A 72,089-nucleotide genomic window follows, 5' to 3' on the forward strand; every position below is an offset into this window, starting at 1 on the left:
GTCTGTGGCTGAAACTTCCAAGCAACGTCGTGTGTTATTTGTTGAGTTTCAAACTGTGTGTGTCTGCATCCGCCTATCATAAGCAGTGTTGTGGGCCTGTATGAAAAGGCAACTTAAATAAAGGTAATGTGTAACCCTGTGGTCTTGTAAGATTTCCAGTACTGTTGTATAAGTAGCGTCGAGAGTATCAGTGCTTTACGTTTGTATTAAATATGCAGTTCCTAAATGCAAATCTGTTCAGTGGAGATAGTTATTTTTAAAAAACAAAAACTAAAAGGAAGATATATATATTTAAAAAATAAAAATAAAAACGCTAATAACTTACATTATAGATCATCTCAGGATCGGGGACGTTTCTTGGATGTCATAGTTTCTTCATTAACCCAAATACCTTCACCATGGTCATCACACATATATATGCTTTCAGTGTCCTCATGATCAATGTCAGCATCGTCGAAATAATATACAGTGGTAGAGTGATCCATTCCCTCAAAAACGACATCCTGATAATCATCACCATTATTGGATGGACTACTCCTTCTACTCCTTACAGACAGTACAACAGACCACTTCTTATCCATAGGATCGGTGACATAGAACACTTGTTTAGCTTGGGATGCCATTATAAAAGGATCATCCTTATTATTGCCAACCTTACCCAGATTGACCAACGTAAATCCCATCTTATCCTTTCGAACACAATGGATGTTGTTTTCAACCTAGTTACATCGAAACAAAGGCATTGTGAAATCAATGTAATCTAATACCAATATTTCTTGAATAACACCATAATAAAGGCATTTTCCCCAAATAGGCTTTTTATCTTTTGAAGTAGCAATGTCCATTGCCTCAAATTCAGAACTCACACCACTATTTTGCATTGTGCTCAACTCATCTTGCTCGCGGGTGTAAAAAGTATATCCATTAATGGCAAAACTGCTGTAAAAGGTGACCCTGGCATTTGGACCTAAACCAAGACGTTGTAACCTAGGAGAGATGTCATCACCAGTTTGATTCGTATACTCTAAGATAATATTCCTAAACCACTCTCTAAACGTCTTCGTATGCTCGTTTGCAATCCAATTCTCGGTCTTGTTTGGGTGATCGTATTTGAGCTCATCTTTGTGTTGTTGAATATAAGGTTGCACCTCATCTTCGTTGTTTAGCACATACGTATGTGCTAAATGCAACATTTCACGTGTCACAATTTTTCAACCCGGCCCCTAATACCTTTTCCGGTCATCCAGTCACTATGACGATTCTTAGGAACACCAATCAACTCCTCAGGGGAGAGATGAGCATAACAATATGAAAGAGTTTCGTCTAAAATAGTGCGTTCATCTATACAACCTTCCGGACGATACTGATTAGATGTATAGTCCTTGTAGACTTTCATCAATCTTTCGAAAGGATACTGGTATCTCAAGTACACGGGCCCAAGGTACAAAATCTCCCTAACCAAGTGAATGGTCAGATGAATCATGATAGTGAAGAAAGAGGGTGGAAAATACATTTCCAACTGACAAAGAAAGGTTACAACGAGGTCCTGCAATGAATCCGCGTCATCGGGATTGATGACTTTCTCGCATATGGACTGGAAGAAGAGACAGAATCTAGTTATAGCATATCTTACCTTTTCAGGTAAAATGGAACGAATAGCCACAGGTAGTAATTGTTGCATCAAAGTGTGACAATCATGTGACTTTAACCCGGTGAGTTTTAGGTCTTGCATCGACACTAGGCTTTTGATGTTCGACGAATAACCATGTGGCACTTTAATTTCTCTCAAGCATGCACATAACTCTTTTTTCTCATTCCGTGAAAGGGTATAAGCTGCTGGCGGTAAAAATGTACGACTACCTCTCTTCTGTGGTGCCAACTCTAGCCTAATACCCATCATTTTCATATCTTCCCTAGCTGCGGCGTTATCCTTTCTTTTACCGGGAACATTCAGAAGGGTATTGATAATATTATCACAGACATTTTTCTCAATGTGCATGAAATCGAGGCAATGCCTGACCTCCAGGTCAGGCCAATATGTAAGTTTATCAAAAAATATGGATCTTTTCTTATACCCACGAGTAGACAATTTAGAGCCGCTCTTCTTCCCATAATCTATCTCAATATGCTTTACTTTCTGATAAACTTCATGCCCACTCAAAATTCTAGGAGGTTGACGAAGTTCTTGTCTTCCATTGAATGCTTTCTGCATCTTGCGATAACAATGGTCATGATACAAGAACCTCCTATTTCCCATATACACATACTTACGAGAAGACTTCAAGTATTCATGCACACATATGGAGGTAAGTTATAAATAGCCAACACTACTGGCTAAGTACTATGTTGGCTACTCATGTTTCCGTGTGGGTTCATTCCATCAGTGTACAACGCTAGACATAAGTTTCTAGGTTCATTGCCGAACTCGGGGTACTTAGCGTCGAAGGATTTCCATTTCATACCATCTGCCGGGTGTCTTAGCTTTCCATCATTTATTCTTCCAGTTTCATGCCAAGTTAACATTTTTGAATCATCGGGATTCACATAAATCCTTATGAATCTTGGTATCACCTGGAAAATACCACAACACCTTAGCCAGGATCCCTTCCTTATCCTTATAACGCCACTCTAAACATTTAGGGCAATTGGTTAAGTTTTAATATAATTTCCTATACAATATGCAATCATTTGGACATGCATGTATTTTATCATATTTCATACCCACTCCTTTTATTAGTTTTTTGGCCTCATATGTCATAACAGATAGAACATTACCATCTGGAAGCAACTCCTTTATCAAGGCTAAAAAACTAGTGAAACACGTGTCACTCACCCCATTTGCCCCCTTGATATCATACAACTTCATCACAGCCGACATTTTTGTGAACTTACAACTAGAATATAGAGGTGCTACGGACTCACACAACTTCTCATACATGTTGTTAAGGTCATCCCAATTAATAGTGTCATCACCTACATCTTCAAAAGCATTCGACTCATCATCTTTCCCTTCATTATCTATAGACCCAACATTCAAACTTGTCTGCTTCCAACTCAAAAAACTCAGCAAACTCAGGATCATCAATTAGCCTTTCGTATACCTCAACATCATCTTCTTCAACGCTATTCTCGTCCTCTAATGGTTCCCCATGAAAAATTCAACGTGTATATAATCGACTAAATCTCCACTTTTCTAGGTATATTTTACCGTCCGGAAAAGCCATATACCTAATATTACCACATCTTTCACAAGGACATAGAATACTAGAAGAACCTTTCAAATTGTTCGCAACGACTTCGTAAAAAATTCAAATAAACCATCCTTATAGTTGTGGTCACTCATATTTGCAGCAATCATCCAAGTTCGAGTCATTTTTCTATATTCGTAATATATAGGCAACTAATTCAGAAAATCCAATAATAGGCAAACAAATAAACGAAATTCAGGAAATCAATTAAGCTAAATTATCAACAAATTAGATAATAACCCAACAAATTCACAAATTCAAAAATAATCGACATTCATAGGCCAGGAAATTGAACAATCCTATATCTATATATAGCTTGAAAATCTTAATAAGAAATAGTTAATAAGCTAAGAAACATATATACCTGATTGATAAACACAATGAGGGAGAGAAGACGGTGACAACAGTGACGGAGATGAAGACAGAGAGAGACGATCAAGGAGGAATGGAGGATGATATTTGTGTAGCAGTATTAATTAGCTTGTGTTTGTGTTTTGTAGTGTATAGCAGAATAAAGTGATCTGTTGTTCTTTAGATCTTCATAACTTCAATAACAACGGTTATTGCATCTACAACCATTGTAAAAACCTAATAACAACGGGTTCTAATATAACCGTTGTAATTACTTGTCACTAATTTTGCGCCAAATTATTAACAACGGTTATAATGTATTACAGAGTAAACTGTTGTTATTAGTTTTTATATTAACAACGGTTGTGCAAGTTTGACCCGTTGTTAAAACCAATAACAACGGTTAACATCACATAACCGTTGTAATTAAGTTTCGTAAAATTCGCGCCATCCATTCTACAACGTCTTATGGTAATTTTCGTTAATAAGCGTTGTTAAAGGGCCGTTGTAATTGCCTGGATTTGTAGTAGTGATATGTTTAGGAAGTTGTGCCATATCCTGCTTCAAATCTTATAACCCTTCTCATTCCATATATTGTCCTTTCATATGCAGGGATTTGGCAGTAATAATGCATGCATCTAGTAATATATAATTTTTTTATTTTTTTTATTTTAAATCAACAACAACGGTTATTTAAAAAAAACCCGTTGTCTTTGGTTATAACAATGGTTTTTTCTATTGTAACCGTTGTTATAACTTTCCCACCAAAAATTAGTCACACTTTCCACAACGAATGTCTCGTAACGACAACGGTTTTTAACCGTTGTTAATAGTTTTCACAACGGGTTTCTTAGAAAAACCAACCGTTGTTAAAACCTTTAACAACGGACGCTTTAGCAACGCCCGCTTTTTTATATAACAACGGTTTTTAACCGTTGTTATGGCCTGTATCTGTAGTAATGTCAACGTTCTGGTCGGTATCTACTCCATGTATTACGAATTAAATTTTCATTTCAATTTCTCAATAATCTAAAAACCTATATAAAAATTTGATCCATGTCTTGTTATACTTATGTCCACGATCCTATATAAAAATAAAAATATTATTAAAGATTATAAAATAATCTATTCCGATTTTGAAAAAAAAAACACATAAACTTAAAAATATACGGATTAGAATTTAGAAACCGTATTATTTTATATTTTTCTGAAGGTTCACTTTCGCTTCCTTTTAGTACATGCCTTGATAATAGTTCATATGAAATGAAAAAGAAAAATATATGTTAGAGATGATTATACTCATGAATACCAAAATACAAATTCAAATAGGTTGACCGGAAAAGCATAATAGTAAAATTACACAACAATATACACTTCATAACAAATTTAAAGAAATATTATACGATTTTCATTTTTAGATCAACGATCATCTTATAATGGTTAAAAAAGCATAAACCACTTAAAAAAGTAAAGTAAATTTTATAGAAAAACAATCAAAGGGTGGGAGTTGGAGAAAAATTAAATTGGAAGAGGAAATGACATAATTAAAATGATTATTTATTGTCATGATGGTTCAAAAAGTAAATTGTGAAATTTTAAAGATATTTTTATTCAATTATTTGTACTTATTTATTTACCATTAATTATGAGAGTAGGTTTTTTTTTTTTTGTTTTAGAAAATTATGAGAGTAAGTTTTATGTATTAATCCTGTTTTGACAAGAAGAACACATAAACTTAAAAACATACGAATTAGAATTTAGAAATCATACTATTTAATATTTACTTGAAGGTTCATTTTCGCTTCCTTTTATTACATGCCTTGATAATAGTTCATATAAAATGAAAAAGAAAAATATATGTTAGAGATGATTATACTTGTGAATACAAAAATACAAATTCAAATAGGTTGACCAAGAAAGTATAATAGTAAAATTACACCACAATATACGTTTAATAACCATTAAAAGAAATATTATAAGACTTCTATTTTGAGATCAATAATCATCCATTACTTATCAGTGTCTACCTTACGTTTTTTTACCTTTAATTTTACCTCAGTTTCGTGCCTTTTGTATTTCTTCCCTTTTCAGATTAACCACGTGATGGTTTGCCTTATCTGCATTCACATACGTTTCATGGTGCTTTAAAGTTATAGAAAAAATACATTGACCAAAAGATAAAACATCAACCTAGCAAAAACTTGACAAACGAATCAAAACATTGTCACATGTAAGTCACTTAAATTAAACCAACTGGAAAATATGAATTCAAATATAAAGCAAACGATTCATAAAACCAACAACATAACAAATTAAAATATACTTTATTGGACACACAACAACAACAACAACCACAACAACAACAACAACCACAACAATACTCAACAATAATACTCGACAATAATACTCAATATAATTAATATAATCAAATAAATAAATTAAACCATAAAATACAATCTACAACTTAGAAACTCATGACAAATGGGGATATTTTAAATAAATAAAGTGAATAGAAACGATTATAGGTATTGTAGGGTTTATAGTCATTACACAACCATAAATTCCCATATTTTAATTTAATTTTTAATTTATTTTGTGGTATTATTAAATTAGATAATTGATTGTCGAGAACCTCAATAGATGAATCAAATAGGACAAAATGTTAATAAAAATTATGGGTGTTGAGTAATATAAGGAGTTTTAATAAATTTATTAACATATTATATTACAAAAATTAATTAAATACGAAAAACTTTTAATTAATTTGGTGTGTGTTAAGTATTATGAAGAGTTTTAATCAATTTATTACCATGTTTAAATAAATAAAAAAATTAAGTAAGAAAATCTTAATAATTGTGGGTGTTCAGTAGTATGAAGACGTTTAATTAATTTATTAACATGTATTATTAAAAAAAATTAAAAACAATGAATTGAATAGGAAAAATGTTAATAATGGTGAGTGTTTAGTAATATGAAGAGGTTTAATTAATTCGTTAACATGTTTTATTACAAAAATTTCCATTAAAATTTCAATTTTAATTATAAATTATGAAATTTATTAACATGTTTTATTACAAAAAATTCAATTAAAATGTCAATATTAATTATAAATTATGAAATTTGATGTAAATTTGTAAGGGTTATATAAATTTTGGAAGACAATATATTTAATATACAAAATTAATTTAAGAATAATGATAATATCCTTTTATATTATAGATATAAGTGAATTAAATTAATTTACAGATAAATGATTTAAATTAATGTCATGTGATAATAAATTGATAATCCATGTCACATTAAAAATATGCAACATCACATTTAAATATACCACGTCATATTAAATTTTAATCTAGGTGCTTTTTGGATCCTAGGTGGCTTTGTCTAAGTGGCGTTTATTTGTCATTTTAGGGTAGCCTTTTAATTATATTTTATAGATGAGTTTTTTTTTTGTATACAATAATGTTATACATCTAAAAAAATCTTATTAAAGTATAAGCCACATTATTAAAAATATTATTGTTTAAAAGATTGTATAAATAATCACTTATTTTCCATAAAAAAAAGATTCACTTATTGATAATTCTTATTTAAGATCGTCTTAACTTAGGACAACATTCCTATCCGATTCAAATAGAGGTTAACCAAAAGAATATTGCGAGAGGGCTTAAGTTAAAACTGTTTAACTATTAAGCAAGATCAACTAATCACTCATATTCACCCTACCTTTAGAAACAACTAGATTTTGTGCCCGTGCGATGCACGGATAACTAATAATGTTCTATTTTTAAAGAGCTTGTAAAAAATTAATATAAGTAGATAATGGGTTTATTTTGTCCACAATATTATCAAATGCTTAGAAAACTTTTTTATCTATCGATACACCTCGAATCCAATCCAATTAAGAAGATAATTTTTATTCCTCATGAAAAAGATTGATTCCAGCTATGATTTTTGTCTTATCTACAAATGTGGGTAATATTTGAGCCGTCAAAATCTTTTAGAAAACTACATCTCACTATTTTAAAATAAAATAAAAAACTAAATAATTGATACTATTTAAGCCATAGTTTATTTTAACTTTTACAATCTCAATGATACTCTTGCATTATTTATTTTATTTTATTGTGTTCTATAACGTTGTCTTATAGATTGATGAGGTTGTATGTCAATAAGGATCATTTGTGCCACTTTTGTGTCCTATTTTGTGTCCCACTTCATTTATATTCTGACACATCACTTGATGCAAGAATAAAATATGTAATATATAGTATAATTAGTTGATGTGTGAGAATATGTATGAAGTGAGACATAGAATGGGACACCAAATGAGACAGAGGATCCTTACTGGTTGTATGTGCGCATGCATAACATTATTTCCTCAAGTCCTCCATGGTTGTTGTTTCTAATTACGTGAATTATTACAATCCTATTACAATTGAAATTGTGATATTTTTTTTATTTTCCAATATCACGAAATCATTAGGTAAGCTGACTAAGTTAGTTGTGCATATATATTTCTAATACATCGCTTAAGGCTTGAACAATTAGGTTGAGATTATGGTCATTGGGTTGAGATTATTATTGTACTATGAGTCAGACTCATATGTTTTGAAAAGAATGATCAACTTGGTGTACATAATCTTCACGATATCATGTACTTATGTTTGGGATTTTTATTTCTTTTGTTTTCGTTAATCGTTGGTATATTTTATATTTTGTCAAGATATTTTCATGTGAGACGATCTCACATTCTCATAATAAACGTATATAGTTTATAATATGATTTAATAATATTAGCCTTTATATTAAGTAGTATCATTATTTAATCCAAGGATTATTTCATTAGAGCTCTAACCATAACCAAAGATAATGGCAAAGTGAAAAAGGTCTTTGATGCATCTATATGGACTATCTTTGAATGTGAAGTACCATTTTTATACGAATTCGAAAAAAAAATCAATGATTAGCTTAGTTAATGCTAATTTTATGTAGATAATTCATATAGCAAGTTTTCAATAGTCTGCTTCCTGTAAAATCGAAAGATAACATAATCATAAATTAAACAAACGTATTAAGTACAATTCTAAAAACATAACATATATACCTTTTAATTTCGATTAAAAGATCATAACTAAAATAAATATCTATGCATTTATATCAGTATATGAGATATTAAGGGTCCGTTTGGATACAATTTTAGGAGGGAAAGGGAGGGGAGGGGGAGTGAGGGGAGGTGAAGGGAGGGGAGAGAAGGGGAGGGCAAATGGAATGTGGGTGTTTGGATAACAAAAATTATGAAGGGAAATGGAAGGGGAGGAAGGAGGGAGATGAAGAATGGATGGAGGATTGAAGGATGGTGGTGGTATAATTAGAGTCCAAATAATGTTTTCTTTCCAAATCTTGCCACCCTTGGAAAAATTATAATTTGTTCTATAGGGGGGAAAATAAGTCCTCTCATTTCTCTCCCCTTCCATTTCCTTTCTCCCATATTTTTTATCCAAACAAAAGAAATTAAATCCTCCCTTTCCCTCCCCTCCCCTTCTCTCCAATTCCTTCAATCCAAACGGACCCTAAAAGTCAACACAAAAGGAAAAGGAAAGACAAAAGGTTAATGTCAAATTGAAGCTTAGCTTATCACGTATAATTGCGAGTATTTATGCCAAAACTTAAAAGTATGAACGGAATTGAATTGCATTAATTACAAAATAAATATACGACTATCTTGAATCGGGACTCCTTTAATAAGAATCCTACATTTTATACATTTAGATCAAATTTTCTGATTTTATATTACTTATCTTGAAAAGATAAGGGTAGTTTAAATCACTTGTATGAAATCTCGCATGTTCGATTTTTCGGTTAGCTACCATATTTGTGTTGATGAGTACCCCCATGTAAGATCGATTCAGACTTTCCTGGAAAAAATAACAATTTAGGAAATTAATATTTAGATTTAGAAAACAATATATTGGCATTTCTAATTAAAAAGAAAGCAGAAATATTAGAGTATCAAGTATGAACAAATCAATTATCAATTAGGAATAAACTAATTAAGAGCAAATTAACAAATCAATAATAATAAGAACAATGACCGGGGAAGCGGGGAAGGGGAGATTTACAAAAGAATAATTCAACTCACAAAACCTAATACGTAACTTATATATACATACACGGGTTAAAGAAGAGTAGTTTGGTTTATGCTTGACTCTTAATGTCAACAGGAGATTAGCAGGTAGTACGTAGCATTGTAGCAATTAAACTACGATTCTAAGATTCTTCATTATCTTTTGTTAATATATTTACAAATATTAAAAGGTTAAATTAGTATTTTTAATAAAGTGTTTTAAAAAAGTTGGAGTCTCTCTTGTTACCTGAAAAAAGCCTCTTTTATATATATCTATTGATTGATTAAAATAATTGACAAATTACTTTATCCAACCTTAATTTATACTCTCCCTATCTTAATTATTATACTGTCACTTCTATATTCTTCATTAAAAATATTTTAATTAAAGTCAAATATATAAATGAGATCGAAAAAATATGTAAATCAATGACCTATGTTACCGTGCAATTGTATATCTAACATAAAAACACTTATTTTACATTTGAATATATTTATTTGTGTGCATTAATCATATCACAAAATCATATCATAAAATGATTGACCAATTTGTTAACAACATCACAATCTCCCTAACCGCACAAAATAAGAACTCAATAGTCCTACCAGACCCTCTAGTATTCTGATCTTGATCTCCTAATCTCTAGCAACCCCCAATCCACTGTCAATATCACATCTCACCAAAAACCAAACTTGCCTCCCACCTCCGCCGTTCCCTCCCAATTTCATTTCCATCCAATAATCCAATCTTTGAGTTAGATATGTCATCAAAGCACTCATTCATAATGAAATTGAAGGCGCATATCTCCAACATATATTTTATTTTTGACTTTTTGCTATTTAACTTTGTAGATCAGATGTTTCGTAATTACTAAAGTTATAAATGAATTATTTTCTGACAAATTTTATCCTCTTTAATTATTTTCTGTTTTTTAAGAATGTTTTTCACTTTCTTTATAATCGTTTTTTTGTTATAGTAAACTCAATTATACATTTAAGAAGCCGTATAAAATAATACGAGCATACATAAAAAGGTATATAGATAATCCATCTTAAATTAGATGTTACAAAATTATAATAGTCTAAGTGTACAACACATTTTAAACAAAAATTTATAAGTGTTGCGTGAAAAATCCGAAGAAATATTACAATTAATTTCCAAAAGAACTTAACTTAAAGAGAGTGACTTTAAGTCCAAAAGAACATGGCTTTATACTCGTAGTAGAGTAATGCAAAAGAACACTTACAATATTGTTATAACGTTTAATCACTAACAACAAATCCGAAGAAATATTACAATTAATTTCCGAAGAAATGAGTACCTTCCTGATCATTTGTTTACTTATTATCTCATTGTTGTATATTAACAACAAATTCATTATTGAACCAACCTGTCGATCTTAATCTTTGTGCTAAAAACAGAGACAGTCAAATAATCGGAACAAATAGAGTATACTGGTAGATTATTGTACAACATGTCCATCTTGTGCAAGATTTTCCCTAATAGAGAGTGAATATGTGATCCCACAGTGAAATTTTTGGTATTTACCATTGATTCTAGTCTGAACCCCTTGAAACGATCAACAAGTTTCTTCATTTGACAAGTTCATTCAATTGACGAAATTCATGGCAAAATGTTGTATGTGCAATTTAAAAAAAATGAAGCCATTTATCTCCGGCATTGAATCGACAAATGTTGGGTCGATTCAAACAAATTATTGTACAATTTAAAGTTATGCGAAATTTTATTTTACATTTGATTTGTACAACACATAATCACATAATCCATTTTTACAAAGTCAATCCAAACAAATTATTGTATTAATTCAAATTAAAGCAGACTAAGGCTCTGTTCTTTAGGGCTTAATTTCAATTCTTATAAGTTCAGTTCAGTTCAGTTCAGCTCCATTCAATTCAGTTTCGTTCAATTCAGATCAGTTTAGTTCAAGTCAGTTCATTTTATTAGAACAATAATAATATTATTCTTATTTTATATTCTTACTATTATCATTATTATTATATTAATCTATTTAACATTTTTATTACTATATTAATATATATTTATTATATTTAGTAAATATTACTATCTTATCTATATTAATGCAAAAGACAATGTTCAACACAGGATGCGCCACGTCATTCACCCAATTTTTTTTCCTGGGAAATTCAGGTAATGGTAGGTCCCGTTTACGTGGAAAGAGTTTATTTCTTTAAATCGTCTCTGACAAACATGCGACAAATTATGTCATAGAAAGTATTTTATGAAATAAATAGATAGTCGGCAGAAGTAAAAGTAATTTCATATAAACGGAATGAATTAAAAATCGAAATAAATGAAAATAATTATATATAATCGGACTGAATTGCATAGTTAATGAAATAAATAGATAATCGGCAGAAGTAAAAGAAATTGCATATAAACGGAATGAATTACAAATCGGAATAAATGAAAGTAACTACATATAATCGGACTGAATTACATAGTTAATGAAATAAATAGGTAATCGGAATAAGTAAAAGAAATTGCATATAAACGGAATGAATTACAAATCAGAATAAATGAAAGTATTCACATATAATCGGACTGATTACATAGTTACTAATAAAATTACATAATTACGTGAATAAATTACATTTACTTACGGGATTGAATAACAAATAATGTGAATATTTTACAGAAATTAATGAAATAATTCGTCTTTGCCTTTATGCTTGACGAATATAGGTGTTCATACCTCCAAGAAACTTGGTGATTACGGAAAATAAATAACAATTAATGTCAAATCCCCGAGAACCACTATCATGAAAATTTTCAATTTTTAGAATAATTTGCCTATGTTAAAGTTGATTATTAAATTATATTTGTTTTTTCAGGATGTTAAGTTTTTTATGTATGCAAATTTTATTTACAATAGTATATTACGTTATTTCCTCTTAAACCATTGCATGTGAACACGTATTTGAAACAAGTGTAAACATTAATTATGTAGATCGCTGATTTAGACTAACTAGATAATTACAACAGAAATGCAAAAAAAAAAAAAAAAAAAAAAATACATCCAAAAACATTAATACCGGTCCAAATACATAAAACTAGTTGTTTTTAAAGACATTGTCCTCAGAGACGAAGCTACCCTTTGGCCAAATGGGCCATGGCCCAGGTGACCTTTGAAAGTCATATATTATATCATAGAAGATTTGTCAATATTTTCCAGTTGGCATAGTGGTTAAATGTTGTTCATGAGTGAGATATTGGCATGTGTTGAACATCATGTGTTTGACTTGTATGACCCTCATTTTAAGCTCTTTTTTTTAAAAAAAAATTGTTAATACTCGTTAAATAGTTGGGCCTTTTCTATTCCATGTCATATACTCCGTTATTCATTTATACTCCACCTCTTAATTTAATTATTTGTTTACCTTTGATTAAAATATCCCACACATAGAAAAGGCAAATAAATGATTTTGACAAAGGGAGTATTATATTTTTTTTAACTTTCATTTTCATCAACAACTATTCCTACAGAGCGGGGTACCGTTTACCATTATAAGTGGTCCTTTTTAGTGAATAATTTCATGACTTTAGACGTCTCGCCTAAAAAAATTATTATTTGTAAAATCATCTTGTATAAGGCCTGTTTGTTTCTAATTCTTTTTCATTATATAATAAACTATTGTATGTTAAATTGTTTTATAAAATATTGCAGAAAAAAACAATGTATAATGAAGTAAGTATTTAGTTGTAGGTTAATACAGAGTATAATAATCTAAATACCATACTCGTACTTATGGACAAAGAAAACAATATTGTGCTTACATCGGCCTCGGTAGCTATTTTGTCCTAGATTCGTCCCTAATTGTCCTCCATTTCTCTATATCTTCAAGGGCAGTCATGGCAATTCGGCCCGGCCCTTGGCCTATGATAGTTGATCCTTTTGCAAGCAAAGCCCATTCTTCATGGCTGGTAAATCTTAAAATCTCTTGTAATAGTTTATCAGTAGGATCATTCATTTTTTCGAGTTTATCTTTGGACGCTATCATGCTATTAATTCGTGACCAAAAATATGCTCTACTTGATTCAGGTAAACAATGGCTCAATTTTTCCGTCACGATCACATCCTCCACCTTGCAACCACGGTCTTTGTTGTGGCTATTTCCCACATAAACCATCTCTACATGGACAAACAGATCACATAATACTGAGTGTGACTGCTTTATGAAATTTCGTATCCAGTCTATGTCATCGCTTCCATACATTAAAATGTAACTTCCAGCTCGAATCTGTTTGACAAGAGCTAAAATTAAATGCACATCTTGGTAGAAATAGCTCAATTTTCATATTCCTTTGGTCACAATCATTTATTTTAGTTATGATCACTAACTTCATTTAAGTTTAGTAACATTCCGATTCAAAGTTCAACACAAAAACATCGGAGAGACAGTCTCTCAATATCGTTATTGAGAGACCTCTCACATGATGGGGTGAGGGATCCACTGAATTTCTTTTTTCCTTATTATGTCTCCCACTAAATTAGTGAGAGACGGTCTCTCATGAGACCTACTGGAAGTTCAAATATAAGCATGTTAAAGAATGGAAATGGAACTTACCCATTCATGAATGATTGGATCAATAATATCATTTATAAGAAGTTTAAGGTTCCATGTTTGTTTCTCCCATAGTTGTAGCTCCATTTCACTCGAAAGGCTATCAACAGGTAGATTTTGCCAAATCCTCACCATGAAAATTGCATTTTTGTTGAGCTCCTTTGCTTGGGGACTTGAAACAACAAGGATAGGCCTATCTTTGAAGTACCATTCATTTCTAAAGGCCTCTATTGCGCCGTCTTCAATTAGTGAAGGTTGATGAATAGAGTACCATGGCATCAAATTTTGCATGGTCTCTAGTTGATTTTTGACATCGTCTGAACCTGAGATCGAGTGCTTTATGATGGGTATCCACACAATTACATCTCTTTCAGAGTCAATGGTAACGCGTTTAAGATTTGTTATATCTTCAGAAGCAATGTTTAGCCCTGAAATGAGTAGGAGCACACGTTTCCCATTCAAGACGTCGAGGTTGTCCTGCCATACATATTACATAAAACATTGAGGTTTCAGACCGTAGGGTAAAAAAATAGTCGATACGCAAAATTAAAAATTATTCCGATTTTGCTAACTTGAATTTTTTATAGGTAAAAGACCCTCATAGAGTCATAGGGCTCAATTCATTGTTCGTAAATCAAAAGAAGAAACATTCACAATATGTTATTAACGTTACCGCTTCCGCAACACTTGGTTCAATTATCTCCTCTTCTGAACTGACATCCCTCAACTCTGATCCGTCTACCAGCATCTCATCTATTTGACTCCTTACTTCGGACATCTTAATAAACCTTTACAACCCCTTCAGGTGGCGTCACCCATCCATCTATTTGACTCCTTACCTGGTTCATCATTTTCTCGCGTCTGAAGAGAATAGAACGATATGATAAATTATTATGTGATCTGTTTATCCATGTAGAGATGGTTTATGTGGGAAATAGCCACAACAAACACCGTGGTTGCAAGGTGGAGGATGTGATCATGACGGAAAAATTGAGCCATTGTTTACCTGAATCAAGTAGAGCATATTTTTTGTCACGAATTAATAGCATGATAGCGTCCAAAGAGAAACTCGAAAAAATGAATGATCCTAGTGATAAACTATTACAAGAGATTTTAAGATTTACCAGCCATGAAGAATGGGCTTTGCTTGCAAAAGGATCAACTATCATAGGCCAAGGGCCGGGCCGAATTGCCATGACTGCCCTTGAAGATATAGAGAAATGGAGGACAATCAGAGACGAAGCTAGGACAAAATAGCTACCGAGGCCGATGTAAGCACAATATTGTTTTCTTTGTCCATAAGTACGAGTATGGTATTTAGATTATTATACTCCGTATTAAACCTACAACTAAATACTTACTTCATTATACATTGTTTTCTTCTGCAATATTTTATAAAACATTTTAACATACAATAGTTTATTATATAGTGAAAAAGAATTAGAAACAAACAGGCCTTATATAAGATGATTTTACAAATAATAATTTTTTTAGGCGAGACGTCTAAAGTCATGAAATTATTCACTAAAAAGGACCACTTATAATGGTAAACGGTACCCCGCTCTGTAGGAATAGTTGTTGATGAAAATGAAAGTTAAAAAAAATATAATACTCCCTTTGTCAAAATCATTTATTTGCCTTTTCTATGTGAGGGATATTTTAATCAAAGGAAAACAAATAATTAAATTAAGAGGTGGAGTATAAATGAATAACGGAGTATATGACATGGAATAGAAAAGGCCCAACTATTTAACGAGTATTAACAATTTTTTTTTTTAAAAAAAAAAGAGCTTAAAATGAGGGTCATGCAAGTCAAACACACGATTTTCAACACATGCCAATATCTCACTCATGAACAACATTTAACCACTATGCCAACTGGAAAATATTGACAAATCTTCTATGATATAATATATGACTTTCAAAGGTCACCTGGGGCATGGCCCATTTGGCCAAAGGGTAGCTTCGTCTCTGAGGACAATGTCTTTAAAAACAACTAGTTTTATGTATTTGGGCCGGTATTAATGTTTTTGGATGTATTTTTTTTTTTTTTTGCATTTCTATTGTAATTATCTAGTTGGTCTAAATCAGCGATCTACATAATTAATGTTTACACTTGTTTCAAATACGTGTTCACATGCAATGGTTTATGATGGATTGTAACCCGTCCACCACACCAATACTAGTTTAGACTAACTAAAGACCTAAATAGAGTAATAGTTAACAACATCCTATAAACAAGGGGAGAAAGACTATACAATTGACTAAGTAAGTTACACAAAATCAGGAAAGGAAATAGTCAAGAGCTATGGGTTTGTTGCACGTTTAACTTCGAGTCTTCATTGACAGGTTTGTCATGTACATTTGTATCCTTAATACGCTCCCATAAGATGGACGGTCGAAGAGTAAAACCAATCTTGGATGCAAGGAGAAGAAAACGTGCCTTGGACAACGGTTTTGTAAGGGTGTCTGCGATTTGATCATCACCGTTGACATGTTGGATGTGAATGGTGCCTAACTGGACCTGTTCCCGAACAAAATAAAAAGCAATGGCGAGATGTTTCATGCAGGAATGAAAGACGGGATTTGACGAGTAATTAGTGGCACCAAGGTTATCACAAAAAATAGTATGTAGGAGCAGACGACAATGAGATAGCAAGTTCAGACATAAGCGATTTTAACCAAAGTACCTCAGAGGCCGTGTCAGCAATTGCTCGAAACTCGGCTTCAGTAGATGACCGTGACAATGCTCTTTGCTTTATGGATAACCATGAAATAGGATTTTGCCCAAGAAGCAAAACGTAACCAGTAGTGGAGACATAATCTGACCAATCACCGCCGAAATCGGCGTCACAAAAGGCATGAAAATTGAACGAAGCACATCTAAGCAAGTGCATGCCTTGATGAATGCTCCCTTTTAAACGTCTTAATAAACGTTTGAGAGAAGACCAATGGACTGAAGTCGGGTGTGTAAGGAATTGAGCGAGTTTGTTGACTAGAAAAGCAATATCAGACCTTGTTAATGACAGATATTGTAAACTCCCAACAATGGCACGATAATCAGATTCATTCTCAACCTGGTGAGCATCTTGCTTTGTGAGAGGCGGATGAGTTAGCATGGGTGTGGTGGAGGGGTTACAATCCATCATATTGTAGCGATTAAGAACGTCGTTAATATACTTAGATTGATTGAGGTGGAGACCTGAGGATGTTGAGTGACTTCCATCCCGAGAAAATAAGATAGGCAGCCAAGATCCTTTAAAGAAAATCGTGAGGAGATGGCTGCAATAAAACGATTAATTGTTGTAGCATTCGGCCCTGTAATAATAATATCATCAACGTAAACCAAAGCATACAATCGTATGTTAGGACGATTAAGAATGAATAATGACGGATCAGAAATTGAGTTTCGAAAACCAAACAAAATAAAATAATTCTTGAGCTTGTTATACCAATCTTGAGGAGCTTGTTTAAGACCATAAATTGCTTTTTGTAATTTGCAAACATGAGTCTTAAAATCATAGCTAACGAAACCAGGTGGTTGAATCAAATAAACATCCTCATTCAGTGTGCCTTGTAATAATGCATTATTAATATCAACATGTCGAAGTGACCAACCATGGGTGACGGCAAGGGAGAGGATAAGGCGGATGGTGGTGAGTTTAATGACGGGACTGAATGTCTCGGTGTAATCAAGGCTAGGTCTTTGATGAAATCCTTTGGCAACAAGACGCGCTTTGTGTTGCTTTAGACTACCATCGAGGTTATATTTTATGCGAAAAACCCATTTGCAACCAATGGTATTAGAGGCGGATTCAGGTGGGATGAGAGACCAAGTTTGGTTGCGCGATAAGGCATCGTATTCGGCCTGCATCGCAACACGTTGTAAAGGGTCAAGAAGGGCATGTTTGACAGTGGACAGGGTGATGTAAGTAGTGGGTAAGGTAAGAGAGGAGAGCAGTGCCTTTGGATTTGGACGAAGTGGCGGGCTTAGTGTATTAATTAGGTTTGGTTTCCGGATATTGTTAGGTAGGCAGGTAACGGGGCAAAAGAGAGGTAGGGATGTCAGCCGGGCGGGTACAAGTGGGTACCGCCCCGCACCCGCCCCAGTTAGGGCGGGGATGGGTAGAGCTTTGGCTGGTGGTGGGGCGGGTGCGGGTATGAAATTTTACCCTCCATGGGTAATGGGGTGGGGATGGATTTTGCATCTTACCCGCCTCAAACCCCCTTATCCGCCAATTACTAAAAAAATTATTGCGATTATTAAATTTTTTTAAATTTTATTTAGTTATAATTAAGATATAATGTAAATAATAGCTATTTTATTAAGTTTTTTACTAACTTCTTTTGTGAAAAAGTAAACTTATAAAGAAAAATTCAAAAAAAAATGGAAATTCAGTTCCGAAAAAAATTATCGAATAAAATTATGGTGTAGCGGGACGGATATGGTTTTATATTTTCACCAGTTGAGGCGGGGATGGTTTTGAAAACTTGTACCCGCCGCGGGTGGTGGGGCGGGGACGGGTATGAGTTTTTCTTAGTGGTACGGGTACGAGGGAGCCTATATCCACCACCGGCCCGCTCCAATGACATCCCCAGAGGGAGGGAGGAGGAGGAAGAGGAGGAGAGGTGGCGGGTGAGGGAGGTGGCAGGTGCGGGTGAGGCAGAGTTGGCAGGAGAAATAGTTGTGTCGGGCTGAGCAGAGTTGGTAGGAGAGGTGTTGAAAATCGTTTAATAGGTTTATTGAAAAAAAATTTGACAGTAGCGCAAAACTTTTGAAAAATAACTTCAGTTTCGGATTTGCGTTTGAGAGGATAAATCCATATATAATGCGTGAAATGATCGACAAAAATAACGTAATATTTGTATGACTCGGTAGAGGTGACGAGAGATGTCCATAAGTCGGAAAAGATTAAGTCGAGAGGAGCAGTAAAAACAAGTGTAGATTGACCAAAGGATAACATGTGACTTTTATTTATTTGGCAGGCACTACATGGATCGGAATTGGAAATACGAAAATTAAATCTAGAATTTAAAACTTGAATGCATTTATTTGATGGATGGCCAAGTCGATGATGCCACGAAGCTTGACCAGGAGCTACTGCGATGTGTGCTTGAGGCGAATTGGGCGTCCAAACATACGACACATTAATAAGCGGACCTTGAAGAAGAACTGCTCCCGTCGGATTTGCCTTAAAACAAAAGGAAGTGGGTGAGAAAATAGCATAAGCATTATTGTCGGTACAAAATTGGGAGACGGATAATAATTTGCGAGAAATAGATGGAACTATTAAAACGTTATTAAATTGAAGTGATAAATGAGAAGAGGGAAGACGAAAAGAACCAATGTGTGTAATCGAGAGAGTGGAGCCATCTCCGATAACTAAATCATCCGGACGCTCATAAGGATGATGAAGGGAGAGAGTGTCTAGATCGTCAGAAATATGATGCGAGGCACCACTATCAACAATTCAAGAATGAGGTGGTTAGGCAGAGGGGTGAGTGGCGGTGTGAGCCTGGGGTGGAGGGCCACGGCGCTGACAGGTAGGGAAAACCACGTTGGGAATATTTGGCTTGGAAATCACTACAATCAGAAGCAACGTGACCAACTTCGTCACAAAAGTGACAACGGCCTCCGTATTGCTTGGTATTCCCAGATTGAGAAGAGGTGGAATTGGACGATTTGAGTGGATAGAAGGAACGTGTGGACAAGGCCCTCGGGAACTGCGTCCGAGGGATCCACACCCGGCATAATCGACTCGAGGTTCTTTCGAATCGAATTAAGACCAATTAGAGTCGCCACCAAGTTTTTTGGGAACTTGGAACCGTTCAAGTCAACTTTACACCTCTCATCGAAAAGCATAAAGCCCATCGACTACGAGTGATTAAAGATAAAGACTTGTACCCTATATCACTCGATTTGAATGACTCTCGTAATCCAATGGTATTTAGACGGATCCACAAACCATAGATCTTGAGTAAGGGGTGAGGGTACGTGTTGGGAAGCCCATAAGGACACCCAACCCCGCCCGTCAATAACGGCCTCTACTAAGTCAAGTGTCGGATTTCAAACAAGGTCATAGCTACTGCGATGTATGATGTACAAAGCGTTGTTTTAAACCCTATCATGTGACAACAGTTTCTATGTCGTTTTAGATGCATGAATACTAACTTTGTCAAAGTTGTTTTAGCATGTGAGTTGATTGATCTAAGCAACATATAAATGAAAGCAAACAAGGCTTAAAGGGGAATGGGGGAGCCATTGGGATCTACCTATTACAAACCAGGCATTTCATGCCGACACAACAATAAATAAATTACAACTCGATCTAAATACAATTGCTACAAACGACTCAAAACGCGACACAAAACACACGGCCAAACGGCCTTGAAAACCGTGCACATGGGGGAAGTGACTCACGGCCTACATGACACACGGCCGTGGGTCCCTCCTCGTATTGCGTGCCCTCACTTAATCCCATCGGATTAGACATTGGGCTATGCACCAAAGCATGCATTAGCATAAACCGGGCCATGTGGTTTTAAACAACATGCGGTTTACTACGCTCTTACAAGCATTGGGAACAACCGTCTAACCAAATAAAACCAAGGTTTTCAAAAAAGGTTTTGACTCAAAAAGGAGAACAAATTACAAATAGATTACAAAACGTGACTCAAAGAAACATAAATTAAATACAAGCGATAAAACGAATAAAGAACGAACGATGCAAAAACAAACGAAATAGGGGAGGCCAAATACACGGCCAAACACACGGCCAACCACGGCCCAACCAGAGTCAACCTAGTTCCTAAGTTAGATTCATTAGTTAGATCGAACGATTGCGAAAAGGAATCGAAAACAAGGTCGAAAAACGAGTTAAAAACGATGTTGATTGATTGTCGCGTTATGGTGCATTCTACACGGCCTAAAGGGTCTAATTAGGTCAAATATCATAAGATTAACGCTTACTCGTCGAGTGTTAATAGGAAGGTGCTAATCACGCACTCCTATGCTAGCGAGAAATCAAGTGATAAGAAAGATGCATTCAATTATTTACAGAAATCGTCGATTGATTTTATAACTTACGTCGAAGCCACCTAAAGTGTCTAATTAGATTATTAAATTGATTTAAAGTCATCTAATTACGTCATAGGTTAACAATCAGAAGTTAAACTAACATGCAACGGGTCCTAGGGTCCATCGATTTGGCGAAACAAAAAGGGGTCGAAAGCGATGAAAGTTAGACAACTCGTTTTAATTATGCCCTACCTTGAACACGAGGATATGTAAATGAGACGGGGTGTACGACCATCGACGAAGGAGCGGTTTCTTTTCCCATCTCAAGTCAACGCGGGTGTTCATGGTGGTACTTTAACTCATACTCGGACTAACTAGTTTCATAGTTAATTTAGAACGAACGATAAACAAACGAAAAACAAACAAAAACAAGCTATAAAAAAAGCATAAAAAAAACGACATAAAAAAGGGAAGAGAAGGGGATTTGATGCACCCTCAACCTACATGTATCGTTGACGCCGTCTTGGGTCGTAATCGAAGGTAGGTTTTATCTCGAGAGGCCGTCGTCGACGAAGAACAAAGCACACACGCGTTTTGGAAAGTTTCTGGACAGCAGTTTTAAAACAATGATATCTCCCTCGTTTCACGACGAAAATTCGATCCGAAAGATGTTTTGAAAACTAGAAAGAGAGGAGAACAAGGATCTTAAAGCAACCCCTGCTCGATTTGGGTTATTGGGCACGAAAAACGAGCACAAACAGAACTGGACAGACAAGAAGAAACCGCGAAAACAGAGTGTTAATTCACTCTGTTTTTCGAGGGATTTCGTGTACTCTCAAGGGCAATTTGGCTCGTGATTCTTTATCTAATGTGTGTATGGATGTTGTATGGTTAATTAGGAACAAGAAACTCGAATTCTTATGGTGTTTTGATGGAGGAACGAGATGATTTTCGAAGGAGACACACAAACAGTTTCAGTTTGTGTGTCGGTTTTGTGTAGGGTTTTTGGAGGATGTTTAGGGTTTGTTTCTGAGGTTTAAAGCTTGTGGGTGATGGTTGGATGTATGGAGAACTTAGAGGAATGAATGTATGGTGAAGGGGTGGTATTTATAAGGAGTTAAAATAGGTTAAAAGAGAGGGGAGGCAAATCGGGCTAGCTGAACATAGCTGCTGTCCAGCAGCTTTTGGGAGGGTTTCTAGGGTTCGTTTGGGGGGTTTCCTTGGTGATTAAGCTAGGATAATATGGGTAGGATACTAGGGTATGGGTTAGGGTTAATGGGTACGGGTCTTGGTAGTGTTTGGAGCGGGTTTGGGCTCGCGAATTGAGCTGCAAAACAGGGTATACGGGATTGGGTTGCGGGCTGCTTGTGAGGGGTTTGGGACGAGAATTTGGGCTGCTTGTGAGGGGGTTCGAACATGGGTTGATGGGTATTGGTCTAGGTGGGTTAATGTACTCGAGATTCGTGCCAATTCGCAAAGGAAACGGGCTTAAAAACCGAGCTGAAATCGAGCTCAAAACACACGGTTAAAAACGAGTTCTTCGCTTTTAAAATCGATTTTTCAAATCAATTAATAAATTAAAATAAATGACTTTTCAAATCAAATATACTCATAAAATGATTTTTCAAATCAATTATTTATTTTATTTTCAATAAAATAAACTTGGGAAAATAAATTCAAAATAAAATAAAATAAATTGAATTTACCTAAAAAACCATAATTTAAATATCATTCAAATTAACAAAATGAACTCACTAAAAAACATTAAATTAAATATCATTTAAAATAATAAAATGAATTCCCTTTAAAAAAACATTAATTTAAATATCATTTAAATTAATAAAATACTTCATCGACGACGCCCATTCTACCTCGTAAAACGAGCTCCAAATAATGACAATGACAACTAAAGAATACATGTGTCCTATCATCATCGGGTGTTTGTCGGGTTCTCTATAAATTCCAATATCGACGGATACGGGTATCTACAGAGCCCCCACTTTGACTGAGGCTTGGACAAGGCGAAAGTCAAAGTATACCCTGAGTCCCTTTCGACTGAGGATTCTGCGGGTCGTTTATAGTCCATTAGACTTGCGTATATAAGCTCGCCAGCCATAAGAAGAGACCATACCTGAAACTTCGTTGGGGATTGGCTCTTGCTTCTGTTGTGTCAAATTATCGTCGTTGGTCATCGACCCATAAATTGCATAAATGGTGGGTTGAGCCTTATCCTTAGGCGCCTACGTATCCGTTTTCTCGACGAATCAAACCAAGCGTCGTAGTTCGGCAAATGCGACACATGCCCAAAGTTTATCATCTCACTGGCCTTTGTCCAAAATTCATCATCTCGACATTTGCCCAAAATTTATCATCTCTTTGGCGCTTGTCCATCCGAATGGGACGGGACTTTCCGAGGAGGTTGCCGTCGCTTTCATCATTTGCTTTCAGCTACGGAATTCTTCCATTTCATACTCTTGTATTGAATTGAATTTTGAGTGGATGTCATCCTTTTCATCTTGATAATGGTCTCTGAAGCCAACGGCTTCAGAGCTCCCAGTATGCAATGGCTCTAAAGTCGAAGACTTTAGAGCCCCCAGTTGAAGCATATCCTGCTATATTTGAAACACAAAAACGTACTAGCAATAATCATCACATAAGCACATTTGGATCATCGATCTTAAAATTGGATTATTTGAAATACTGGGTCATCGACCCGAAAGTTGAATTGATAATTTTGAATAATTGGGCCATCGACCCGAAAATTGAATTTGAAAATTTTGAATGATTGGGTCATCGACCCGAAAATTGAATTTGAAAGACTGGGTCATCGACCCAAATTTTGAATTTGAAATGAATCACTTGGATGCTGGGTCATCGACCCAAAAAGTTTTTGAAATTTTGAAATTTTGAAATTTTGAACCTTGATGGGTGAGCATGAAATGTGACTCAGACATTCTATACGACCGGTAAACAACGTGGGCGTAGCCCGCTACCGCAAAACAAAAAAAGAAAATAAAACCGTAAGTGTGCACAGGCTTTAATTCAAATATGGACTTGTCGAGGGTAGAAAATGTAAATCGGCCGCTCCGGCGCCAAAATATGGCAAATGGGAATCACAAGGTCGTCGAACTTGGGACGGAGATATCGTATGGCATGGGCGTGCTCCCAAGGGCACATGGGAATCAAGATCACTTGGCATTGACAAGGTGAATTAAACTCACAGAGCAACAACGTTGGCTTCGCCCAGACACTAAACACAGACTGATTTTATGAGAACAGTTGGACATCACACATCGCTCTTGTTGGGAACATTCTGCCACTCTTCTCCTCGCCTCCTTTCTTTTCAGCGAGTATTTATCATTTCTTGCCACCGCCTTCTTTCTTTTCAGCGGGCTTTTACTATTTTTCTTCCACGCCTTCTTTCTTTTCAGCGGGTTTTTTCATATTTTCTGTTCCCAACACAAACCCACATCTATGAGACTCAGCATCTTTGCCTAAACCATTAGATAAAGCTTAATCCGAGACTTGACATTACTCATCTGAACCTATATCCTTATCCTAGCCTACATCGAGTGCTAAGACCGACTCAAAGAAAGGTGGCTTCAGTTGGACTTGGTTAAGACCCGTAAGAAACCGACAAGATGACAACTTGGATGATGAGTGGATTGAATCCCTTGTTCAGAAGGACTGCCTACGTATTCGCGTGGAGCGAAATCAAATCCGACGTAGTTCGATCAAGGTGCATTAAATTGGCATTTTGATTGTGTGTACACACTCGAAGGTTTCACCAAAAGTATCATGTCGTATCCCATTCTAGCCTGTAAGGTACTGTTAAATCCCGTGTCTAGGGTTGGTACAAAAAGGCTTGGATCTTTTGGGATGTGGAGCTTGGTAAAAATAGGTTTGAAAGGTAAACCATCATTCTGAAGGTTCGTTTTGTGGTGCTAAGGCCGAGGGCTATGGCTTATAACGTGGTTGGAAATGGTGTCTCAGATTTGATGAAACCCGAGTACAAATGGGTTGGAAAATGATGTGGGTTCAAATTTCCATGTCTGGACCCTAAAGGCTGGGTGTAACAATACAAGCGGAATAATTCTCAAAATTCCCGACTATCCCTTTGTAACTGTCTCAGGAAGGACTTAGAGGGTAAAGAGGTTACTACTTAATCTTTTGGGCTTCGCCCATTGAACTTCAACTATGGGTACTTGACTTGACTTTTGGCTTCCGTAACTTCGACATTCAACCAAAAAGCATTCCGCAATAACTTCAACATTTTTTTCTTTTTTCTTTTTCTTTCATCTTTTTTCATTTTTCTTTTTTTTTCATTTTTTTTTTCATTTTTCCAATTTTTCTCTTTTTCTCATTTTTCATTCTTTTTCATCTTTTTTCTCTCTTTGAAAATGATCTTCTATTCATTCTCTTAGTCATAAATGGATACACCTTGAAAACTGGGCTTCGCCAACTAATTTGGGTAGGAACTAACAATTCCTTGTTAGAACGGGTTGGTATCTTCTCTCTTCGAGATGGGATGATTTTGTTGGGGAAAAGGCTTGCCTTCCATCATCGATAGGGGAAACAAAGAGCTAGTCCGGGTTTGTCATAGAATCATCTAAAAGCTTGTCACAAACATTGGTTCAGATGGAGGTTTTCTACCACCAGACATAGAATAGGTAAAGGAATCAAACACGGGAACCTAGTGTACCTTACATTTTGAAACAAGACATATTTCTACCCCAGGGATTCCTTTGAGTGTGTTGTGCGTTTTATCATGTTTCGGAATGATTGAGGATTGAAAACAAGACATATTGGGAACCGAAACTGCAACTTTTATTGGAATGACAAATGCTTAACAGACTCGAAGGAACGATTCCTAGGACACACCCTAGGTCATCGCGGAACAAACGACTCAACTTCAGGAAAAGAAAGTCCTAGACTCGACTCGACTAAGATAAGAAAACAGATCCCGACTCATAATTTTTCAAATCTGGTCTTGAGCTTTCCCTTGTTCAGCTGTCAGCTTAGATGCTCGGCTTTTGGTCCTTGATCCCTTTGATGGTCTGCCTCCATCCTGAGGTAGTCCTTTGAGGATCTACGCCAGTGATGAAGGTTGGTGATTCGAATTGTCTTTTATTAACTTCGTTAACGAGAGGAGTACATTCTAGAGCGAGACTCCCGACTTGAATTTCATTCTTCGGGTTTGGCAAGAATTCAAAGCAATCCACAAATATCTTCCCGATAAACACCCCTTTCAGACGACATGGGCGAATCAAGTGAGAGTAATCGACACTATCTTCGGTAGAGACAAAGTTAGTGTGGTCGCCAAACGGATTGGTGACGTTGTTAGGCTTTATGGCCGGGATTGGGAGCGTTCCGTTCTCAATCATATCTTGAATTTCGTGCTTTAGTCTAAAGCACCTTTCGGTATCGTGTCCCTTCCCTTGATGAAAGGCACAGTAGGCATTCGGTTTGTACCATTTGCCTTGTTGATCAACGGGAGGGTCCGGAGTTGGACCAATAGGCTTCAGCTTTTCTTGGGCTATGAGCCTTTGGAGAGCGTATGTATAAGTGCATCCGATATCGGTGAATGCCCTAGGTGTTTGGCGCTGCGACTTCTTCGATTGCCCTTCTAAGAGATTGATGGCTTCATCCAAATGGTTCGTTGCTGGGGCCTTGCCCTTAGACGATGAGGCCCCTTGGTATCCTTTTGGCTTTTCAGCCTCTGCCCTTATGACATCATCTTCTACCTTTATCCCGATTCTTATCAATTCTTTGAAAGAGCCAAAATTCTGGTATTTCAGAGCATTGCGGTAAACAGGTCGTAGATTCTTCACGAACTTATCTACCATTTCAACTTCGTCAGGCTTCTTGGCTAATTTCACGCTTTCAGCGCGCCATCTTGCGAGGAATTCAGTAAAGCCCTCTTTTTCCTTTTGTGTCATAACCTCCAAAGTTCTTATGTTGGTTTGAATCTCGACGTTGTCAGCATAGTGCTTACAAAACTCCACCGTAATATCTTCGAAAGTGGGGAAGTTCTTAAGGTCCAGATTATAGAACCACGCCTTTGGGTGTTCATCCAGAGATTGAGCAAAAATTTCAGAGAGCATGTCCGCAGGTACTCCCTTCAGTGCTAAGTACCCTTTATAGGACTTAACATGGTGGACTGGATCTTCGGTGCCCTTGAACTTTGGGATGTCAGTGAGTACCATGTTCGTGGGAAACTTATCCTGAACTGGGGCATAGGCCCTAGCATTCTCATAGTGGATGTTCTTCCCTTGGGAGAGCTTTAAACGGTCCTCGATGAACTTGAACCGTTTCTCCAAATCAGTCAGAGGTGGAGTAGATGAAGAGGAATCTTCAACCAACTTAGACTCGATCACATCCATTCGGGTCATCATGAGGTTCACGGCCTCCGTGAGCTTGTTGATAGCATCTTCCATTGCTTGACGTCGGGTTTTGGGCGGCCTTTCTACAAGAAAACCCCGTACTGAGTCAATATTTAAAGTAAGAGCCCCTGCACACTAAAGGACACGACCCCAACTTGACTCAAACACAGACTCGACTTGAGATTGGTTAACCGAAGGTTCGACTCACGGTTTGATTTAGACATTGGTTCATTTTAGACTCGACAAAACGACATGACTCAAGCTGTCATAACTCGATTCTAAACTGGACTTGGTGTGACCAAACCCGTGATTGGGCTAACATAGCCCATGGGTTCGCGTGAAACGTCCATAAGGGCCTAGCCTGGACGTTTTTTGTGGACTATTCTAGACCAAAAGGCCGACCAACATGACTCAAAGCCCAAGAGGTGAGTTTGGGTGACCCAACAAGGTCGTGTTCTAGACCCTTAAAATGAAACATACCCGGCCTAACATGGCCATGACCCGGACACGACTTGACGCATTTCATGCTTGGTTGAGGTTCGAGAAACATTTTGGATTGATTTTGAAAAACGAAGGATTGATTTGAAAATGAGATTTGAAATGGGCGACATCTTTGGCTATAAAAGCTCAATTTGGGCCGAAATTCTAGTCCTATTTGGGCAGCATTCCGCGTTTTGAAAATCATGCTAGGTTTGAAAGTAAGTTGTTCAAAAGTTCGGTTTTGAAAAGGACTTGGAATTTTCGAAAAAAAGGACTCGGGAAAACATATTGCACATTGTCATTCTCATGCTATAAGGATGTATGCTCCTAGACATCTCTAAGTCTCGGCAAGTCTTCTACAAGAAGGTCTATGCCCTCCATCCTTTTGCGGTCTTATAAAGCGAGGTGTCTTAAGGTAAAGTACCTAGAAGATCGTCCCCATTCCCAAGAACCACGCGAGGCGAAGTGGAAGCGAGCAATGTGCAGCTCTCCCGGCATAGTGGGACGTCGCCCCCACGCATCACGAAGAAACGCTGGGACGGCCCGGCAAGTCCTTAAGGGTTTATGCATGAATCGTAGCACTATGAGTAATGTTTTACTTTCCAACACTTTCTTTTCAAGTTTCACCTCGGAGGAAAAGACCCTAGAAACACAAAGTGTAACTAGTCCTCTTTTCCCCAAAGAGTCGCCAAATCAGGGACAAGGCCCTCGGAATCTGCGTCGTCCGAGGGATCCACACCCGCATAATCGACTCGAGGTTCTTTCGAATCGAATTAAGACCAATTAGAGTCGCCACCAAGTTTTTTGGGAACTTGGAACCGTTCAAGTCAACTTTACACCTCTCATCGAAAAGCATAAAGCCCATCGACTACGAGTGATTAAAGATAAAGACTTGTACCCTATATCACTCGATTTGAATGACTCTCGTAATCCAATGGTATTTAGACGGATCCACAAACCATAGATCTTGAGTAAGGGGTGAGGGTACGTGTTGGGAAGCCCATAAGGACACCCAACCCCGCCCGTCAATAACGGCCTCTACTAAGTCAAGTGTCGGATTTCAAACAAGGTCATAGCTACTGCGATGTATGATGTGCAAAGCGTTGTTTTAAACCCTATCATGTGACAACAGTTTCTATGTCGTTTTAGATGCATGAATACTAACTTTGTCAAAGTTGTTTTAGCATGTGAGTTGATTGATCTAAGCAACATATAAATGAAAGCAAACAAGGCTTAAAGGGGAATGGGGGAGCCATTGGGATCTACCTATTACAAACCAGGCATTTCATGCCGACACAACAATAAATAAATTACAACTCGATCTAAATACAATTGCTACAAACGACTCAAAACGCGACACAAAACACACGGCCAAACGGCCTTGAAAACCGTGCACATGGGGGAAGTGACTCACGGCCTACATGACACACGGCCGTGGGTCCCTCCTCGTATTGCGTGCCCTCACTTAATCCCATCGGATTAGACATTGGGCTATGCACCAAAGCATGCATTAGCATAAACCGGGCCATGTGGTTTTAAACAACATGCGGTTTACTACGCTCTTACAAGCATTGGGAACAACCGTCTAACCAAATAAAACCAAGGTTTTCAAAAAAGGTTTTGACTCAAAAAGGAGAACAAATTACAAATAGATTACAAAACGTGACTCAAAGAAACATAAATTAAATACAAGCGATAAAACGAATAAAGAACGAACGATGCAAAAACAAACGAAATAGGGGAGGCCAAATACACGGCCAAACACACGGCCAACCACGGCCCAACCAGAGTCAACCTAGTTCCTAAGTTAGATTCATTAGTTAGATCGAACGATTGCGAAAAGGAATCGAAAACAAGGTCAGAAAACGAGTTAAAAACGATGTTGATTGATTGTCGCGTTATGGTGCATTCTACACGGCCTAAAGGGTCTAATTAGGTCAAATATCATAAGATTAACGCTTACTCGTCGAGTGTTAATAGGAAGGTGCTAATCACGCACTCCTATGCTAGCGAGAAATCAAGTGATAAGAAAGATGCATTCAATTATTTACAGAAATCGTCGATTGATTTTATAACTTACGTCGAAGCCACCTAAAGTGTCTAATTAGATTATTAAATTGATTTAAAGTCATCTAATTACGTCATAGGTTAACAATCAGAAGTTAAACTAACATGCAACGGGTCCTAGGGTCCATCGATTTGGCCGAAACAGTAAAGGGGTCGAAAGCGATGAAAGTTAGACAACTCGTTTTAATTATGCCCTACCTTGAACACGAGGATATGTAAATGAGACGGGGGTGTACGACCGACAGAAGGAGCGGTTTCTTTTCCCATCTCAAGTCAACGCGGGTGTTCATGGTGGTACTTTAACTCATACTCGGACTAACTAGTTTCATAGTTAATTTAGAACGAACGATAAACAAACGAAAAACAAACAAAAACAAGCTATAAAAAAAGCATAAAAAAAACGACATAAAAAAGGGAAGAGAAGGGGATTTGATGCACCCTCAACCTACATGTATCGTTGACGCCGTCTTGGGTCGTAATCGAAGGTAGGTTTTATCTCGAGAGGCCGTCGTCGACGAAGAACAAAGCACACACGCGTTTTGGAAAGTTTCTGGACAGCAGTTTTAAAACAATGATATCTCCCTCGTTTCACGACGAAAATTCGATCCGAAAGATGTTTTGAAAACTAGAAAGAGAGGAGAACAAGGATCTTAAAGCAACCCCTGCTCGATTTGGGTTATTGGGCACGAAAAACGAGCACAAACAGAACTGGACAGACAAGAAGAAACCGCGAAAACAGAGTGTTAATTCACTCTGTTTTTCGAGGGATTTCGTGTACTCTCAAGGGCAATTTGGCTCGTGATTCTTTATCTAATGTGTGTATGGATGTTGTATGGTTAATTAGGAACAAGAAACTCGAATTCTTATGGTGTTTTGATGGAGGAACGAGATGATTTTGAAGGAGACACACAAACAGTTTCAGTTTGTGTGTCGGTTTTGTTTAGGGGTTTTGGAGGATGTTTAGGGTTTGTTTCTGAGGTTTAAAGCTTGTGGGTGATGGTTGGATGTATGGAGAACTTAGAGGAATGAATGTATGGTGAAGGGGTGGTATTTATAAGGAGTTAAAATAGGTTAAAAGAGAGGGGAGGCAAATCGGGCTAGCTGAACATAGCTGCTGTCCAGCAGCTTTTGGGAGGGTTTCTAGGGTTCGTTTGGGGGGTTTCCTTGGTGATTAAGCTAGGATAATATGGGTAGGATACTAGGGTATGGGTTAGGGTTAATGGGTACGGGTCTTGGTAGTGTTTGGAGCGGGTTTGGGCTCGCGAATTGAGCTGCAAAACAGGGTATACGGGATTGGGTTGCGGGCTGCTTGTGAGGGGGTTTGGGACGAGAATTTGGGCTGCTTGTGAGGGGGTTCGAACATGGGTTGATGGGTATTGGTCTAGGTGGGTTAATGTACTCGAGATTCGTGCCAATTCGCAAAGGAAACGGGCTTAAAAACCGAAATAAATCGAGCTCAAAACACACGGTTAAAAACGAGTTCTTCGCTTTTAAAATCGATTTTTCAAATCAATTAATAAATTAAAATAAATGACTTTTCAAATCAAATATACTCATAAAATGATTTTTCAAATCAATTATTTATTTTATTTTCAATAAAATAAACTTGGGAAAATAAATTCAAAATAAAATAAAATAAATTGAATTTACCTAAAAAACCATAATTTAAATATCATTCAAATTAACAAAATGAACTCACTAAAAAACATTAAATTAAATATCATTTAAAATAATAAAATGAATTCCCTTTAAAAAAACATTAATTTAAATATCATTTAAATTAATAAAATACTTCATCGACGACGCCCATTCTACCTCGTAAAACGAGCTCCAAATAATGACAATGACAACTAAAGAATACATGTGTCCTATCATCATCGGGTGTTTGTCGGGTTCTCTATAAATTCCAATATCGACGGATACGGGTATCTACAGAACGATTTTGATAGTTGGAGCGTTGATTATAGTTGGGACGATTATTATTGTGGCGGTAATTAGCAGCATGGGCAGACGGGATGAAATTCGAGGAGGCAGGGGCAGCAGGGGCATTCTTAAACGGAGTTCATGCTGAATCGGTTTCTCATGTAAGGATTCAAAGGAAATTGACGTATCACGCACACGAACTACCTCAATGACAGGGCGATATTTGTCATAATTGAGACCGTTTAATATTCTTGCGGTGATATCATCAACATCCATCGGATGTTCGAGTTGGGCTAAATCATCGGTGCAAGCTTTTATGGCAGTTATGTACTCGGTTATGGTCATGTCATCGATGTGAGAAATATTCTCGAGACGATCCTTAATTTGAAAGCGATGTCCGCGAGAAGAATTGGCGAAGGTACGGGACAAAGTGGTCCAGGAGGCGGTCCTTCAACTTTCGAATAATCTCCTCTGATCTCGTTCTTTTTTGTTCAAACATCACCTTGTTTTGCCTCTTCTACAATGCACAACACCCCGTCACAAAACACTACATGGTATATTTATATCCTATTATGCCCCTCACTTGAATGCTCGTTGGACTTCAAGAATGGTTAGTGCACAGGCTCTCCCACACCGACAGTGTACTGAAATTTTATTTCGTGAGTTATTGGAGGCTGTTAGGATTTGAATCCGTAACTTCCAGTCACGCTGGCTCTGATACCTCTATATCTCTGATACCATGTTAGATTGCAATGCTCGAGTATTATTCAATAATGAGTTTGGTATATGTACAACTCTAAACAATCCACTAGCTAATTACAAGGATACGATAGCCTAGGTAGCCCAAAGTCGGCCAACTCCCGTTGATAGCCTCAAAAGGTTGGATAAGGGTAAAACAGAGGGTCAATTCAAATCACCCAAACAAAATCGATTACCTTTAGCACCACAACTTGTCAAAAGCGACTAATCACCAAAATAAACTCATCGTTTAGGCCTAATCGGACCCTAGAAGGGGGACTACTCACTAATCATGCTAATTAAGACTAAGCAAATGATAAAAATTGACACTTTAGCAATTAACATGTTATAAAATTGATCTCTACTATTAATCATGCAATTAATGACTAAGATGATACACCACTTTACTCCTCTAAAAACACTGAATTTGCTTGGAACCGCATCCTGTAGCGAGTAAAGTGAGACCCATGTCCAAAAGATTCAAAATTTCAACAAACCCAACTTGAAATAGAACAAAACCCATCTTGGAATCGCTCCTCAAGCCCTAACCCACGAAAATTAAGTGTAGATAAACTTGGTTATTTTCGAAATTGGTCACCAAATTAAAAAGGAATTTCGTGGCTTTTAATCTGATGGAAAAGATAGATCGAGAAATAAGGAAGAGTGTAATGTTTATTTGAGGCAATTTGAGTGAGAGATGAGGGAGCAATGGAGTTTTTAGCTAATACAAAATCAGTCAACATATACAAAAAAATATTCAAAATATATTATTTGTTCAAGGATAATCCGTCTTAATCTTAATACTCCCGTGTTTTGAGAAAGACTTACGGTAAACCATATGAATTCACAATTTTCACATGCCAAACCAATTTAAGCATTTACCTTTCTCTTGGTCACACTATGGTACAATGGATGCAAGTCTTTTTCTGGGTTGATAACTGTCTTCATCATTTCGACCACATCCGAATTGCTCGAAAGGCGTCTTGGAGTAGTGAACCACTTCGCTGCATTGGTCCAAAACACTCCATTACAATCGTATTTAAATTTCTAGGATTAGATGAACGAACCCATTTACTTACATGCTCGCGCTTTAAATTCAGATACTTTGAGCATCACATCTTCGTTGAGTGATTTGAGCTTGTCATATTCCTTTGGGTTTGGAATACCTACCAAATATCTGAACATCACGTTATATAACTCGTTCATCATTCAAATCGGTCCGTCTTGCTTCAGACCGCAAGTTCCGTCTAAAACAATAAGACCTCTCACAAGTGTGAAACACATGGGTGGTGGACTGGTGGGACACCCCATGTGTTTTCCCACTCACTCCCTAAATGAGTTTTTTATGAGAGGAAACGGTATCCGTCTTACATTTCAGACGGATCTTGCGGTCTGAAATAAAAAATTGTGCATTCAAATATGTTAAAAGAGTAGATTTTACTCCCTTTTGAAATCAACTTTTTTAAAATTACTTCCTTTTGAATTTTTTTTTTAAAATTACTCATTAAGTTGCATTTTTTGCTAAAATTACTCCCAAGTTGCATTTTTGCTAAAATTACTCCCAAGTTGCATTTTTGCTAAAATTACTCTCTTAAATTGCCATTTTTTTTCTAAAATTGCTTCAAAACTCACAATTTAAGTGACTTATTTCCTCTATTTTTGACTCCCCTTACATTTGTCTACATAGTTATACCTTTTAAAGTATATATACAGATTGACTAAGTCACAAACGGAATAAGTTCAAAAACAGACGAAATAAGTCACTTAAATTGGTGTTTAGAGCAATTTTTGTAACTTAAAGAAGTATTTTTAGCAAAAAAATTTAAAAGGGATAATTTTAAAAAAGTTGATTTCAAAAAGAAGTAAAATCTAATTTACTCTTAAAATATTACCGATAAAATTTTAAATAGGCTTACTGATCAAGTCCCCTGTAGACAAAATAATAATCTGGGTTGCAGCAACAATTGCACATCTCATGATCCAGTAGACAAATACGGGAAATCGATCGGACTTTCCTGATGTATTCTGATACGGTCCTTCTTCGGTCTCGAACATTTCTTGAGCATAACAAGAAGGTTGTCTATTAGAAACGGAAGTTTCTTAAATACTTGAGCACCCCAATTGTGATTGTGTGTGCATTGTTACCATTCAAAATCTCTCTTGTCGCCTGCAATCTATTAGAAACTATTACGAATATATAACCTTTACCTATTGTAATCGGTTTCATCATAATAGAGTACGACATTATATTATCTTTCACAAGCTAGCATTATAGGCCATTATTGTATTATTGTATATCATACATGAATTTAAGAATGTTTAATTTTATCAATAACTGTGTTAATGGTTAAATTTTTATAAAGGTTGAATTCGTGACAAATTATTGGTTGATAGTGATTGACCTGGCACGATACGATTCCAATTATTTGTCCACAGGCATTTTCTTCGAGAAATTTTCTTATTTCGTCCTCCAATAAGGCAACCTGTATCAGGGAGTTTGCATAAATATGAGTTGATTTACCTGACTAATACGAGATGTTTTGATATTTATCTAAAAATAATACAAAAAAATTTAAGGTTGTTTTTTGTGAGAAGACCTATCATTCGAGTAAGTCTTTTAAGAGTTTATTGAGAGACTGTTTTAGAATTTTAAGAAAAAGTGGTTTATTGAGAGACTGTTTTAGAATTTTAAGAAAAAGTGGTACTAAAGTTAACAAAATAAGTATAAATCATTTTTATTATTTTTTTTAGTCTGACGAAGCGCGCACATAATCGCATTACAATAAAGGGGAGGGGGATTCGAACTGACCTGTTGTCCACAATACCTCCGTCTTAACCACTAGACTAAGACATCTTCGGTCATAAATCATTATTATAGATAAAATGGGTACATTTATTATGAAAATAGGTACGAAATTATTATGTCACGGTAAAAAACAAAAGGGTCACGAAATACAAATAAAAGGATACAGAAGACTGATCACTCGATAACTTATTAAAAGACCGTCTCTACAAAGTTTTAGTGCTATCGAATACCTTGATAGTTTTGATATAACATGTTTTCTAAATAATTTAACTCATCAATGTTACAATACTCATACAACATATAGGTCAATCTTATACTCCCTCCATTTTTTCATTTTCTTCTCGTTTCCTCTAGGTAATACAAAATCAGTCAACATAATCAAAAAAATATTCACAATATATTATTTGTCTAACACCCGCGCAATCGAGACGAGAGGCTCACGATCGTTGAGACGGAAGAAAAATCAACAAAAAAAAATTGACAGAAATACAGGAGTTGAGAGGTCCCAGGTTCGACTACTAGCTGGGGCGATGATGATCACTTGGCCACCGCAGCCCCCGAAAGGAGTGGCTTACATGGTCCATGTGGTGGTGTGGGAATGCATGGGCCCGTGGGGATTCAACCCCCTCGTCATAAAAAAAACATACTAGAGGTGACAATGGGCTGGATCTGGGTTTGGGCCGGGCCCAAGCATTAAAATTAGGCCCAAGTGTGTGGGCCGGGCCGGGCTACAAGTGCGGGCCGATTCAACCCAATTCGGGCTAAATATTTTTTGTCTTGAAATAAGTTTAGAAATCCCCATTTTTTTGAATTACGTTAATAATCAGTCATTCAATTAAGCTAAACATAACCAAAACAGCTGCTCTCTCTCTCTAACATTTCCTCTCTAAAAAACCCTAAAAAATCATCCCTTTGCTCCGCCGCCATCACCTTCCCCACATCACCAACCCATCTTCCTCCTCCTAATCGCCGGAGATGGGTCCTCCCCATGGCCTATTTCTGGCGATTCTCATCAAGTCCCTCGGTTAATGCTCCCCCGGTAAGATCTCACTCCCTCGTCGGCGGTTAGTGAGCGGATCAATCCGTGGCCCTTGCTGTGGGTTCCATCATCATTCCGATGGATTTTTCCAAGCAGGCTCGCATCAGTTTTTGGCTGTTAATGGGACCCGCGTTCTGTTTCGGGTTGTGCCTGTTGACGGACGACCTGTCCCTCCGGATTCTTGTCCTGTCACTGCTTTTTGTTGCATGCAACCCAGGTGTGATCCCCCCATTCCCCCCACATCTGGGTTCGGGTCCTTTAGTTTCTGTTGTCGGTCTGTTTTAACCCAGGGGTGATCCCCCCATTCCCCCCATCCCTGGGTCGGGTCTGTCCGTTTGTTGACAAGTGAAAGATAAAGTGAATGTTGATGTGTATGTGGGTCCAAGGTTTTTGATACGAGATTTTGTTTTTGGTTTTTATGCGTTTAGTTGGTTGTTCGTGCTTGGGTTTGCCACGTTCTTTGGAATTATGCTGGGAGTCGGATGTGGCTTTGTTTTGGTCCTGTTGCATGTATGGCGGTGGTCCTGGGAGGTTTCGTTAGGTGAAATGGGTGTCTTTGGTTTGGGCTGCTGCGTTTTTGTGAAGTCACGGTTGTCTCCGCCACCGTTTTCGTTTGGAGTTAGGTCTGTTTTTTAGGGTTGCTTTTTTCTATGTTGAGACTGGTTGGAGAAGGTAGGGTCTGGTGGTGATGGTGGTTGTGTCGGTTGCGGTGGTTCCCCCTTTTTCTAATGCGTAATCAATGTCTTTGTCTTTTATTTATTCAAATAATAACCTTCTTTTGGTTGAGGGTGTCCTGTCCCTCAGCCATTCGGGGACTAGTTTGTCATCTTATTAGGGAGTCAAAAACAACAAATGTAATTTTACGTTCGGCTGGTGTTGGGTCCATCTCTTTCTGGCTTTTTGAGATGGTTTTGGTTAGGGGTCTGTGCAAGTTGCTTACTTTATTGCTGGTTACATCCTTTCTCGCTTTTCTAGGCTACGAGTTTCTTGTCTATTGGGATTGTCCTCTAAAGTGCAGGAGTTTTTGCTCCTTTGGAGACAGATTTTGGTCTGCTTCCCGCCTTTTCCTTCTACGTCCTAGTGACGTAAGTGCACTTTGTGCTTTCTTGATGGTTCAAGCTACTCGTTGGTCTTCAGATGCCCTTTTTCATAGCCAAGGGGATGAATCTCCGAGACACATTTTTGTGTCTTGTTGCAGGTATTTCCCCGAAGCTTTGTCTGTTAAGATGAGTAAAGGTATGATCGACCATTTGGCCAGCTCTAGCTGCCCCTTCAAGGATGATGGGGATGTTGAAGATCTACTTTGTGTGCAGACAGCCGTACGCCATCAACACTCTTATGTTAGCGGATGTAGCTACTATGTTGTTTTTGCTTATGGTGGTATTCCTATAATAAGTGCATTTGACCAAATGAGTCAAATGTCATTTGTATAAACCTAGTTAGGTATATCTTTATTTATCGCTGCCAAAAAAAAAAAGAAGTTAGATACTTTGTATATTTGTTATCAAAATTTTCGTAAAGAATTATGTGATTTTCTCGAGTATTGTCAATCAGTGGCGGACCTAGGTGTGCGCACAACACCTCAGGTGCGCACCCTTGGTTGGTGATTTTTTTTTTTTAACTGCAGCAGAAACTGTAAACATATATAATTTCCGTGTATATGCTAGCAGTAGTTAAGAAATGGCTCAGTTGGTAAAACTTCCAATATTCAAGCAAGAGAGCCCGTGTTTGATGCCCCTAGCAGCCCTTTACTTTTTCACTCTCTTTTACTATATCTCCTATTTCTTCCCTATTTTTCCAACAACTTTTTTTTAATTTAGATTGGTATTTTTTCTTTGAACATTTTTTACCTTTTTTTTTTTATTCATTGTCGTCCATTTACAATTTTATCTTGTGAATTTTGATTATGCTAATTCAATTAATATCCACAACTTTAGATTTATCCAACCGTAATTCGGAAAATTTCAAACAGAGTCTAGAGACTTGATTTCAGATTTATTGCAAATTCGAAATCTTAATTCTACATAAGCATATTATGTTTCAATTTAGACTAACAAAAACAATACTAAAATTTCGCTTAATGTTAATAATCTATTGAAGCGTTTGCAGGACATGATACATCGTGCGTTGGGTTTAAATCTTTTGTACACCGCATTGCAAAAAAAAAAAAAAAAAAAAAAAAAAACTTTGGCGTGCTATTTATTATGTATGACGATGATGAAGTTTAATTATTAATCATTTTTCTATGTTGTTTGATTTTTTTTTATTTTTTTGATTGTGCACTTCCATTCTTAAGTTCCTAGGTCCGCCACTGTTGTCACTTAAGAAGTAGTAACCTAGTGTAGCTTTTATGGACCTACTGCTTGAGGTGACTCATACAAACTAAATGCACAATCCCCCTTACTACTAAGAGAATAAAAATTCTCCCAGTTTTCCCTCCAAATGCTTTTATCTAAATAAAGAAATAATTAAACTTGCTTTCTTCAAATTATTATCCTTCATGAAAATATAATCTTATAATTAAATTCAAAATTATTATTTTTTCATCAAAATAAAATAAAATTGATGTTAAACTATAAACTATAAGTTGGTAAATTTTTCATTAGATGCAATAATTATAACTTTAAAGAATAACTTAACACATACTTAACATTAAACTTTGTGACAAAAAAAGTTCATTAAAACAATTGGAGAAAATTTATAAAATAAAATCCTTAATTTTATGGTAAAAAAAATATATATAGATTTCATAAAATACACCTTTCATAACTTTAGTTTTCCATTATAAATAACACCCTAAAATAATACTCTATATATACCGCGCATTGCGCGGGATCTATACGTGTTTTTAATAGTGTAATAATATATTTAGTGCGGTGTTCACTGTATGTTGTTGTAGTGTTGTAATTGATTTGATATTTGTTGTTCTTTAGGCTCAAAAATATTGACTTAGCATGCCGATAATAGTAAACAATTTATCGGCACTAGTGTTATACAAAATCAGTAGCTCATTTTTTATCATATAAATACCGGTAAAGGAAAATACTAAGCCTTATCAAACTAATACGGCTTATTTACAATACAACAATTGATTGGTTAATTATTTTACTAGATGCTTATTAACATTCTTAAATTGTACATATTCGTAAATTTTGCATACGTTCAGGCCGGGCCGGGGCAAAATTCGGGCCGTAAGGGCGGTCCAAACCCGACCCTATTATATTGAATCGGGCTTTTCTAGCTTAAAATCAAGGCCCAAGCCCGGGGAAAATTGGGCTGGGTCGGGTCAGGGTAGCGGGCCAGGGTCATATGGTCAGCTCTAAAACATACCTCTGTAAGGTTGATAAAGTTCTCAGCAAGTGACAACATGGCAACGATATCAAGATCAGTGTTATCAGTAGGAATGTGCCATTGTTGAAGTAGACTCATAAGGTCATCGTCCGAGTACATCGGAGCTCTTTGTCGACTGCCCTCTCGAATGTTTTCCATTTTTGTACCGTCCAAATAAAGTTCAAGGACTGAAAATTCACCCGACTGAATAATCTGGTCCGACACCCAAGACCTAGCGGGTAAACCTGGTAAAATTCACCCGACCCGAATAATTTGGCCGGACACTTGAACTGAGGACCCGAACTTGTCAAGGTGTAGTCTTTATACTTACGTGTACGATCGTCCCAAAAGGACTAATAAGTTGAGGATCGGAATTTTTCAGGTTATTGAATGTTATACGGTTAAATAAAGAAATGAAGAATAAAAAAAATGATATATTTGGCTACTTATATTTTGTTTTAAGGTAAGAATAAAGAATACAAGACTTTGCTTTGATGCTTTACGTTCTTTAGGGACACTTACGCTTTCAACAATTGCAAACTACAAGCAAGATTGGAAGGATTCTTACTTTAATTTTGAGCATAACCTCTCATAAGAGAAAAGGTTCGAAACTTCGAAATACTCCTTGTGTCCCGATCATTTGTTTCACTTTTTTATTCAGTTTCAATCATATCAAAGGTTGTATATATAAATATGTGGCAAATCAATGAAAAATTTTTGATATCGTAATACAAAAAGATATAAGCATCATAGTATGTATAGCTTGGATTAATATGTGAAGGTGAGGTATATTTTTAGATTATTTCTATTAATTAAAATAATAAATTAGAATTTTGCGCAAGTTTATGTCCAACATGAAATGTGAATGAATAATTTTTTTTTTTTTATGTAGATAACTTTTAATTTAGGTATTCAAAAATATAAATGGTTCATGTCTAATTATTAGTGAAATATTATTCAAGTGTAACAATATACTTTACAATTTATTTGTACAATCTTATAATCTCCCAATCAAACAGATTCTATCGAATCCGTCCAAACTGCTAAGTATTAAAGCGGACTTCTGATTTGAACAACGTTGTCCTCCATTTTTGTACCTCTGCAAGGACAGTCAAGGCAATTCGACCCGACACATGTCCTATGATTGTTGATCCTTTTGCAAGCAAAATCCATTCTTCACGACTTCTGAAAATTAAAATCTCATGTAATAATTTATCACTAGGATCATTTATTTTTCCGAGTTTCTCTTTGGATTCTATCATGCTATTAATTCGTGACCAAAAATATGCTCTACTTGATTCAGGTAAACAATGGCTTAGTTGTTCCGTCATGATCACATCCTGCACCTTGCGACCATGGTCTTTGTTGTGGCTATTTCCCATATAAACCATCTTTATATTGACAGGGAGATTACATGATATTGAATGTGCCTCACTTATGAAATTTCGTATCCAGTCTATATCATTGCTTCCATACATTAAAATGTACCTTTCTTCTCGAATCTGTTTAACATGAATTAGAATTAAACTAGTGTAGTTCTCATGCTAAAGTACGGTATTTTTTAGATTTATTTTATAAGGAGATGCTCTCAATTAAATTACTTGCATAAATGAAATGTATTTCAATTTAATGTTATAAGCTACTAAATATAATATTAATAAGAGTTAAAAAAAAGTTTACTACCATTAAAAACATTTTAAGTTAAGTTATTTTATTACTATTAAAAATAACATAATAATGTTATATCATGTGATGCAATTAATTCATGACATTAATTGTACAATTGTTACTTGGATAATCTTATTAAAACGCGTATTGACCTTAAAACGAAAATCGGTAAAAAAAAATATTCCAAACATCTAAAAAGACGATTTACGAATTATTAAAATAATGTTTTCACTTTTTTATTTCTAATAGAAAAAATATACTCCCTCCGATCCAGACAGATGTAAACATAAGCAAAAAGTGGCTATTTAAGAAAATGTGGAAATGTGAGGGGTAAAGTAGGAAATATTGATTGGGGCCACATGAGTTTGGGTGGATTAAATAAGTAGTTGGTGATTCAATAAACAGTTTTTTTCTCCCCCTCTCTCTCTAAAATAAACCCTCTCTAAAAACCTAGCCTCCATTATTATTCGGGGGCTTCCATCGATCATCCATCGATGGTAAGCCCCACAAAAGCTTTCTTAAACAACTAATATTATGCAGATCTATCTTATTTTCAATAATAGTCTCCCTTTTGGTGAGATCTGTTGTTCCGTCCCTTCTTTCGGGGTTTTTCCATTTTTTCGTGGGATTGTTATCAATATAATAAGTTTTAATCGACGGGAAGATTATCAGATTTGTTTCGTGGATGAATACATCAAGACGGCTACACTGTTTCCCTCCATCAAGAAGGATGCAAAGACATCGATTATTCATAGATTCAAGAAATTTATGATTTTGGAGCTAAAGACACCATTACCAGTATTTAGATAGTTATTTTGAATGTATTTTTTACGTTAGCAATCTTGATTTTCCTTTGTCTATTTGTTATCTTCATTGTAACCTACGCTTAGTTGATTATTAATGAGATGACAATTTCAAAAAAAAAATAAGTAGTTGGTGAGTGGGTGAGTGGATGGTAAAGTTGTAAATAAGTAGTGGATGTAAGGGTAAGTTTGTCATTTTTCATGCCAAATATGGTATGTTTACATTGGTCTGGTTCATCCGTTTTAGGGAAGTGTTTACATATCGGAGGGAGTATAATCTTATCTATATTAATACAAAAGACAATACTCAATCCTCAGCACCCCACGTCATTATTGCAATTTTTTTTTTTTGGAAATTCATGTTATGGTGGGACCCGTGAGTGTGCAATGTATTTATTTCTTCAGATTTCCGTTTTTTCAAACATGCGATAAATTTCGTCTTACAACAAATTCTATGAAATAATATTATGAAAAAGTTCTATGAATTAATATTATGAAATAATTTTATACATTCCGTGTAAATAAAATTAATAACATATACGCAGAATGAATTACAAATGCGAGTAAATGAAATTGAATTACATAATTTTTAAAACAAAATTACATAATAATAAAATTACATAATTTCAAGAAGGAATAACATTTATATACGGGATCAAATATAAAACGCAAATGAATTACATACATAATTTTTTAAAACTACATGGTACAATATGTTTTGTTTAAAAAATAAATCTTGACGGAGTATTTACTTGGAGTATAAAATATTCATGTATTTTGGTTAATATTATTGTACCATGCAGCAACAACATCACAACATAATTTTATAAAATTACATGGTACAAATTTTTTTGTTTAAAAAATCAATTATCACGGAGTATTTACTTGAAATATAAAACTCGGCAACTTAACTATCAGCCGCGGACACCGAAAATGGTAGGTGACAATGATAGGCAACCGAGTTAATTTAGTCTTCAACTAGAATTTAAAGCAAATTTTATTTTATTTTTACTGTAAAAAAACAAATAAATTTTAATTTAATTTACAAGTGATTAAAATTTTTTAATTAATTTTTTTTAATAGATAATTCACAATTGTTGTAATAAATATTTTTTTAATAATAACACCACGATAAGTTAACAGTCGAAAAATTTAAAATATGTTCTTTTTAGAAAAAATAATCCTCTCAAATCAGATAGAAAGTTTGTTCATCATCAAGATTTATGTACTTGGAGCAAAAATTCGCAACTTTACTATCAGTCTCGCATTCCGAATTCGGAAGATGACAATGATAGGCTACCGAGTATCATTTAGACCAACTAGATAAGTACAATAGAAATGCAAAAACAAATATACATCCAAAAACATTAATACTGGCCCAAATACATACCCGTGCAATTTTGCACGGGTTTAAAACTAGTTGTTTTTACATCCTTAAATAATATGCTCCATAGTCCATATTACTAAAACAAAGATTTACATAATAAATTAGTGATGGTTTCTTTATAAAGGAGATAACATATAAATATAATACAAATTTAAATGCATAGGAAATCAAATCTACATGTTTAGCTTGTAATATGATATGTAGAGTACAAAATTTTGGGCTATTAATAAGTTTTACTTTGACATGCAGACGGGATAGAAATAGGTATATGTCCTAACTTACAGCCCATCCAATTTTGTTGTGTCAGTATCCTGAAAAATAGGCTCCTGAGAAGTCTCTTTAGGCGCGAAAACTTAAAAAATTTAAGGGAGAATATGATCCATTAATTGGATGATGGAGGAAGATGGAGAAGAGTTAGAAAAATATGGAAGCAGTCAGAGAGAGAAAGAGGATTGGATTACATTGCTCTTTTTTTTTTTGCAAAAATATTTTAAAAAAGACTAAAATAACCTCCAACGTACAATGCTATCTTATCTTAATAAATACAATAACATTTAACGCATTCATGTGCGTCCACGTCATCAAAACAATTTTTTTTTTCCAATTTCGACATTGTGGGTCCCACATACAAAAGTACGGATTTAATTGCCAAATAGTTTGTTATGATGTTACTTGCGTAATTGTTCGCTTTGTACTCATCTAATCATTCGCGCCGACTGATTAAATTATTCATGCAATTCGAGGACACTGATTCAATTATTCGCCCAAAAATATGTTAATTATGCATAATACCCCAATAAATTTACAAAAAAAAAATCAACTACATCATTTTACATTACAATGATTACCAAATTACAAATACAATTTTCACACATATACAAGAAAATTAACTACTATTTAAAAAAAAGACAATTGTAAATAAACTACATAATAAAATAGCCAAACAATAATTTGCAAAATCATAAAAATAGCTATACAGCTTACAAAATTTCAATTTTTTATAATTTGCAAAACGATAAAAATAGCCAAAATGATTACAAATCTAAATACTTAATGATTACAAGTTTTAATAAAGTTAAATATCACATAAAAATAGCCAATGTAAATAAAATATCTTAATAAAAAATATCGATAATCAAATACTTTATTTAAATATTGAAAGATTTAAAGAAAAAACTAATTTCAAAATAGCATTAAAAAATATTCGTTTTAATAATTACCAAAACTATGGAACTATTATAATAATTTCAAAATAATTTCAAAATGATACATTCCAAAAATTTAAATCATAGTTTAAAATATTCTCTCAGATCTGGTCAGACCGCCAATCATCACCGAGAATTTACTTGGAGCAAAAATATCCGGCAACTATCTAACAGCCGCCTTTCCAGTTACGGAAGGTGGCAATGTTAGGCTACCAAGAAAAATCCGTGTCAACAAGTTTATTAAAACGGCCTAATTTTCATCATAATTTATGCTTTACGATAATAACTCAAATTTGCACTCTTGGGCCAATATCAGTTCAATCCACATCTCCCTGGGCTTTTAGATTTCTAGCATGAACAGAACATTCCAGAAGAATAATGGTTATACTTCAGTTACAAACATAGTGGAGGAGTGGAGTAGTGCTCAAGAGAAGTTAGCAGCAGTTTTTCCCACTAATTAGGGCAACTGCAAGTCTGTACCATATATAAAATAAACAGAACCAAACATCACACTATACCATTTACACCATCAAAAAATATTCATAAACATGGCAAATCATGAAGCAATTCCAATTTCAAGCATCACGGAGACTACTCCAAGGACGGAGTCAATCAAGGTCCGGGTAATTCGTATGTGGCTACGAACATCGGACAAGAATCCATCTGTGGTACAAGGCGTAGAACTTATACTTGCTGACCAGAATGTATGCTCACCTTTTTTTCATTTTTACAACATGTTACTCCACCATTTATGTTTAATTTACGTATCAAACTAAAATAACATTGTTGTTAACAGGGAGATACCATACAAGCAACAATCAAGAAGAGTTTGGTGAAGATTTTCTTAGAAGTGCTCAATGAAGGTGACACATATAAGATAAGGAAATTTAATACTTCGTTCAACAGACTCGGCTACGACATGGCAACATATCATCTATGCAAGATCTGGTTCGAGTACAGTACAAAGGTCATACCAGTACTAATTCCAGACATTCCTCATACTGTTCATACCTTCTACACATTCAAGGACTTTGCTATGGGCGCAATCACTACTACAAATCCAGGCAACTACAACGCCCCTTTAACAACGATTATTCACGAAAATCACAATAGACGTTGTAGAATGTATGGCGCGAATTTTACTAAAATCAATTAAAACGGGTATGGTTATAAAAACCATTGTTATTAGTTTTAACAACGGGTCACACATGCACAACCGTTGTTAATAATTTGGCGCAAAGTTAATGAAAAGTAATCACAACGGTTATTTTTGAAACCCGTTGTTAAAACTTATTTAACAACGGGTGTTTTTTACAACCGTTGTTAAAACATATTTCACAACGGTTGTTGTTTAATAACCGTTGTCAATACCTTCCATACTATAAACCACACAAACAAGTCTGCGCACCACAAAACACAACCCTTAATACACAAACACAAACACAGCAGACAAACAAACACAAAACACACACTTTCTCTTTCTCTCTTTCTCTCTTTCTCATCGTCGCGCTTTATCTTCTCGCCACATCGTTGATTTCATCGTCTCTTACGTTCTGTATTTATCAGGTAAATCTCGCCGTCACTGTTAGTTTCATCGTCATTATTTTCTTTTTCTATTTATTTCTTTTGCATGTATGTGTTTTTATCGACCATTATGTTATTTGTTTAAGTATTGTTCGCATAATTAGTTAGTAAAACAATGAAGAAGCAAGATAAAGAAGCAAGATAAACATAATTAATATATATATATATATATATATATATATATATATTTATAAATACATAAATTAAAAAAAAAAATTACATATATAAAAATGCAATTCTTATATTTTCATAGAGGATCTTATTCTGCTCTATCGTATCCGTCCTCTCCTCCTTGGCTATTTGGAGGTTCCGTTCAGCAGCTTGTTATATCGTCATATAGCCGCAATCGCTTTGCTCCGTCAAGCCATCTTCTTTGGCGTGCTTGATGCGGATCGAGCATCCGCAAGGTAGCTCCTGAAACTTTCCTCAATATGGAGGAACCGGCGGATGAAGCTGTTGTTGTTCTCGATCATGGTAAGAGTCTTAAGGATGAAATCATTCATTTTGTTGGAGTATTTGGAGTTTGTTTTGAAAGATTAAGTAGAGTTTGTTTTAGCAGTTAGGGTTTGGAGATGTATATATTGAGATAATGGAAATGTTAGTTGAGATAATACAATGTATTTATACTAAGCAATGTGTGGGTTGAGTTGTTTTTTAATTAATATATATGTTAGGAAGTTGTGCCATAATCATCATCATATCTCTCAATGCTGCTTCAAATCTTATTACTAACCCTTCTCATTCCATATTATCCGTTCATATGTACAAAGATGTCGAATAATGCATGCATCGGAATTCTAACGGGCCGTAATTATGCATGCATCTAGTAATATTTAATTTAATTTTTTTTTATTTTTTAAGAACAAACAACAACGGTTATTTACAAACAACCTGTTGTCTTTAGTTATAACAACGGTTTTGTATATTAAAACCCGTTGTTATAACTTTCCCCCCAAAATTGAGTCACACTTTCCACAACGGGTTTTTATACTTAAAACCGTTGTTAATATTTTTAACAACGGTTTCCTTAAGAAAACCAACCGTTGTTAAAACCTTTTACAACGGACACTTTAACAACGTCCGCTTTTTTATACAACAACGGTTTTTGACCGTTGATATAGCCTGTATTTGTAGTAGTGAATGCCGGATAAACTCTATGTTGGTATGCATCTTTCACCTTATCTCTACCTATATCTTAATAAATACAATAACATTTAACGCATTCATGTGCGTCCACGTCATCAAAACAATTTTTTTTTCCAATTTCGACATTGTGGGTCCCACATACAAAAGTACGGATTTAATTGCCAAATAGTTTGTTCTGATGTTACTTGCGTAATTGTTCGCTTCGTACTCATCTAATCATTCGCGCCGACTGATTAAATTATTCATGCAATTCGAGGAGACTGATTCAATTATTCGCCCAAAAATATGTTAATTATGCAGAATACCCCAATAAATTTACAAAAAAAAATCAACTACATCATTTTACATTACAATAATTACCAAATTACAAATACAATTTTCACACATATACAAGAAAATTAACTACTATTTAAAAAAAAGACAATTGTAAATAAACTACATAATAAAATAGCCAAACAATAATTTGCAAAATCATAAAAATAGCTATACAGCTTACAAAATTTCAATTTTTTATAATTTGCAAAACGATAAAAATAGCCAAAATGATTACAAATCTAAATACTTAATGATTACAAGTTTTAATAAAGTTAAATATCACATAAAAATAGCCAATGTAAATAAAATATCATAATAAAAAATATCGATAATCAAATACTTTATTTAAATATTGAAAGATTTAAAGAAAAAACTAATTTCAAAATAGCATTAAAAAATATTCGTTTTAATAATTACCAAAACTATGGAACTATTATAATAATTTCAAAATAATTTCAAAATGATACATTCCAAAAATTTAAATCATAGTTTAAAATATTCTCTCAGATCTGGTCAGACCGCCAATCATCACCGAGAATTTCCTTGGAGCAAAAATATCCGGCAACTATCTAACAGCCGCCTTTCCACTTACGGAAGGTGGCAATGTCAGGCTACCAAGAAAAATCCGTGTCAACAAGTTTATTAGAACGGCCTAATTTTCATCATAATTTATGCTTTACGATAATAACTCAAATTTGCACTCTTGGGCCAATATCGCTCAATCCACATCCCCCAGGCTTTTAGATTTCTAGCATGAACAGAACATTCCAGAAGAATAATGGTTATACTTCAGTTACAAACATAGTGGAGGAGTGGAGTAGTGCTCAAGAGAAGTTAGCAGCAGTTTTTCCCACTAATTAGGGCAACTGCAAGTCTGTACCATATATAAAATAAACAGAACGAAACATCACACTATACCATTTACACCATCAAAAAATATTCATAAACATGGCAAATCATGAAGCAATTCCAATTTCAAGCATCACGGAGACTACTCCAAGGACGGAGTCAATCAAGGTCCGGGTAATTCGTATGTGGCTACGAACATCGGACAAGAATCCATCTGTGGTACAAGGCGTAGAACTTATACTTGCTGACCAGAATGTATGCTCACCTTTTTTTCATTTTTACAACATGTTACTCCACCATTTATGTTTAATTTACGTATCAAACTAAAATAACATTGTTGTTAACAGGGAGATACCATACAAGCAACAATCAAGAAGAGTTTGGTGAAGATTTTCTTAGAAGTGCTCAATGAAGGTGACACATATAAGATAAGGAAATTTAATACTTCGTTCAACAGACTCGGCTACGACATGGCAACATATCATCTATGCAAGATCTGGTTCGAGTACAGTACAAAGGTCATACCAGTACCAATTCCAGACATTCCTCATACTGTTCATACCTTCTACACATTCAAGGACTTTGCTATGGGCGCAATGCCGGATAAACTCTATGTTGGTATGCATCTTTCACCTTATCTCTACCTAAATTTCTGACAAAATTCATTTTAAGTAACAAATGTCTTACCATACAGATGTTATTGGAAAACTTGAACATGTTTACCCAATCAAACTCAACGGTGATGGAACAAAGAGGAAGACAATCGTTCTAGGAAACTATGAGTAATACACTACCTATTTATTTTGTAGTTTGTGTAAACAAATTTCTTCTTTTTTAACAAAACATGTATCTTATAAACACCATTTTTTTTTCAGGAATGAGCAACTGTGTTGTAAAGTTTTTGGTGATTATGTTGATCAAATGACAAAAATTGAGAAAGAATTCAAAAACAAAAACAAACCAACTTTGGTTTTGTTGTACATCAAAAGATCTGTCTATCTTGGTAAGAATATATACTCCATATTTTGTGTAAAAAATCTTACACTTTATACAATGCAAAAGGCTGATTTAGACTCAGTCCTGATGTAGCTTCTGCCTCCAAGAGGAGTGCTTCTGCAGCTTCCTTCCAGTCACCGCCCACCTCCTCCGGCCCATTTCAGCCTGAGCCTTTAGAGGTTAGGCCGCTGTGTCGACACCCTCCTACTCCACCTGCCAGCCCTCGTGCTTCTGCCAGTCATGGCATTATTGCCCACTTCCCAGAGGGCTTTGGGAATATCGAAAAAGTGCCTTAATGGCCTGAGATTGATCAGCTGCTCTTCCATGCCTCACTGGAGATGTCCTCAGACTTCTCTCCAGAGGAGATGGCTGAAAATAATGTGCATAACGCTTTTTCGGTAAGCATCCTCCATCTTGCACTTATTCCGAGTCACTTATCCTCAGTTCCTGCTAACTTTATTTTTCCTTACTCCCAGGCTTTCCAGTCTGCCCTCCACATTAGGAAAATGATCAACATAGTGCAGACTACTAGCCGTGCTACCAGTGCTAGGAACAGGGAGCTGACTGGGTCTCTTGCCGATCTGGAGCGACATCGTGCTGATTTGAGAGGACGGGTGGCTGAGCTGAAGGCTGATATTGTTGACACGAGGAGGGAGATGAAAGAGGGGGCTGATTAGCTGGCTCGCACCCAGGAGGTATGCAGCACATTCTCTGACTCCTTGAAGCGTTCTGAGGAGAGGATTAGTGAGTTGATCACCCTGGCCACAAATATTGTTGCCTATGTTACCTGGCGGGGAAAGATCAGCGGGATGCGTGCTGCCCTTATGGAGCTTCCAACTCAGCAGACTATTGAAGAAGAAGAGAGGCAGTTGGAGATGTTGTACCCTGTGCAGCCTGATCTGAGTATCCTGATGCCTGAAGTCGGCGAAGTGAATTCTCCTGCGCTGGCGGAGCAAGCCACTGCTGAGGACGCAGGGTTATCCCAGGATGCTGCTACTGATGGAGCTCAGGAAGTTGTGGCAGCTGAGGGTGCGCAAGCTGGTCCTGTACCTGAAACAGATGGTCAGGAGGAGGCAGAAGAGATGCCAGATGTGGAGGTCATTAATGTGACCGAAAATTAAGAAGTTTTTTCTTATCAATGAACTTTTGGTAGTCTGGCCCTTTGGTGGCAGACTTGTAATATTTTAAACACTTTTCTGGTAGCTCGCCATGGTGGCGATTAAACTCTGAGACTGTATTTTCGGCTAGATTTTTGGAACACCCCTTGCCTTAGTTTGGCAAGTTTTAAGTATATATTGTGTGTTAAACTTTGATTTCCTTAGTTTAGGAGGTTGTCGTGTCAGCCTTCTGGCTGATTTAGGCGAGTCATGTCATCCTGAAGAGGCTGACCCAGACTCAGCTAGCTGTCGTGTCAGTCTGCTGACTGATTCAGGCATGTGCCGCATTGTAGGGATGGGTGGTCGTGTCAACCTTAGAGGCTGATTTAGGCCAGTCGTGTCAGCCTGAAAAGGCTGATTTATACTCAGCTAGCTGCCGTGTCAGTCTGCTGACTGATTTAGGCGTATGCCTCAATTTTGACTACTTAACCTTGTTCATGACGCAAGGTGTGTTCATCATATTTTAGAGCCAACATGGGCGTACTTTAGGCAAGTTTATCGTCATTCTAGGACCAATGGGATGTTGCAGGAGTCTGGTAGCACAGAGATCCCTACATTCCATATATGTGTGCATGCATGCTGGGGCCCTGATTAATTGCAATTAGTGCGAGCTACGTCAAGGGGGTGGTATCAAGGGTAGCTGGGTAAGCGTTCTAGCTGTCAACCAGGCTCCCTTTTGTATGGTCCACAGTCCGCCTGGTGAGGGTGCTCCTAGTGGAGAAAGTAGGTTAGGCATGTTGGAGTGCCATGTGCCTTGTCACCCCACGTTAGCAATTGACAGTCCTGCTAGATACACTTTCAACGTACCATAGACATTAGGATTCAGAGTGATGCACCTAGAAAAGCCTGGAAACAAAAAATTCTTACCAGGGTTGTGTGAAGTACCTGATGCTATCTCATGGGGTACCAGAGCATTGTGGTCCCAGGAAGCTTTCAGACCACACCACCCCAATAGTAGTTTGAAAATTAAAAGAAAATAAAGGTACCAGAAAGGGATACGGAGTTGGTAGTATGCCTACTACCAGATTTTTATTTCTTTACTTAAAATAATTTGGCTTTTCATGGTACATTACTCTGTAGGCTAAAATCTACTTATTATCAAAAGTAATATCTCTTCAGGTGAAGTATGTTTCATGGGCGTTGTATGATTTGACCGTCCATAGTCATCAGTCTGTATGCACCATGGCCAACAACTCCTTCTACCTGGCATGGTCCTTCTCTTTTGTAGGCGAATTTACCTGCCTTTCGGTTTTTAGTGTTCCGAAACACTTCACGGAGAACCAGGTCTCCTACCTTCAGGAGCCTGACTTTCACATTCTTGTTGTACCTACTGACTGCTTGTAGGCAGCCAGACGTATTTTTGCACTTGTTCTCAGTTCATCTACTGTGTCCAGGCTCCTGACCATCTCTGCAATGTTCAGTTCCCTTGTCATACATCCATACCTATGAGTGGGAACTAGAACTTCTGATGGAATGACTGCTTCCGCACCAAACACCAGGCTGAAGGGTGTTTGGCCTGTTGCTATCTTTGGCGTCGTTCTATCTGACCATAGCACTAGTGGCAATTCATCTGCCCACTTTCCTCCTAACTCCTGTAACCTCCATCTCAGATTATCCATGATAATTTTGTTGCTGGACTCAGCTTGCCCGTTAGACTTTGGAGTCCTGGGTGCTGATTTTTTCAAGGTGATGTTCCATCTGGCACAGTATCCTTCAGCATCATTGGAGATGAATTACGAGCCATTGTCACATATGATCTCTGATGGAATACCAAACCTGCAAATGATATTGCGTTTTATGAAAGAGATGACCCGTTTTTCCTTCACCTCTGTGAATGCTTCTACTTCTATCCACTTGGAAAAGTAATCTATCATCGCCAGCATCCATATCCTGTTCCTTGTGGCTCTAGGTAGAGGGCCTACTATGTCCATTCCCCATGTCATGAATGGCCAGGGATAAATGATAGGGTGCAAGGGCTCTGCTGGCTGATGGATCATTGGTGCTGAGCGTTGGCAGGCGTCACACTTGTGGTCGTATTCTACTGCATCTGCTCTCATTGTGGGCCAGAAGTAGCCTTGTCTAAGAGCTTTGTTTGACAGGCTCCTGCCCCCTGCATGGTTTCCACATTCACCACTGTGGAGAGCATGTAATACGGTCTGTGCTTCCTGCCTATCCAAACATCGTAAGTAGGGTCCTGCCACTGATTTCCTGAAGAGTATATCATCAATCAGTATAAATCTGGAGGCTTTCATTTTGAAGCCTCTTACTTCCTTTTTATCGTCCAGCAGCTTACTGTGTCGTAGCCAGTCTAGGTAAGGCATCCGCCAGTCCCAGCCGTCTGCTTGTGTAGCCGGATGATCAGATGGCTGGTCAGTTGTCTGAGAGTCTCCAGCAGCTCCCATACTTACTTGAACTTTCAGTTCATCCTGCTGATCTTCCAATTCTCCCCTGTCTATTTCATCTTCCTTCTGGATAGAAGGTTCCATCATGTGTGCGATGAGAATGCTGGATAGTTCTGTTGGTTTGAATGTTACCCCCAGAGTTGGTAGGGCATCTGCTTCTACATTCTGATCTCTGGGGATTTGCTTGAGTTTGCAAGTTTTGAATTTCTGTTTTAACTCCTTTGCTACTTTTAAATATGCGATCATTTTTGAGTCTCTGGCTATGAACTCGTCGTTCACATGGTTGACTATCAGCAAGGAATCACTGGATATATTTAGGTACCTGACTCCCAGTTCCAGAGCTAGCTGCATCCCTAATATCAAAGCCTCGTATTCTGTTTCGTTATTGGTTGCCTTGAATTCACATCTTACTGCCTGCGCTATCAGATCTCCCTGTGGTGACCGTAGGATTAACCCTACACATGCCCCCCCTTTGGTTGGAGGCTCCGTCGATGTACATCTGCTAGACCTCTGTCCAATGTTGTCAGGATCGGGATTCTACTTTGGATCGATGAAGTAGGTAGAATCGAATCGATAGAGTCGGATCGTAGGATCGTAAGATTCTACAAACTAACTAAATATAGTTTTTTAATTGGTAAATATATAAAATTGAAGATTAAAATACATATTTTTTCATATTTATCCATAAATTTTTGATGAATAATAATTTTTATGTCATTGTTATGGGCATATTTCTACAACTTATACAAGATTAATATTTTACAATGTCATTAAATGAAATATATATTTATTCTTTTTATCATAAAATCAGATCGTAGGATCGTAAAATCGTAGGATCGTATTATGATCCTACCTCTAGAAATTTTCAAAAGAAAAGGATCGTAAGATTCTACAACCCTAATAGAATCGTAAGATCTAGGATCGGTCAAGCGTTTTTAGATCGTAAAGTCTTAGAATCGTAGGATCGAATCGGGATTCTGACAACAATGCCTCTGTCTCCCTGCCCCTTTCTAAGGTCAAGACTTCCTCGTCTGCTAGATTCCGAATGGCTGGGCTAAAGTCTGAAACAAAGTCTGCCAGTGCTTGTGATTTCATTGTTGTTCTGGGGTCATATTGGATATCATACCCACTAAGGTGTATAGACCATTTTGACATTCTGCCTGACAACTCAGGTTTCCTTATGATAGATTTCAGTGGGTAGTTGGTCACGACATGTATGTTGTGGGACTCAAAATAGGGACGTAACTTATAAGATACCACTACTAGAGCTACCACTAACTTTTCAAGAGATGTGTAACTGGTCTCTGCTGGCAGCAGAGACTTGCTTACGTAATAGACTGGCTTCTGTTCCTTATCCTGCTCTCTGACTAAAACAGCGCTTACTGCTACCTCGGTGACAGCTAGGTAGAGGAATAGTGGTTCTCCTGGCTCTGGTTTCAACAATAGTGGTGGGGTGCTGAGATAGTGTTTCAGCTCCTCGAATGCTTGCTCGTGGTCGGCAGTCCACTCAAACTTCTGGCTCTTTCTTAGTATATCATAGAATAGCCTGCACTTGTCCGAGGACCTTGAGATGAATCTGCTTAAAGCTGCTACCTTGCCAGCTAGCCTCTGAACGTCTTTGGGCTTTTCATGTGACTCCAATTGCAACATGGCCTTGATCTGCTCAATGCTGGCTTCTATCCCCCTCTGGGTTACGATGTATCCTAGGAATTTACCAGAGGATACTCCAAAGGTGCACTTGGATGGATTAAGCTTCATCTTATATTCCCTCATAGTGTTGAATGTCTCTTCCAGGTGTCGCATGTGATCTGTGGCTTTTTCTGATTTTACCAACATATCATCAATATATACTTCCATAGTTCGTCCTATCTGCTCTTTGAACATGCGGTTGACCAGCCTCTGATATGTGGAACCTGCATTCTTCAGGCCGAATGACATGACGTTGTAACAATATATTCCTCTTTCAGACATGAACGATGTCTTCTCTTAATCTGCAGGATCCATTTTGATTTGATTGTAGCCACTCCATGCGTTCAGGAATGTCAGCATTTCATGTCCTATTGTCGCATCCACCATTGCATCGATATGAGGCAACGGGAAGGGGTCTTTAGGGCATGCCTTGTTGAGATCAGTAAAGTCCACGCACACTATCCACTTTCCATTCTTCTTAGGTACTACCACCACATTGGATAACCACTTTGGATATTTCACCTCTCTTATCTTTTTAGCTGCTAGCAGGCTGTCTACCTCCTGGTTAATCACTTTATTCCTTTCAGCTGCAAACTTCCTCCGCCTCTGCTGGATGGGCTTGTGTTTTGGGTCCACACTGAGTTTATGTGTTATGATGGATGGGTCTATCCCTATCATGTCGTCGTGTGACCATGCGAAGCAATCCATGCTATCTTGCAGAAATTTGATTAGTTACTGCCTCAGGCTTCATGTACATCCGGCTCCAATTAGCACAGTCCTCTCAGGGTGCAGCTTATCCAAGTTGATCTGATCTAACTCCTCAGCTGGGGGCTCGATGTATTCGTTCTGGATAGGCTGCTTCTGTAATTGCTATGCTGGAGGGCTGGCGGTGCATTTTAGTGCTTTCTTGTAGCAGCCTCTAGCTTCCTCCTGATCTCCTCGTATTGTTTCTACCCCCATGGAGTGGAGAATTTTATGCATTGGTGATATGTTGAGGGGACTGCTTTCATTTGGTGCAGCCACAGTCTTCCTAGAATGACATTGTAGGTGGAGGGTCCGTCTATGACCAGGTACCTGATTTGCTTGTTGACCCCTCCCACATAGGTTGGGATGACTAACTCGCCCAGTGAGTTGGTTATCTCCCCACTGAATCCTACCAGCGGGATGGTTTTCTTCTGCAAATCCTTTTCGCTAAATCCCATGTTTTCTATAGTTTTTAACATGATCAGATTGACCGAGCTGCCTGTATCTACCAAGACCTTTTTTACTGTACAGTTAGCCATCGACAAGATGATAATGAGTGCATCATGATATTCCCGTTCATCGCATATATCTCCTTCATCAAAGGCAACAGCAGGTAGATCGCTGTGAGAAATTCTGCAAGAGTTTGCTGGCCTGTCTCCCTTGGTCTCGGTGGCATGTCTTTTAGCTGCTGAGTACGTCAGCCCACTTAGATCTGAGCCGCATGTTATCATGTTTATGATTTTGGTGCATGTGGGTGGATTTGCAGGCTTCGTGGAGCCTACCTTATCTTGCTGTTTGCCCCCACGTGGTAATAGGTGGCTCAGTTCTCCTTGCTCATACAAGCGCTTGATCTCTCTTCGCAGTGTGTAGCAGTCTTCCGTGTTTTATCCAATGTCACGATGGAACTCGCACTTCTTCTTGTTGTCCTTTCGCCATGATTGGACTTCTCTAGGTGGCTTAGGCCATCTTACTCCATCTCCCATCTCCCTGAGTGCTTTTAGAATTCCCCCGATGCCAATGGTGAAACCGTATTCTGCCAGGGTGGGGAGTTGCTGGTTTTCTTCAATTCTGTTGACTCCTCTTCCATATGGCCTATACCTTTCGTCTCTTTTACCAGTAGATTTCTTTCTTCCTGACTTTTCCACGGCTGATGTGCTGGATATGCTCGGCGTGCTAGGTAAGCTGGCTCTAGCTAGGATGTCTTCCTCTAGTCTGAATCATGGTGAAGGCTCCTCCTGAAGGCTTCTACTGCTGTAGAGACATCACACTCCCGTACTGCCACCTTCTCATTGTTGAATCTTGTGTTATATTTTCTAATGGTTTCTCCTGCTCCCTGGATGATCCTGTATAGGTCTCATGCATGCTTTTGCGGCTTCCGGCTGCTTGCAAACTGCTGGGTAAATGCATTTACCAATTCAGTAAATGTGGAGATCGACCTGTTGGGCAGGCTCACAAACCATCGAAGTGTCGGTCCCGTTAAGGTGGATCCAAATCCTTTACACATGCAAGCCTCCTTGACTTGTCCTACAGCTGCCACTGTCATCATCTTCTGCTTGTACTGGCTCATGTGGTCAAAGGTATTTGTTGTGCCGTCAAAGAGAGGCATATTTGGATTTGTGAATCCCTTTGGCATGGCTGTAACGGATATTGCGTCCACAAATGGTGAATCGGCATAACTGTCAGGCGCCGCCTTTTCAAGTGGAGGTGGTAGTCCTGGGACCCTGCTTAGCATCTCTCTTAACTCCAAATATTGCTGATTCGTTATGCTTCCGAGTCCGGGTCCGCCCGTCGGTGCTTGGCGATTTAATATGCTACCTCCTGAACCCAACTCTTGAAGGTTATGATGCGTCGTTGCGGCTAGCGGGGTTGAAGTTACGAGTGTTCCTTGATGCCAATTTACCTGCGGGCTGCCTGTGGACCCTAGTCCGAGTGTCTGGTTGGTTACTATGAAGTTACCAGTTGGAGGGCCATCTGACTGAGCTTCTACGGGGCTGGCCGATTGCCAGCTGTCTGGTGTGAGATATCCTAACCCTTGTGGGGTTATTCTTTCGTCGGATGATACTGGGGTTATATCTAATCTTGTTACCAGCTCAGATGGTATCCGTCGAAGGGGGTTCCTGCTGCCTGATGCCCCTAGTGTTAGGTCTACTACTGGAGCCTTGTCTCATTCCTCTTTTTTTTGTCATGAGGGATTGCTGCTTCAGGACGTCTATCTGTGCCCAAAGTTCCCTGTCTCTTTTTCTTGCTTCGACGCCAGCTTTCCTCTGGTCTTCTCTCATGTTTTCCATGGCTTTCTGAAGATTCTCTATGCCAGTGAGCAAGATTTGCGTCGGACTGGGTGGTGGGGTGAGGCCTGAGCTTGTTGCACTTTTATCTGATCTGGCTGAGGCTGAGGCGGCAGGGGTTTTGGGAGGCAAAGAGGTTTTTGCCGCTGGTGGAATCCTTTAGGCGTGCCCAAGAGTCTGAGTTGCCACCGTTGATGCCGGATTGGAATTTGGTGGTAACGTCGGTTGACTGCTCCCTGACACGGATTCTGATACTTGTTTATCCATTGAATGTTCGGATTATCAACGATTGACGACCACAATGCCCCACGGTGGGCGCCAAACTGTTTAGATATTTTTTACCAGGTTAGTTGTTTTAGGTCAGTGCGGTCTTACTCGTTGGTTGCTTGATTGATTGTTTATGTTTGACGTGTTGGATGAGAAAGTAAAGTACCAAATATAAATTGACACGTAAGGTTTGGTGACGCGGAAAACCCGATGTGGGAACAATTGCGGGAGGGACGGTACCCTGCTAAATATTGTACTAGCTTTTTAATGAGAACTTGATTACAATTGAGACGTAATGTCAATCTTGCTAGTGCGAGGTGTTGTACTTGTGAGATCTTTTGTGTATGACTTCTTTTGATCGCCTTTCTTGCTATTTATAGGGTAAGAACCCTAGAGGTATCCTACCAGGATTATGGAAAGGTATATGATTTCCATAATAACTCTTTCCATAACACAACGTCTCCCTCCATTCTCCCTAATCTCCCTGACATCTCCCTAACTTCTCCCTGACATCTCCCTAAACCCTTTACAAAACGCAGTCCCCCGTCTTGTGGGCTTTATCTCCCTTTGCGTGTTCCTTGGCCCATATGCACTTTCTTCACCCGTGGACTTCCCCCTTCCATCTATTAAGTGGGCTTTTGTAATACTCCGTATTTATGAGTCTCTGGGTACTCTATCGAGTAGGCCTTACTCTGTCGAGTAAGGGTGAGTTGCGTTTTATAAAAGTTTCTGACCTGTTGGGTACTCGATCGAGTAACGTGAGTACTCGATCGAGTAAGGGGGCACTCGATCGAGTACCTTAGCTACTCGATCGAGTAGCCGATTTACGGGGAGTTATTTCTCGGGTTTTGTTAATTATGCGATTAAGGTATATAATCTTTTCCGTCATTGTTCTAAACACTTTTCAAAACCTAAATTATTGTCAAGAGAGAAAGCAAAGTACGTTCTTCACTTTAATCGGATTGTTAGCAAATCCCGGAGTTTGAAAGGACGGATTTCATCGTTCGTTATACCGTTGAGATCCTTGCGTCGAGGGTAAGACCTATGTACCGTTTTTATAGTATTTCCTTTAAGTTGTTTAAACCCTAATATGGGGATTTGGGGGTTTTGTGTAGATTGTGATTTGGTAGTGTTTATGTGTTTGTATGATAGGAGGAGGTTTTGTAGAAGAGGCTTTTTGATACAGCTGTTGAGACCGTCTGATAGTTGTGCTTTCCAGGTAGGATTTCCTACTCAGTATTAGTCCTATAATGTGATGTTGATGTGTTTTGGTTGATTGAATAATATAGTAATTGTATTGTGACGGTTGTGATTGTTTGTCTCTGTTTCTCGAGACGCGTTCTCGGCTGAGTGGAGTCACTTGCGGGATGGCTTCACGCCCTAGTTTCGCCCTTCGTGGAACCCGCCGCGGAAGGAGAAGTGCACATTAATGGACATGGTTATCGCTCATTATGAGGAGCGGGGATTTGGTGGGTACGGCTGCGGTCCCCCATCGGCGGGCTGGGTCCAGGTGGACGATCGGTGATTGAGATTGGTGGGACCGATGTGTTTGTGTGTGTGACGGTGTGAGATATCATTTATCGTATTGTTGATATATATAGATTGTGTGATTAATCGACCCCGTGTTGTTGTTTGTAAAACTGCGGTGATCCATTCGGGGATGGTGAGCGATGAATTGAGCAGTTTGAGTTGAGTCACATGGGATTCTTTGCCGATTGCCACTGTCAGATGATAGAAGTCTTCCGCTGTAGCTTAGTCGTTTAATAAACTTTACATTTAGTTGATTAGACAGTTGGGTTGAGAACTTGTACCCGTATTTTGGGATTTGGCTTGATTTGTACTTTTCACTAAAGTTATACTATTAAATGTTATTTCGTTATTGTCTTATGATTATCATGCCTCGGGTAACCGAGATGGTAGTGTTCTTATACCTGAGTGGTCCTGTTAAGGCACTTGGAGTATGGGGGTGTTACAAATGGTATCAGAGCGACGATCCTGAAACCTATAACCAATAAATCTAATGAATATAGGGAGTCAATTAAAATGAACCCGGGGTAAAGGTTGTAGGATCTAATGCAAAGGCTTGGGAGACGTCCTGAAGTCGCAACTTGCCCTAGAATTTTGAACCGGTCACATGGGGGGTGTATGTCGAGGTCGTATGCGTTGTTTGTTAGCTTGTGTGTGGATGTGATGAAGTATGTGTAACTGTTGGATGTTGGGAGTAGAAAGTTGAGAATGTGAAAGAAAGATTGATGAGATATATAGAACTGTTGTTGGAATGAGAAGCATGATGCATGTTTACTATGTGGCGTTTAATAACATGATAGAGTTATTTCGTTGATCGTATGAAGAGTTGTGTAGCATTATATGCTTAGTTATGATATAATGTTGGGATTTATAAAGTTGTTTATAATGTTGGAATATGATATAACATGCGGGTAGCGTTTTTGAGTTAGCATGACTCGATCGAGTGGGACTGACTTGATCGGGTGGGTATTTGACGATTTTGAATCCAGAATCGTGTTTTTGGGCACTCGATCGAGTACCTCGGGCACTCGATCGAGTAGGGGGTCTTTCGATCGAGTAGCCGGGCTACTCGGTCGAGTATGTTAGAGGTCAGAAGGTCTGTTTTGGGTCTGGAGTCGGGGCACTCGATCGAGTATGATGGGCACTCGATCGAGTAGCCTGCTACTCGATCGAGTAGGTTAGGGAACTCGATCGAGTATGTCCTGGGCAGCTTGCTTTCGTGTTTGAGGTTTTGGTACGTATGTTTATATCCACCCCTTTTCTGATATAGTTTCAAGATGCCGCCCAAGAAGAATGCTTTGTATGCGAGAGCTGAACTTATGAACATAGATGATATCGTTAAGATGTTGGAGCATCAGGATGCTCTTACGGAGGCTTTAAAGACGGTGGGAAAGGATAAGGAGAAGGAGGTTTATCACTCTAAAATCAGCCTCTATATAGCGAGGTTTAACCCGAAAGAGTACAAAGGGGTTGGGGAGCCTAACCTTCTTGATAACTGGCATAGAGAGATGGAGAACATACTAGATTTATTTCACTGTCCTGATGAGATGAGAGTAGAACAAGCTGCGTTCTACTTGAGGGAAGCAGCTGGCAAGTGGTGGGATACGGTGAAAGTGAGTGCTAAGGAGTTTTATGCGAACCAAGGTTTACATACTATACCTTGGGAAGAGTTTCGTAAGGCTATGAGAAAAGAGTTCGTACCGGAGCATGTGAGGAGTAAGTTGAGAGAGGAGTTCGATGGGTTTAAGATGACATCTGACATGTCTGTGGCCGAGTACTACAGGCAGTTTAATGAGAAGTCTAGGTATGCTGAGGATATGGGTTTGAGTGAGGAGAACCTGGCGCTGAGGTTTGAGAGGGGTTTGACCCCTAAGATCATGGATAAGTTACCCGTTGGAATCCTTACTGACGTTAAGGAAGCTTATGAGAGAGCTGGAAGAGCTGAGAGGTTAGTAGAGATGGCTCAGGTAAGAGTGGGTGTTGAGAAAACAAAGTCTGAGAGTGAGGGTGGTGGCCAATCTAGTCACAAGAAAGGCAACCACAATCAAACTAGAGGGTTTTCCTCTGGGTCAGGGTTCAGTGCTGGGGCTTCCTTTGGGCGTGGCCGGGGAAGTGTTAGTGGTAGTTGGGGAATGACCTGCTATAGTTGTGGTGGTGTAGGCCACAAGAGACATGAGTGCACAAGTGCACCTGGAACTTTCCAGAGACCTGCGCAAAGCTATGCGAGCAATAGACCGACTGGATCATGGGCAAACCGGGGAAGTCAGAGCTATCAGAGTGGAGGTAACTGCAACGGCGGTAATTCTTATCAGAAACCACCGACGAACAACAACAACAATCAAGGGTCGGGTGCTAAGCCGACCACATCACCAAAGACCGTCCAGGAGGTGGACGAAGACCGATGGAAAGTCGTTCATGATGGAGAAGAAAACAACTAAAGATGATGCACACGTTATCACCGGTACTTTTCTTGTTAACGTATTCATACCTTTGTTTTGTTTGATTCGGGCGTCTCGGTCATTTGTATCTTGAGTCATGTTAAACGGTTGGGTTTGAGGGTATATGAGTCTGTTAGTGAGGAAGTTTTTATACCTTCGGGTGAGTCTGTATCATGTGGGAGGTTATATAGGGATGTACCTATGATAGTTGGGCAAGTTGATCTACCTGTAGACTTGCTAGAGTTTCCTTTTAGCGGTTTTGAGATGATAGTTGGGATGGATTGGTTGGGAAAGTATAAAGCTAAGATAGACTGTCATCAAAAGAAAGTGTCTTTAAGAGGTCCTAAGGGTGTTAGTGTGTCTTATCGTGGGTTTCTGGTCAAACCCAAAGTTTAGTTGATTGCAGCTGTTACTTTGAAGTCTTATCTGAGGAAGGGATGTCCTTTGATCTTGTGTCATGTGAGAGATGACCGGATAGAGAGTCCGACAGTTGATCAGATACCAGTGGTGGGAGAGTTTGAGTATGTGTTTCCGGAGGAGATTCCGGGGTTGCCACCGAAGAGAGAGATAGATTTCACAGTTGAGTTGAAACCGGGGACGGGGCCAATCTCTAAGGCACCGTACCGGATGGGTCCTAAGGAGATGGAGGAGCTTAGGAAGCAGTTAGATGATCTGATAGAGAAGGGATACATTAGACCAAGTGTATCGCCGTGGGGAGCACCAGTCCTTTTTGTGAAGAAGAAAGATGGGAGTTTAAGGTTGTGCATAGACTATAGAGAGCTGAACCGAGTGACAGTGAAGAACAAGTATCCTTTGCCAAGGATAGATGACTTGTTTGATCAATTGAGTGGTGCATCAGTCTTTTCCAAGATTGATTTAAGGTCGGGGTACCATCAGGTGAAGATTAGAGAGATGGACATACCAAAGACGGCTTTCACGTCGAGGTATGGCCATTATATGTATGTGGTGATGCCGTTTGGGTTATCTAATGCACCGGCAGTGTTTATGGATTTGATGAATAGGATCTTCAGACAATTTTTGGATAAGTTTGTAGTGGTGTTTATCGATGACATCTTAGTCTACTCCAAGACTAAGGAGGAGCATGACGAGCATCTGAGGATTGTGTTGCAGACTCTGAGGGAGCATGAGTTATATGCTAAGCTATCCAAGTGCGAGTTCTGGTTAGAGAAAGTTGCTTTTCTGGGGCATGTGATCTCTAAGGAGGGAGTAGTCAGTGGATCCTACGAAGATTGAGGCGGTGACAAAGTGGGAAGCACCAAAGAATGTTCTTTGAGATCAGGAGTTTTCTGGGTTTAGCTGGGTACTACAGACGGTTTGTGAAAGATTTCTCCAAGATAGCTAGACCTATGACAGCGTTGATGAGAAAAGAGAACAGGTTTCGTTGGGATTAGAGTTGTGAGACGGCGTTCTAAACATTAAAGGAGCATTTGACCACAGCTCCTATCTTAGCATTGCCTGAAGGGATCGAGAACTTTGAGGTTTATACAGATGCCTCAAAGAATGGGTTGGGATGTGTGTTGATGCAGAACGGTAAGGTGATTGCCTATGCTTCTAGGCAATTGAAGCCTTATGAGGAGAACTACCCTACTCATGATCTGGAGTTGGGTGCAGTGGTGTTTGCTCTCAAGATATGGAGACATTACCTTTATGGAGCAATCTTTAAGGTATTTTCTGATCATAAGAATCTCAAGTACATTTTCACTCAAAAGGAGTTGAACATGAGACAGAGGAGGTGGATGGAGCTGATTGGCGATTATGACATGGAAATTATCTACCATGAAGGGAAGGCCAATGTTGTTGCAGATGCTTTGAGTAGGAAGAGTGTACATTCTTTGTGTACAGCTCTATCTTTGATGAGGTTGAGAGATGAGGTAGCGAAGTTTGGTATACATATGATGCAGAGAGGAGATGCTGTGGGAGATTTGACAGTACAGCCTGATCTTTATGAGGATATTCGTGGTAAACAGGCTTTGGATCCTAAGATGGTTGAGTGGACAGCTGGAGTAGAGAAAGGGACAGTGTCTCGATTCTCCATTCATACAGATGGTAGTTTGAGGTTCGATGGTAGGTGGTGTGTCCCTAATGATGAGGAGCTGAAAAAGACAATCATGACAGAGGCACATTGTACACCATATTCAGTACATCCAGGTGGTGACAAGCTATACAAGGATTTGAAGAACACGTTTTGGTGGCCTGGGATGAAGAAAGAGACAGCTGAGTTTGTGGCCCGTTGTTTGACATGCCAGAGAGTTAAAGGGGAACAGCGACGACCACAAGGTAAGATTCAGTCTTTAACGGGGTAACAACATGATTTGGGAGTCCATTTCTATGGATTTTATCGTGGGTTTGCCACAGAGTCAACAGGGTAACAACATGATTTGGGTAATAGTGGATCGACTGACAAAGTCAGCTCACTTTGTTCCAATGAAAGATACATGGACTAAAGCACAATTGGCTATGGCCTATCGAAAGAACGTGCTTAAGTTACATGGAGTCCCTAAGGACATAGTGTCTGACAGAGATGCGAGATTATATCAAGGTTTTGGAAAGAGTTGCAGGAATCGTTGGGAACAACTTTGAAGATGAGTACAGCATTTCATACTACGACAGACGGACAGACAGAGAGAACGATCAAAACTCTTGAGGATATGTTACGAGCTTGTGTGATGGACTTTGGTGGTAGCTGGGAACAGAGGTTGGATTTGATAGAGTTTTCTTACAACAACAGCTACCACACTAGTATTGGTATGGCACCGTTTGAGGCTTTGTATGGGAGGAGATGTAGGAGTCCGATTTGTTGGGACGATAGTGCTGAGGCAGTGGTTTTAGGACCAGAGATGGTACATGAGATGGTTGAACAGATTAAGATGATCAGGGAACGGAGGAGAGCAGCTCAGGATAGGCAAAAGAGTTATGCAGATCTACATCGCCGAGATATAGAGTTTCAGGTTGGGGACAAGGTTCTTCTGAAAGTGTCTCCTATGCGTGGGGTAATGAGATTTGGGAATAAAGGCAAGCTGAGTCAGAAGTTTATCGGGCCTTATGAGATCTTAGAGCGAGTTGGGGAAGTTGCATATCGTCTGGCTTTATCAGCTGCGTTAGAGAGAGTGCATAATGTGTTTCATGTATCGCAGCTGCGGAAGTATGTGAGTGATCCGTCACATGTGTTAGAGGCAGAGAGCTTAGAGCTAGATGAGTCCTTATCATATCTTGAGGTGCCTAAGCAGATTCTTGACCGAAAGGTTAGGAAGACTAGGAGTGGTGAGACAGTTTTGCTTAAGATCCTTTGGTCTAACCACGAGACCGAGGTAGCTACATGGGAGCCAGAGGAGGCCATGAAAGAGCGTTACCCTTTCCTTTTTGATCAGGTATGTATGGTTACGGGGACGTAACCTTGTTTCTTTTAGGGGGGTAGGAGATGATCGCGAAGCGTTTTTAAGAGTTTTTGTACCCTTTTGTATGTTGTGTCGGTATGGTTGTCGGGATGAGTTTGGGTTAGTAACATGTTTTATGTTGAGTTTTGTTTTGGTTGTTGAGTCGGGAGTGTTGTGGGTGTATCTTTGTTTTGTGGTGGTTTGAACTTCGGGGACGAAGTTCTTTTTAAGGAGGGAAGACTGTAATACTCCGTATTTATGAGTCTCTGGGTACTCTATCGAGTAGGCCTTACTCTGTCGAGTAAGGGTGAGTTGCGTTTTATAATAGTTTCTGACCTGTTGGGTACTCAATCGAGTAACGTGGGTACTCGATCGAGTAAGGGGGCACTCGATCGAGTACCTTAGCTACTCAATCGAGTAGCCGGTTTACGGGGAGTTATTTCTCGGGTTTTGTTAATTATGTGATTAAGGTATATAATCTTTTCCGTCATTGTTCTAAACACTTTTCAAAACCTAAATTACTGTCAAGAGAGAAAGCAAAGTACGTTCTTCACTTTAATCGCATTGTTAGCAAATCCCGGAGTTTGGAAGGTCGGATTTCATCGTTCGTTATACCGTTGAGATCCTTGCGTCGAGGGTAAGACCTATGTACCGTTTTTATAGTATTTCCTTTAAGTTGTTTAAACCCTAATATGGGAATTTGGGGGTTTTGTGTAGATTGTGATTTGGTAGTGTTTATGTGTTTGTATGATAGGAGGAGGTTTTGTAGAAGAGGCTTTTTGATACAGCTGTTGAGACCGTCTGATAGTTGTGCTTTCCAGGTAGGATTTCCTACTCAGTATTAGTCCCATAATGTGATGTTGATGTGTTGTGGTTGATTGAATAATATAGTAATTGTATTGTGACGGTTGTGATTGTGATTGTTTGTCTCTGGTTCTCGAGACGCGTTCTCGGCTGAGTGGAGTCACTTGCGGGATGGCTTCACGCCCTAGTTTCGCCCTTCGTGGAACCCGCCGCGGAAGGAGAAGTGCACATTAATGGACATGGTTATCGCTCATTATGAGGAGCGGGGATTTGGTGGGTACGGCTGCGGTCCCCCACTGGCAGGGCTGGTCCAGTGGACAGTCGGTGATTGAGATTGGTGGGACTGATGTGTTTGTGTGTGTGACGGTGTGAGATATCTGTTTATCGTATTGTTGATATATATAGATTGTGTGATTAGTACTGACCCCGTGTTGTTGTTTGTAAAACCTGCGGTGATCCATTCGGGGATGGTGAGCAGTAATTGAACAGGTTTGAGTTGAGTCACATGGGATTGCTGGGATTGCCACTGTCAGATGATAGAAGTCTTCCGCTGTAGCTTAGTCGTTTAATAAACTTTACATTTAGTTGATTAGACAGTTGGGTTGAGAACTTGTACCCGTATTTTGGGATTTGGCTTGATTTGTACTTTTCACTAAAGTTATACTATTAAATGTTGTTTCGTTATTGTCTTATGATTATCATGCCTCGGGTAACCGAGATGGTAGTATCCTTATACCTGAGTGGTCCTGGTAAGGCACTTGGAGTATGGGGGTGTTACAGCTTTGTTCTTGATTTAGTTTTTGTCCCAAACAATAACAGTGTAAAATACTTTGGTAAAATATATTTTTGTACAAATATTCACAAATAAAAATTATATAAAGTGGGCAAACTGTGGACAAGGCCCTCGGGAACTGCATCCGCGGGATCCACACTAGGCATAATCGACTCGAGGTTCTTTCGAATCGAATTAAGACAAATTAGAGTCGCCACCAAGTTTTTTGGGAACTTGGAACCGTTCAAGTCAACTTTACACCTTTCATCGAAAAGCATAAAGCCAATCGACTACGAGTGATTAAAGATAAAGACTTGTACCCTATATCACTCGATTTGAATGACTCTCGTAATCCAATGGTATTTAGACGGATCCATAAACCATAGATCTTGAGTAAGGGGTGAGGGTACGTGTTAGGAAGCCCGTAAGGACACCTAACCCCGCCCGTCAATAACGGCCTCTACTAAGTCAAGTGTCAGATTTCAAACAAGGTCATAGCTACTACGATATATGATATGCAAACATCGTTTTCAAAACCCTAACATGTGAAGTTTCTATGTCGATTTAGATGCAACTAAACTAACTTTGTCAAAGTTGTAATTTAGCATGTGGGTTGATTGATCTAACAACATATAAACGAAACAAACAAGGCTTGAGGGGAATGAGGGAGCCGTTGGGATCTACCCTATTACAACCCAGGCATTTCATGCCGACACAACGAGGAATTAAAGATACAACTCGATCTAAATACAATCGCTATATACAACACCGTACATGACACATTACACGGCCATTCAACCTAGAAAAACGTGCACAAAGGGGTGGCCCACGGCTCACATGACTCACGGCCTTGGGTCACTCCTCGCAATGTGTGCTTTCACTTAATCTTATCGAATTAGACATTGGGTCATACACCAAAGCATGCATTAGCATAAATCGGGCCATGTTGCTTTAAACATTATGCGATTTACTACGCTCTTACATGCATTGGGGCATAACCATCTAACCAAACAAGACTAAGGTTTTTGGAAGAAGTTTTGACTCGATAAAAGAAAGCTAACTTGAAAATTACAACTCGATAACAAACGATAAATTACAAGCGATAAAGCAATAAAGAACAAACGATGCGAAACAAACGAAAAAGAAAGATCGTAGGACACGGCCAAATCACGGCCAAGCCAAACACGGCTACCCTAAGTCCTAGGTCAGGTTCATTAGTTAGATCAATTGATTGCGAAACAAGTTCGAAACGAATTAGAAAACAAGTTAGAAACGACGTTGATCGATTGAAAGGATGTCGCGCAAAGGTGTATTCTACACGGCCTAAAGGGGTCAAATTAGGTCAAGTTTGCCAATTAATTTAATTCATCGAATGTTAATAAGAAGGTGCTAATCACGCACTCTTATACTAATGAGAAATTAGGTGAAAGAGAGAGATGCGTTCAATTAAGTTACAGAATCGTCAGTTGATTTTTAAAGCTATGTCGATGTACCCTAACGTGTCTAATTAGGTTATTAAATTGATCTAATATCATCTAAACGAGTTATATGTTAACAATCAGAGGTCAAACTAACATGTGAATGGTCCTACGGTGTGTCGAATTGGCCGAAACAAACAAAGGGTCAAAAACGAGGAGCGAAGTTAGAAGTTCGTTTTATTTATGTCCTACCTTGAACACGAGGATATGTAAATGAGACGGGGGTGTACGACCGACTGATGTAGCGGTTTCTTTCCCATCTCAAGTCAACGCGGTGTTCATGGTGGTACTTTAACTCATACTCGGACTAAACTAGTTTCATAGTTAATTAAACAATCGATAAACAAAAACGATAAACGAATAAAAACAAACTATAAAAAACAAACATAAAAAAACGAAATAAAAGGGAGAAAGAGGAGGATTCGATGCACCCTCAACCTACATGTATCGTTGACACCGTCTTGGGTCGTAATCGATGGTAGATTTTATCTCGAGAGGCCGTCGTCGACGAAGAATAAAGCAAACACGCGTTTTGGAAAGTTTCTGGACAGCGATTTTAAAACAGTGATATCTCCCTCGTTTCACGACGAAAATTCGATTCGAAAGATGTTTTGGAAACTAGAAAGAGAGGAGAATAAGGATCTTAAAGCAACCCCTGCTCGTTTTGGGTTATTGGGCACGAAAAACGAGCACAAACAGAACTAGACAGACAAGAAGAAACCGCGAAAACAGAGTGTTATTTCACTCTGTTTTTCGAGGGATTTCGTGTACTCTCAAGGGCAATTTGCCTCGTAATTCTTTGTCTAATGTGTAGATGGATGTTATGTGGTTAATTAGGAACAAGAAACTCGAATTTTTATGGAGTTTTGATGGAGGAACGAAAGGGTTTTCGAAGAGGACACACAAACAGTTTCAGTTTGTGTGTCGGTTTTGTTTGGGGTTTGTGAAGGATGTTTAGGGTTTGTTTCTGAGGTTTAAAGCTTGTGGGTGATGGTTGGATGTATGGAGAACTTCGAGGAATGAATGTATGGTGAAGGGGTGGTATTTATAAGGAGTTAAAGTAGGGTAAAAGAGAGGGAGAGGCAGTCGGGCCTGCTCACGCATAGCTGCTGTCCAGCAGCTTTTGTGAGGGTTTGAGAGGGGTTTTCTTGGTGATTAAGCTAGGATAATATGGGTAGGATACTAGGGTATGGGTTAGGGTTAATGGGTACGGGTTTTGGTGGTATTTGGAGCGGGTTTTGGGCTCGGGATTTGAGCTGCAAAACAGGGGGGCTGCTCGTGTTTTTGCGGGCTGTTGGGGGTGATTTGGGACGGGATTTGGGGTTCGAAATGGGGTTGGATGGGTAGAGGCTTAGGTTGGTTAGTGTACTCGAGATTCGTGCCAACTCGTAAAGAAAACGGGCTCAAAAACCGAGCTAAAATCGCGCTCCAAAACGCGTGGTTGAAACGAGTTTATCTCGATTTTTAAATCGATTTTTCAAATCAATTAACACATTAAAATAAATGATTTTTCAAATCAAATATACTCATAAAATGATTTTTCAAATCAAATATTTATTTTATTTTCAATAAAATAAACTCAAGAAAATAAATTCAAAACAAAATAAAATAAATTGAAATCACCTTAAAAAAGGCTTTAATTTAAATATCATTTAAATTAAAATACTCCGTCGACAACGCTCATTCTACATCGTAAAACGAACCCAAATAATGACAATGACAACTAAATAAATACATGTGTCCTATCATCATCGGGTGTTTGTCGGGTTCTCTATAAATTCCAATATCGACGGATACGGGTATCTACAGAGCCCCCACTTTGACTGAGGCTTGGACAAGGCGAAAGTCAAAGTATACCCCAGGTCCCTCTCGACCTGAGGATTTTTCGGGTCGTTTATAGTCCATTAGACTTGCGTATATAAGCTCGCCAGCCATAAGAAGAGATCATACCTGAAACTTCGTTGGGGATTGACTCTTGCTTCTGTTGTGTCAAATTGTCATTGGTCGTCGACCCATAAATTGCATATATGGTGGATTGAGCCTTATCCTTAGGCGCCTACGTATCCGTTTCTGACGGAATCAAACCCGCGTCGTAGTTCGGCAACTGCTGACACATGCCCAAAGTTTATCATCTGCTGGCATTTGTCCAAAATTCATCATCTGACATTTGCCCAAAATTTATCATCTCACGGCGCTTGTCCGAATGGGACGGGGCTTTCCGAGGAGGTTGCCGCCACTCTCATCATTTGCTTTCAGCCACGGAATTCTTCCATTTCATACTCTTGTATTGAATTGAATTCTTGGTGGATATCATCCTTTACATCTCGATAATGGTCTCTCAAGCCAACGGCCCGTATCCCCGATTTGCAATGGCTCTAAAGTCGAAGACTTTAGAGCCCCCAGTTGAAGCATATCCTGCTACATTTGAAACACAAAAACGTACTAGCAATAATCATCACATAAGCACATTTGGATCATCGATCTTAAAATTGGATCATTTGAAAGATTGGGTCATCGACCCGAAAATTGAATTTGAAAATTTTGAATAATTGGGCGATCGACCCGAATTTTGAATCACTTAGAATATTGGGCCATCGACCCGAGGTTTGAAGTTGAAGTGTTGGAATGTTGGGTCGTCGACCTAAAATCAAATTTGAAAGACTGGGTATCGACCCGAAATTTGAACACGTTGAAAATTTTGAGTAATTGGGCCATCGACCCAAATTTTGAATCTGACATCACTTACGATGTTGGGCCATCGACCCGAAATTCGAATTTGAAACAAATCATTTGGATGTTGGGTCGTCGACCCAAAATTTGATTTTGAACTCTGAGGTTTGAACCTTGACTTGGATCATCTATCCATAATTCGCAAAAAGGTTTTGAAATTTCGGAATTCTGAAAAATTTGGCATTTTGAAATCGAACCTTGACGGGTGAGCACGAAATACGACTCAGACACTCTGTATGACCCGTAAACAACGTGGGCGTAGCCCGCTACCGTAAAACAAAAAAGGAAAACAAAACCGTAAGTGTGCACGGGTTTTAATTCAATTATTGACTT

General features: G+C 38.0%; 3 protein-coding genes across 3 annotated transcripts; 1 reads left to right on the plus strand and 2 right to left on the minus strand.

Annotated features, from left to right (window-relative positions):
- Positions 1-13,557: 13,557 nt before the first annotated feature.
- LOC141655191 (protein SIEVE ELEMENT OCCLUSION B-like) lies at positions 13,558-40,530 on the minus strand. Its single transcript, XM_074462282.1, has 6 exons — positions 40,116-40,530; positions 34,857-35,423; positions 34,020-34,117; positions 33,823-33,944; positions 14,335-14,808; positions 13,558-14,007 (listed from the first exon to the last, which is right to left on the minus strand). Exons 2-6 carry the CDS (start codon positions 34,910-34,912, stop codon positions 13,558-13,560), a joined length of 1,200 nt encoding a protein of 399 aa, XP_074318383.1. The 5' UTR covers positions 34,913-35,423; positions 40,116-40,530.
- An 8,641-nt stretch (positions 40,531-49,171) lies between these two features.
- On the plus strand, positions 49,172-50,364 carry LOC141655192 (uncharacterized). Its single transcript, XM_074462283.1, has 5 exons — positions 49,172-49,327; positions 49,420-49,690; positions 49,767-49,854; positions 49,948-50,075; positions 50,162-50,364. The coding sequence occupies exons 1-5, from the start codon at positions 49,172-49,174 to the stop codon at positions 50,362-50,364; spliced, it is 846 nt and encodes a 281-aa protein (XP_074318384.1).
- A 5,249-nt stretch (positions 50,365-55,613) lies between these two features.
- On the minus strand, positions 55,614-56,791 carry LOC141655193 (uncharacterized). The gene is made up of 2 exons (XM_074462284.1): positions 56,391-56,791; positions 55,614-56,025 (listed from the first exon to the last, which is right to left on the minus strand). The coding sequence occupies exons 1-2, from the start codon at positions 56,789-56,791 to the stop codon at positions 55,614-55,616; spliced, it is 813 nt and encodes a 270-aa protein (XP_074318385.1).
- Between the last annotated feature and the right edge of the window lie 15,298 nt (positions 56,792-72,089).

The sequence above is a fragment of the Silene latifolia genome, chromosome 5 (genome assembly GCF_048544455.1).
Source record: "Silene latifolia isolate original U9 population chromosome 5, ASM4854445v1, whole genome shotgun sequence".
Lineage (NCBI taxonomy): Eukaryota > Viridiplantae > Streptophyta > Magnoliopsida > Caryophyllales > Caryophyllaceae > Silene > Silene latifolia.

Bases quoted from the DNA above. Each gene is read 5' to 3' on its own strand.
- LOC141655193 (XM_074462284.1), bottom strand. From the start codon at position 56,791: ATGATAACATGCGGCTCAGATCTAAGTGGGCTGACGTACTCAGCAGCT. The intron at 56,026-56,390 runs GTACCTGGTCAT...TCTGCAAGATAG, and splicing joins GGGGTCAACAAGCAAATCAG to CATGGATTGCTTCGCATGGT.
- LOC141655191 (XM_074462282.1), bottom strand. From the start codon at position 34,912: ATGTGCAATTGTTGCTGCAACCCAGATTATTATTTTGTCTACAGGGGA. The intron at 34,118-34,856 runs GTAAGCCTATTT...CGTGATGTTCAG, and splicing joins GTCTACAGGGGACTTGATCA to ATATTTGGTAGGTATTCCAA. The intron at 14,008-14,334 runs GTAAGTTCCATT...CTTGTCAAACAG, and splicing joins ATCCAATCATTCATGAATGG to ATTCGAGCTGGAAGTTACAT.
- LOC141655192 (XM_074462283.1), top strand. From the start codon at position 49,172: ATGGCAAATCATGAAGCAATTCCAATTTCAAGCATCACGGAGACTACT. The intron at 49,328-49,419 runs GTATGCTCACCT...TGTTGTTAACAG, and splicing joins TTATACTTGCTGACCAGAAT to GGAGATACCATACAAGCAAC. The intron at 50,076-50,161 runs GTAAGAATATAT...GTCCTGATGTAG, and splicing joins CAAAAGATCTGTCTATCTTG to CTTCTGCCTCCAAGAGGAGT.